The 72,089-nt window shown below is 44.3% G+C and overlaps 1 long non-coding RNA gene and 1 other non-coding gene across 2 annotated transcripts; both read left to right on the forward strand.

The window, feature by feature from the left end:
• Positions 1–41,611: 41,611 nt before the first annotated feature.
• Positions 41,612–57,686, forward strand: LOC126525776 (uncharacterized). Its single transcript, XR_007598297.2, has 3 exons — positions 41,612–41,815; positions 56,286–56,346; positions 57,366–57,686. It is a non-coding gene; the product is annotated as an uncharacterized lncRNA (long non-coding RNA).
• On the forward strand, positions 57,120–57,192 carry TRNAP-UGG (transfer RNA proline (anticodon UGG)). Its single transcript has one exon. It is a non-coding gene; the product is annotated as a tRNA-Pro (tRNA).
• Positions 57,687–72,089: the final 14,403 nt, after the last annotated feature.

Consider the following 72,089-nt stretch of genomic DNA (forward strand, 5'->3'; position numbering starts at 1 on the left):
TTTTTAACCAATTTCCATAACGGTTTCTGGCTCTCTTTAATACATGGCTTTAAGGCTTCAAAAAAGGAAGCTGTTCTTTGGCACTGCAATTTTCGCTCTGCTTAGACCACCCAACTGTTTTATATTGTCAAGAATCAGGGGTTCTGAACTGTGCTTGAGGTTTATAAGTGTTCTAGTTTCACTCAAAAAGCACGGTTTATTTCGCCTTTGTATATGAGAAAGAACCTTGGGTGGAACGCGTAAGTCAGTAAGCGTTAAGATCTTCTGCTTCAATATAGTCCATAGCTCAGATACAGCACCCGTAAGGCTAGGCAATAAGAAACTGTCAAAATGCTGTTCAAGTTCATGGCTTATCTTACTTCAAAGTAACCCCCTTTTTTAAAAAGTAAACCTTTCTAGGCCTTGGAACTGCTACTTACTTTCTCGGACTTGACAATGATGCGACGACTCAATCGTGGTCGCTTGTACCGGGTACGGTATGGTGGGAGTGAAGAAGACTAAATAGATTTGTAAACAAACAATCAAATGTGGAAGCAGGGTTACCCTGACAATGAGTAGGTAAATCAACAAACTGAAAAAGACCATAAGTATCAATGAGATAACAAAAATGCATTGCACATTGATGACTGCGAGGAAAGTACAGGTAACCTAATTACTTGACCACTGCACCTGTGGTAGATGGAAAGCACCGCCGATTACAAAATATATACTTGTTATCTTAGATAAAATGTCAGAAAGCACATCAAAGTTGAACTATTATGGGTGGAGGGACCGTAAGATTACCCAATAATGTAATATTTATTTCCAAGGGCTATTTACACCAGATAGATTCCCATCCTGTATTACCAAAATCAACTACAAAGCTGGTAATAGTTTGTTAAAAAAGTAGAAAGACGCCTTTTCCATGCGTATATCTGTCTTTTCGATTGGAAGTGTACCTTGCGGGGAACACCTCTGAGCTAAGTACAGTGCGGCCCAACCAAGATTCCGTCCCGATTGCGTCAACGGAATCCAGGGAGGACAAAAGGGCTCCTAATGCGTTGTGTTGTATCTGTCACATAACGGCAGTTAATAAGTGTTAGTTTAACATTATGAGAACATGTTACGTACCATGGCAAAGTGTTACTATGATGCTGGGAGGAACCCTGCCTCATTGGATGACTAGTTTCTGTTTTTTTTTTCGTGTGGCACAGGAACAGAAATGTCCATGATGTCGCTGAAAGGCTTGGCCTGACAGTGCCAACGTGGGAGCGGCCCGCCTTGACTTAAGAAGTCGAGCCTCCAGACCTCATTTCAATAAATGTTTTCACACACACACAGAAACAGAGATGGTATCGCAAACACAGCAACTTCCATCAATGAAGAGCATGTCAACCTGAACGAGAAGAATCCTCTCGGACAGAAAAATTGGTTTCCTTCAACTTGTAACAAGATAATAAAATAGCTTCTCTGCCCTTAAATCGAGGGAACGTGCTGTTATTGGGCGGTTCTTTATCTACTGAAAGGAACCTTTCAGTTTCAGAAGTGGGTTAATTTTCTGAAAATTTTTAAAAAACTCCAATTATTTAATCTTTTCTCAATGCGTCATTCCTTTTTGAAGAAGACAGGCTTCTTTTTTGTGTGAGGTACACTTGTAACATCAAGTCTAAGTTATTTGTTAGAAGCCTGTAGTGCCGGGCTTCGGCACGGAACGAAGCCAGCTGTTCCTCTCTGAAACAATCGCGCGGAGCGGGCGTCAGAATTCATCTGGAATTAGTACAGAGCATATTTTGGAGCTGCTACAGTTTTACCTAAGCACCAGAGCCGATTTTCACGATGTTCGCTTTTATGTACTAAAATCTGCTATATCCATTGGCTGCTAGGTTGCTCCTGTGATGTGTGATATTCTTGCTGCCTTTTGATAGACGCCTGGAGAAAAAAACTTCGTTATTTATTCTCAGTTTTTTCCCTCACACAATTAGTTACTCAGGCGACCAGGATTTTAAATGACGTAGCTAACACCCTCTACTTGGTACGTACGGCACATGCTTGACCTTCCATCTCATATCACATAATTCCCAGGAATAAGTGCCCACCTCTCGCTAAATTTCATAATTATCATTCCTTTCCCTAAAAAGTCCAAACACCGAAAAACCACACGCGACTATCGGAAAGCTAACTTCGTAGCAATAAACAATGAACTGCCGCCTTTCTATGATGATTTTGTCAGAACATTTGACGATGATTCAGTTCAATCTAAGAGGGATTTCTTCGCACGTACGGTTCAAAGATTAACTGAGAAATACATGCCTAACCACACAATCACTTCAAATGCGCAATCGCCATGGTACCACGGTCATCTAAAACGCTTATCCAACCGAAAAAAGCGCTTCTAAAGCTTAGCGAATACGTCCCTTACTGACGCGCGCTGGGCAATCTATAAATACGCCCCAGACATCTTTATAACAGGTCTAAAAACTGCAACAAACAACCTATTTAGCACACTTACTGAAGTTCCAAAAAGACATCTTAAAAGTTTTGGCAAATATTAAACCAAACAACTAACAATGCCATTTCATAGAAGATTTATCTGGAAATTCTGATTCCGAGAACATATGCGCGATGATTCTTAATACCCACCGTGGTTGCTTAGTGGCTATGGTGTTGGGCTGCTAAGCACGAGGTCGCGGGATTGAATCCCGGCCACGGCGGCCACATTTCGATGGGGGCAAAATGCGAGAACACCCATGTACTTAGATTTAGGTGCACGTTGAAGAACCCCGGGTGGTGGAAATTTCCGGAGTCCCCCACTACGGCGTGCCTCATAATCAAAGTGGTTTTGGCACGTAAAACCCCCTTATCTAATTTTATTTATGATTCTTAATGAATAATTTACAAGTACATTTTCGAAAACTGGCTATCTTGAACTTCCTATAGCATACCAACACGAATACTTACCAATGCATCCTGTGATTGTTGAGGTACACGGAACAAACAAGTTAATAGATAGTTTACCCTATCAGTCATCACCTGGCTTCGACTGCATTAACAGTAAGTTCATTAAATGCACCGGCCTATTTAGTCAACGAAGCTAACAAATGTTTTCCGGCAATCCCTTAACTCATGTATGCTTCCAACGGAAGGAAAAATTGGGACGGAGGTTCCAATCTATAAATCTGGCCCGAGAAACTCACCTCTTAATTATCGTCCCATACCCCTTACAAGTAGCTGCTGTAAATAATTAAAGCATGCAGCTTTAACGAATCTGGCTAGCTTTCTAGAAACTAACTGGTATTTTACTAACGCACAACGTGGTTTTCTAAAATCATGTTCCTGCGAAACACAGCTAGTATCGTCCACTCATGAACTGCATCACATCCTGCATCGCTCATCCTGCGCAAACTGTGGCTTCTTGGATTTTAGCAAAGTATTTGATAAAGCATGCCATAAACTACTACTTTTAAAACAAAGCTTGCTAAATATTAACTCTAACCTTATAAATTATATATACAGCATTTCCTTACTAGCTGCTTCCAATTTCTTACTGCTAACGGTAGTAATTCTCCGCTCACTGAAGTTCAAACGGGTGTACAACAAGGGTCCGTGCTGGGGCCACTATTATTTCTTAATGTTTTTAATGATCTGACGGCTAAAATATATTCTAATATATGTCTGTTCGTAGATGATCGTGTTATTTTCTGGGGTAATTAAAAGCCCTGATGATACTATTGCACTCCAATCTGATATGATTGGGGGGGGAAGTGGCTAATGAAATTAAACGTTTACAAATGCGAAATAGTGCGCTCCTAGCACCTACAACCTGGACAACGTTCCTTTAAATTTCGTGATGCCATTTAAATATCTTACCATGCACATTAAAAATAACTTGAATTGCACTATTCATATACAGTACGTCATTAACAATGTTAATCGTATGCTCGGGTACTTACGGCCAAATTTTTGAAAGCACCGACTACTTTAATGTTGCAGCTTTACAATAGTCCAATAGGTTCGAAACTTGAATATGCATCTGCAATATGGGATCCCAGTCACGTTAATCTCATAACGTCGCTTGAACTAGCACAAAATAGCGCTAGCCGTTTCATTCTTTCTTATTATAGTGTTCCTGCGGGTATAACTTCAATGAAAACTAACCTAGCACTCATTCCACTAGCTAACCGTCACAATATCGCCCGTGGTTCGCTAGTTCATAAAATTTTTAATCGCACCACACTTCACCACGATTTCATCCTGCGGCCTCAGTACATTTCACACGGCGTCGATCATTATAGTAAGGCAGGCATTGATTCATGTCACACTAAGTATTTATTTCAGTCGTTCTTCTCCCGTACATCACAGGAATGGAACCACCTTCCCTGAAGTATTGTAGCCATCACCGATAACAGACTTTTCCGAGAAATATTAGCTAACATTGTATAATCAGGAGAATAATTGTATTAACCGAACTGACTGCACTTGTTTGTTTGCTTTACACTACTACTCTATAAGCACTCCCTCTCATTGATGGCATGTTGCCGTGGGGGTATTTTAAATAAATAAATAAGATAAGTCTTCTTCCAGTGTTACATGTGTTTCGCTATGTGGACGACTTTTAGTGATTTTATATAATCGTCCCAATAATGACCTTGACAGTGTTTTCACTAAAGTTCCTTAGTCCTTCTCCCGTCCGGGGCAAGGTTAGAATTTCATGCATGAATTGACTAAGCACAACTAACTCCAGTTTCTTGACTTTAAATTGCAGTTTACCGGTGCCCATGTTTGTTGGTCCTATAATCCAAGGTCTATCAAAGGGTTTACCATACAAGTGGGCACTTTCGAGACTTGTGAAACGGGGTATTATTATGTCTGGTTGCCTGTCTGCCCTTCATAAATCTCGCGCACACGCTGTATCATCCGGTTTCAAACGTCAGCTAGGTTTGGCGTCGGGTGCCCGCTGCCGACCGTCATCACTTAATTTGCAGTACATCGGAGAGCCTGCATCGAAAACCAGAATCTACAGAAAGGACAGAGCAACTATCCAACGAAAAAGCACCTTTTGTCATTTTGTCATGCCATATATTCCTTGTTTATCCGGTAACATTAAGAGGTTGCAGAACGATATAAGATTCGTGAAATTTTTTCAGCGCCTTACAAACATAAGAAATTGCGCCAACTACTGACTAATTTGAAAAAGGAGTATAGCTCATTCAAGAAGAACTATCAGAACAAGTTCACTAAATGCATATCTAATGTTATTTACGACATAGCTATGTCGTGCGTGTGATCCTACATAGGTCAACCTGGCCGCTGCTTCAATTAGCGTGCACAGGAACACGAGCGATCCATGCGAACCGGCAAGGGCAGTAATCTCACCATGCACAGCAAGAGGTGTCAGAGCAAAAGCTGTTCGCCGTAACTGGAAAACTAAATTCATTTCAAAGGAAAAATAAGAACAGAAAGAGAACTCATCGAGGCATTCCACATCGTTAAAACGGCTGACAAATCCGTTAGCTCAACCTTTATATCACTATCAAGGAATGAAATTGAATTCTTAGGTGGGTACATTAAGACTAGCCCATGCTCTTAAAGCACATGTGTCCTTGCTGTTTTTTCGCCACTGCCTCGTGCACAATTTCATCACGATTGTTACTTGTTTTTCTATTATGTAGAAACTCATAAATTCCCTGCCCTCACGAAATAAAGCCATTGGGACGTCGCGCTTTGTGTGTGCGTCTGTGTCTGTGATCACGTCTTGTCTTCTTCGCGCAGTTTAAAATTTTCTTGACAAAGGTACCCACGTGTAGATTTCTTAATCGTTATTGGTTTTTCTGTAGTGTGGTGATAAAGTGTGCTATAAGAACAAGGGAAAAGCGCATGCGCCCTAACGCATCTCTAGAATTACGTCATCGTTCAAGATCTCCTCATCTGTTTTCAAGTGTACATTTTTGCAAAACAATAGCCTTGTCCACGTATACGAGCTCGGTGGCTTACCATGTGCATTAGAATATAGGAGGATCTCAAAGGAATAATACATTAAAATGCCTTGGCCTGCCCACTCATACACACCAATGCAATACCTACAACTTTGCACTAGGCCACATACGGCATAGAATTAGACCCTTAAGTAGCCCATAACCTTAACACGTTGTTCTTATTCTGTAAATCTGTTCATATGTATTGCATAGTTCCTCTAAGGAATGTGATTTACAAGGGCTAGCAGTACCGGAACAATTGCCGTCTTGCGGCACATAATGCTAAGAAATCTATCGCTCTTGGAAAATTACGATATCACTGCGTTTCTCATCGAAAATGCACACAAATTCATAAGAGATAAGAAACATAAATTATACTTCTTCTCTTTAACACTACGTACGTGGATCACTATATAAAGGCCAGGGGAAGCAAATCCGAACGTTGAGACTTTCTTCATCTTCCAGTTACGATGAAAGATTCTGGCTTGAACGTCTTGGTTGTTTTTGCAATGTTTGCCTTTCTTTTACTAGTCATACCAGAGGGAGGCAAGATAACCGCTCTTTCAGGGTCAGATGCCATGAAAATTGAGGAGCGAGCTTACGGGCACCGTGCTGCTAGTACTACTCGTCGCACAACTACTACAAGGAGGTTTAACGGGCAATTCTAGGGTGAGCAGAAGCACGTTTTGTTTTTATCAACGAGTTGTAGCCACGTACTAAAAATTCAATGCAGCAATCATAATGCTATAACGCAGTATTGATTAAGTAGATGCGTAGTGAAATTTCTGCGACGTCTAAGGCGTACCCCGCGAATCTCAATGCAGTAAGTACAAATCTCTCATATCAGTGTGCATTTGATCGATTTGAGCTTAGCGAACCGCTTGACTCAAAAGAAATTTCCTCTGGTGGAGTAGATGAGATGAGTAGATGAGTGGTCGATGAGAGCGGTAAATTAATAAACGCGGCGTCACTAAGAACGACCTCCATTCATGCCGCCGAAGAAGCAAGCATAGCACTTGCAATTGCAATGAGGAGAGGCTCCACGATTTTCTCTGATTCCCGTACAGCTATTAGGAATTACTCAACCGGCTTCATCTCAGTGCAAGCACACAAGTTACTTATACACAGTATTAATACTCATAATTACGACCAACTGGATAGCTCACACACAGTCTGGTTTCCGGCTCATCAGGGCCACTCGGTCAGCCCCAGTGGCTGCAATCCTAACGAGCAAGCTAACTCTGCTGTGCGAGATCTCACATGCCGCGCATCAGATCAGGAACTGCTCCAGGATGACTGCGGCTCCTACAAAGACCCACTTACTACTTTTCACGAGATCACCTCACACTATAGGGAAGGCAGGAGGTCTTTTCCTCCCCCCCATCAGAAGCTCAACCGAGCTCAGGCAGTCACATTAAGGATGATTCAAACTAAATCTTATCCCACACCTTTTGTGCTTAACAAAATTGACCGGGATTTTCCCGCGGAATGTAAAAGTTGTGGACACACTCCGTGTCTATTTGATCATATGTTCTGGCTGTGCCCCAACCTAAGGGCTTCGGATCTCAACAGTGAGGAGGACTGGAGTCGGCGCATATCCAGCGAAGTCCTCCAAGTACAACTCCTGGCCGTCCGGAGAGCTCACGACATCGGGAAAGCCTTTGGCCTACCGGTGCCTACGTGGGCGGAGCCACCGACTTAGCCTGGGGGCTTGTGCCCTCGGACCCTAGTTTCTCTGCACTAAAATAACGTTCTTGCCATGCCATGCCGGTGGAGTAGATAGCAAGAATAAATTACGGGGATAGTAGGCCACCACTAAATAAAAGCTGCCTTTGTTCTTTGCCTGTTCATGCGAGGGGCATTAGTGCAACCGATCCGGTCGCGCATTGAAGAAACCTAACAAAAGTTTAGTGCAGCCTAGATGAGTGACTTTGTGTCCTGTGCTGCACTGCTTGGGGTTCAGGCACGCCAGACCTGCCTTCCAGTAAAGCGCACGTTTACAAGCCACACACCTGTATGCGACGCGAGACATCGCACATAAGTAGCTGGTGTATTTCCCACACAGAACGCAATGAAATGCATTGCATCACGACAACGTTTTCACTTGAAGCAGAAGCCTTTGGAAAGTGACACCCTACACTCAAGAAAGATCCTATAAAAGCGAGCAGAGGTGCTGGGAGGTGACGGCAGGTGTGTCCCGTTGGAGTATAGATACATGTGTGGTGGAAACAAATCGAAGATCTACAAATGCCAAAAAACAATGAACATCGTGCTCCCCAGTGCCATCAGAGAGTTGGTTGGGCCGTAAATTTGTTGCCGTTTAGAAGTTACTGGGCCACCAGAGCCATGGACGGCAGTAGCAAGGCTGGTAGCGGCATCACATGACGAGTTGTCTCTCTACAATGCCTTTGAAAAAAAAAATTTGCTGCTTAAGAAGGTTGAAGAAAAACCATCAACGTGCGCACCGTAAATTTATGCTTTTTCTTCTGCAACAAATATGTTCCCGGTTATGTGGCTACACTCAGTGTAAAGCAGCATTTAAATGTATTGTGTAAGACAGCGCAAATATTACTTTAGAGCGATCTCTGGTTAGACTCTGCGCGACGAGGTGCTGCTACCAGCGCAGTTGCTGCAGTAAACCTCCCCGGAAACAGGGGATTCCGCAAAGGCGAACCCTAAAATGGAGAAAGTACGACTTCCTTGTAGTCATGGCCGTCTGCCTGTACCCAGTGGAAAGGGATGTTAACATGTAATGTCTTGTCAACCCAGTGAATCAGTACACAGATTCTCAATTATTGCTTACACATAGATATTGGCTTCGTTGACGTTAATCAATTTGAAAAGCAATTTGAAAAGTTACTGCGCCGCTACTTCAGCCCCTGTGGAGTCCTCCGTCGCCTCAGTGAGGTGAACTACGAAGTTCTCAATGAAAACACGAGTCGGCGATCCCGACACGTCGAGCCTACGGATTTGGCCATGTTTGCAGGATGAAACCTTACCACTCACGTTGACAAGGCCATTCTCACCTCCACTCGCCTTCATCCCGCTTGTGTGACACTTTCCTCTTCACAAACTTTCTCAGTGTTGCCTTGTATGTGCTTTCTTTTTTTTTCACACTGTTTCGCCTTTGAAACACCGAGAGAGATGCTTTCTGGAAGGGGGGTAATTCTACGAGCATAACAGTTGGCCGTGTAGTGGGTTTCCCGCTTCTCCAGAAGCTGAGGTCGACGATTAAGATGTACTCTCAGTGAAGATGTCCGATGAGACCTGTCTGCTTCCATTAGATTAACCTACTAGATTTTGTCATACATATGGTAACGTGATTATATATATATACGTTATTGTTGCAGCCCTGTGCGCATCGAGCCACGATGGTTACGACGAAACAATCTGCTCTAGAGTTCACATAGGCTCAATAGTGGAAGACTACGTTCCCTATTCTCATGCGTGCCCCTAGAGTGCGACAGCGCGATCTCTAGCAATTGAAGTTCCCAACCTCAGTAACCCACGACAATATATATAAAAAGACGAGATTCACAACTTCGCCGCTACCTTTGGTTTATTTACCGAATAGTTTCGGTATGTCGACCAATACTACTAAAGGGATACAGTAAATTGGTGGAACAGTCTTTTTATCTATTTATGTAGAGAAATACAAGCACGCAAACAAGAAAGAAAACACAGAAAAGTAAGGAAAAGAAAGCAAAAAGCCTGAGAGAGAGAGAGAGAGAAAGAGCCTAGAGATTACTCGTTGGTAACGGGGATATTCACGGCGTATTCGTCACCCACCTCATCATTGGCAGTGCACAGGTCGTTGACACGGTTCCCGTCATGCGTACTTTTAGACAATCGACGAACTAGCCAGCCATTTCGTGGCATCTTGATCAAATTCAGTAGAATGCTATAAAAAGTAAGATATATATATATATATATATATATATATATATATATATATATATATATATATATATATATATATATATATATATATATATATATATATATATATACATATGTGTGTGTGCGTGCGTTTGTGTGTGTACACATTCATATAATCTGTTTTTCAACGCATTCTGCTGTCGTGATACCAATTCGCATACGCTTCGGCTATGTCAGGCGGCTGTATATTCGCTCTAATGAACGATGAAGCAAAGTGAGATGTCCAGGACTCCATCATCCATTATAGCTGGTCTATCTTTTGTACTGAAATCTGACTTGAAACTCGTTTGAGATATGTGATAGTTATGGCTGTGCTCGAGCCACCACGAAAGTCGAGTAGCCGGCATTCGCTCAAAAAGTTTCCAGATTTTGCTGTAAAATAAATTGGGTAAGATCCACCGGACTTGTTGGCATGGTTAGGTAATCGCACCACTACGGAGTGTTTCCCCTCGGGAGGGAGAAATCCCTTTATCCTGACTTTTGTCGATGACTTCAGCTTCTAAGTTCATAAAAAGCTAAAACGGGATGCGAACATCTCTAGGTGGTAAATGCTGTTTTGTGCTACAAATTGAAGCTAGTAACTCCACTTTTGCAAAAGCCACAATGATGTCCAAAGTATTACCCGCATTAACTGGAGAAAGAACTGCCAGAGCTTGCTGATGATTATGGCAATACCTGACAGCTGCTTGCTTAGCAAAATCTTAAGGCATTAGGTAAAGAGCCAGTTGATTTCCTTGTGAACCTATTCGCTGATAGGTTCAGAAAGTGTGAGACAGTGGTCTGTGCTCCTTTTGTAGATGCCGAAGTGTCGTCTTTAAGGATATCGGTTCACGTATTATTGTAAACACATTTTGCTTACACATATTTTCTTAAGTCTGAATTTCAGCCTTAGAGATATGCCCGAAATGACTATACTTATGGAATTCATTCGTGCTTATGAACCACTGAAATGAACTGTGAAATTTGCGGATCAATAAAGGCAAACGTCGATGAGGGTTGCGTGATCTAAAGTAATGGTACTGCTGCTAAGTCGTTTATTACGGGTACATCAGGTAACTAAAATCAATCTTTCATATGGACATAAATAATTGGTTCTGTTTTGTATAGCGTTTCGCAGGAACTTCGCAGGCGTATTTAGGGAACTAATAGTAAAGATAAGGAAGAACTAGTAGCTTTTTTTTCTTTTTCTCTATAGCTCATATTTCTACCTTCCTGGAGTTTTATTTTCTCTTCCTGAAAGGTACGAATATTGCGAATCTAGTGCTATTGACAGAAAGAAACGATCAGAGATTTTTATTCAAACGCGAATATTTCTGGTGAATGTGGAACTGGCTGCCCAGTGAAGTAAATGAACAATGTCAAATCCATGTGGGAGAGCACGTGGAAAGATAAGTAACAAAATGAACGATTTCATAAGAGCTCACAACAATGAAATTGTTAGTACGCGCGATGTTACGTAAAATAAATAATCATATAATAAGGAGCCAACAAATAAACACACTAATGACAGTACAGGGAAAGTTACATGTACTTAATATTTGAATTAAAGCACTGATAGATAAATGGAAAGGAAAGCTAATGAAAAACAGCTACACGTGGCACCTGCGACAAAAGGAAAAGGATTGTAAAATCCGCCATCAGGGCCATGAGGTATGGCCCTGGCTAACACTTCCAGGTTTAGTTCAAGTAGGCAAACATAAATACCCCGGAAAGGGGATGGGAAAACGGTGCCTGGAAATTTGGTCGGATGACAGCGAAAATGCAAGCAGCTGGCCGAGCGCTGCCGAGCAAATAAAGAACGCCCTGGTCCTTGCCCGTCGCCAGTCACGATGCAGCCGACCTTGTTCACCAACGCACGCTTGAGAGCAGCAAACTACCACTACGCAAGTGCTCCGTCACGTGGCTTTTTCACATCTCCCGGGCTTTCTTTGCAACCCGGAAAGAAGGACTAGGTGAGACGTATCGTAAAGGAAACAAATGGACCAGTGGTTTCTGAAGGTGCTCTACAAATCTGCGTATCATACTTGGGGTATTCAGCCAATAATTGAAAAAGTTGGGCTATTAAAACTGTATTAATTAGTGAGTTATGCGGAAAACAAAAAAAATGTCCGAGTTACTATAGGCTGTTGCGAATGTTATGCGTTCAATTCGCTTCCGACGCGCATATCATTTTTATATTCTTGGCGCAATTTACGTGGGACACCCTGTATGTATATATATATACGATACAAGAGTGGCCTCAAGACCGAGCTTTCTGGGACCTCCGCAGTAGCATTAATTGTGGTCGACTGCGCATGATTCCAAAGTCTACGTACTGACACCTCGACCGTAAACAATCAGTTAACCTGGGAAGGAGCTTATCTCGTTTAATGATTAATCCAAGTTTATAGAGGAGCTTACTGTGACATATCGTATCAAATGCTTGTGAGTGTTCTATGAAAATTGCGTATATTTACCCTTCTCAATTTAATGCTGAAGCAATGTCGTGGGTGAACTCGATTAGTTGCGATTCAGAAGAAAAGCCTGACTGAAAGCCGTGTTTTGTCTGAGATAGAACGTTATGTTCGGCTAAGTACTCTGTGACACAGTACCCTGCAAACAGTTGATACTACCACCATCTCTCGTGAACAACAACAGGACCAAGGGCACCATTCACTAATTTATTTTTTGGAAGGCCGACCTACAAATGTTCCTAAAGTGTTTTTAAAGCGACGATCATCGTTCTGCTTGCGCAACGGTATCCTCTACAAGAACTATTCTACCACAGGGCACAATTACCTGTCAGTTGTCCCATATACTCTCCGCAAAGAAATCCTGCAGGCATGTAACGACGAAGCCACATCAGGCTACCTAGGCTGCACACAGACATTGGCACGAATAAGAAGCAATTACTACTGGCCAAAGCTCGCAGCAAAGGTGAAACTTTATGTGGGAGCTTGTCTTGACTGTCAGCAATGCAAAGTTCCACCCACGAAACCTGCCGGGCTCTTACACCCTGTTGCAGGCCGAAGTCCCCGTTTACCCAAATTAGAATGTTCTTTCTTGGCCCATTTCCCACATCTGTCAGCGGAAATAAATGGGTCGTAGCCGTGACAGACTACCTCACCATGTACACAGAAACCAAGGCACTGGAGAGTGGAACGGCAGCTGAGTCGGCACAATTTTTTATTGAGAACATCGTCCTAAGAAACAATGCTCCAGCTGTCGTCATAACAGACCGAAAAGGCGCTATCAGAGCGCAACTATTTAAAAAGTGCGCTCACGCTTAGCGGAACGGCCATTAGGAGGACAACAGCATACCATCATCAACCGAACGGGTTTCCAGAACGACTCAACAAGACCTCTATTGACATGCTCTTTATGTACGGCCGCGTGGAGCACAAAAATTGCGACAACATTCTGCCGTATGTCACCTTCCCGTATATCACCGCACGCTAGGAAACTACAAGAATGACACTGTTCGGTCTTCTTGACGGTCGTGAAGTAACGACGATGCTTGGCGCTATGCTTCCCCATGATTGTACCTATACAAAGACTGACGCTGCCAATTTTACAGAGTGCGCCGAGTAAGCCCGACAGCTCGCTCGTGTCTGAATAACCAACCAGCAAGACCGTGACGCCCGCCCGTAAAACCTCAACGACAGATCTATCGCTTATCAACGCGGCGACAGAGGTTCGGTATGAACAGCTCTTAGACACCGTGACCTCTCTGAGGAACTTCTACGGTGGTACTTCGGACCGTACAATGTTCTGCGCCACCTTATCGACGCCACCGGCGAAGTCGTTGCTGACGCCCGATCTTGCTAGAAGCGCCACCAGCCATGCAAGTGGAACTGGTCACGTACTGCGCATGAAGCATTACCTTCTCCAAGTGATATATACAGCCTGTATTTGTGCATTGACTACTAATCACCGCGCTTTGGGACGATTCTCGCTCTGGAGCGAGCCCAATGCCGCGCCGCTCTCTGGATCGAGAGACGATGGTGACGACAAAGCTGATCTGGTCGAGAGTGCACGCAGGCTACATAGAAGAAGACTGCGTTGCCTATTCTCGGGTGCGCCGAAAGAGTGCAACAGGACGACCTCTCGCAATTAAAGTTGCCGGTCTTAGTAAACGGTCGGCAATATATGTATAGGAAGATGAGAAATGCAAATTCGCGGCTATCTTTGGTTTATTTAGCCAACTGTTTAGGTCGGTGAACCGACCATTTTAAAGCGATACAGTAAATTTTTGCACAGCCTCTCCATATATTTAGGTAAATAAAGACACACGCAAAAAAGAAAGATAGAAAGCCAGGGGGAAAACATTAAAAATAAAGAAAGAAAGTAAAACCCCTCAGGGAGAGAGCTTAGGGACAAACAGGTTACTCGTTGGTAACGACTTTATTAACGGTGCATTCGTCACATCTCTCATCATTTCCAGTGTACAGGTCATTGACGAGGTCGCCGTCACGAGTGCTTTTACATGATCGACGAGCACGCAATAAATTTGATGGCGCCTTGATCAAATTGAGTACAATGCTTTATATATAATCTTTCTCTTTTTTCTCTTTTTCAATGAATTCTACTTTCGTGATACGCATTGTCGTACGCTTCCGCTATGTCAGTCGGCTATACATTAGCTCTAATGAACAATAAAGCAAAGTGATATGTCTAGGACTCCATCATACAATATAGCTAGTTCATCTTTTGTACCCAAATACGGCTTGAAAGTCGTTCGAGATAGGTGGTATTTATGGCTCTGCTCGAGCCACCATGAAAGTCGAGCAGCCAGCATTCGTTCAATAAATTTCCACATTTTGCTGTAAAAGAAATTGGCTTCTTCGTATGGTTTGGTTACTTGCACTACAACGCAGTGTTTCCGCTTGGGAAGGAGAAATTCCTTTATCCTGACTTATCTCGATGACTTCAGAGTTCATAAAAAGTTCATAAGTTCATAAAAAGCTAAAACGGGATGCGAATATCCATAGGTGGTGAATGCTCTTCTGTGCTAGAAATTGAAAACTCCGCTTTTGCGAGAGCCACCATGATGTCCAATGTTTTATCCGCATTATTTGTACAAAGAATGGCCGGAGCTTGCTGATGATTATGGCAAAACCTCATAGCTGCTTGCTTAGCAAAATATTTAGGCGTGAGGTAATAAGCCAGTTGATTTCCTGATGAACCTATGCGCCCATAGGTGTAGAAGGCGTGAGACAATGGTCTGTACTACTTTTCTCGATGCTGAAGTGTTGTGTTTAAGGATATCGGTTCACATAGCATTGTAAACACATTTTGTTTACAGATATATAATTTCTTGTCCTAATTTTAACCACAGAGATTTCCCAAAAATAACCACACTGGCATGGTAATAGACTCTAAACATGCCATAAAATGGCACTGCAATTCTTTGTACAACATGGTAAATTTGCTTCTATACCGGAACCTACTTTGTACATAACCTTAACTTTGCCATAATTCGTGGAGGCATAAGTACAATAAACGGACAATGCGGCGGTTGCATTTAAACGGCGGGGAAATGCAAGGACACCCGTCTATTCTGCATTTAGCACGTGTTAAAGAACCCGAATGGGTTAAAATTATCCGGATATACCTAACCTGGCATGCCTTATATCAGAATCGTCAATTTTGGACGTAAACCCACACAATTTTTGTAAAACAAATACATTGTTCGAGTGTGCGAAGGTGCATCGTTGCAGCACATAGTATGGTACACCTTCCTGTAATACGATTATTTTTTTGCTATCGTGTCGGGCTGATCTGAGCTAGGTTCTGCAGCGGATGACGGTGGCGACGTTGTTGTGTCGTCGTAAGCAGGCCCACGTTTGCCAGTGCAGCATTTAAATGACTCGGCAGACAGCTCGGTCACAGTTGCATTTACATACAATGAACTACTCGGCGTTTTTATGGTAGGACAATTTTGAGAAAAAACTGAATAAAACATTAACATTTATGCCGATATACCCAGTAAAGCGCCTTTAGGCTGTAGTTCTTTTTATTACTTTTTCTTGCCTACGACTTCTTTGTAAACTCAGTATAACGTCTCCAGGTGATCTTTTTCTCCTTAGTGCTTATAAGTAAAATAGGGAAGCTCAAAAACGCTCAGTATTTTAATAGCAAAATATCAGTAATAAGGCAGTAAAGCCTGGAATAGGGCACCTATCTAGATGCAATTTTACCACTACAAACGCCTTCATACCGTTCTTTCATATATTTACCTGTCTTAATATGAGTAGCTTGTCCGAATGTCGGTCGCTGTGCTGATGGAATCGAAGCAGGTATTATTGATATTCTATTTGCCATTCACGCCATACACACCTTGTGCTTACCGTGGCTGTTTTACGCGCATCACCACAAAATTTTGACGGCATTACAGTGACTTGCATTCTCCTCGGGCAGAACACAGTGTGTCGCGTTTAGAATTACTAAGTGGCGTGTGCATTGTATTTCACAGTAGGCTAACGCATTGGTGCCGCACCAGTTGTGTTGATGTTTATAGTACAGCGCCACGCAATTTCGGCGTGACTCCGGTCGTAGACAGAGGCTTCTACTGCATGTAGAATTATCAGATGCCTTTGGGGATGCGGCAGCTCGTGCAGATATCGTTGCACATTAGTACGAACGGACAGACAAAATGAACCGCATTGACTGCGAATATACGCTGCAAGCATGTACTCTGCGCCATATAATCTTAACCACCTTCGTCCAGCGTGAATAAAAATTAGTTTCATCCATAGGTGAGGGTTAAGTCACTACGTGGTACTTGAGGCTTGAGGCTTTTGTAGAGGTCAACAGCACGCAAGTGTCGACATACTAGCCAGCGCAATAGAACCACCCACCACATGTTTTCTCACGGCTCTACATTAACGGTCTCCTAACGTGCATGCAGGCCGATTACTGTGGTGGCAGACGTGCGAACATGCAGCTAAAGGGCGACAAGTGCCTGAAAGCCAAATTTGCTTATTTTTTGGCAGAGAAAGTCCTCCTGCGATTCACGTGTCAAACGCTCATTTTTAATAATGCCTTTTATTTTTTTTAAATATTGATTATGCCAACAAGTCAAAAGAATGGCTAAGGTTGGATAGTGCACAACATGTGAAATGAACATACAACCTGCAACGTTAGTCGTTACTTAGAGTTTACTCTCAATGCAGCATTGTTATTTTCGGCAATTTTTGCCTGACCTAGAACCAGCTGCGATCAAAGAACAGTAGTTTTGCAACATTTCTATGAAAAACTTGCATCACACTCGAAAGTGAAAATCATAATTACATTTTACGTCCGAAAATTCATAAGAAATGACGTTTTTAGGTTCGAAATATCAAGGCAATTTTTTCGTCTCTGTGCATGCGTTGCGAGCGACAACGCATATAAACGCATGGCGCCTCGGCCTAACATAAGAACTTGGGCGCCTGGCTGCTATGGCGAAGGTATCGTTCTGGGATGTTTTGATAGTTTCTGCCACATTAGTCTTTCTTTTCTCCACGATGCAAGGAGGAGGTTGGTCTGCTGTTCTTGCAGAGTCACATAGTGTACAAGTTGAGGAGAGAGTTTTCGTATTCCGACCTCCTACTACTACTACTCGTCGAACAACTATGCCAACGCGCCGTCCAACATTCTACAAGGGTGGGTAAACGCACATTTTCTTGCTTGAATAAGTGGTACGGTTATGGCAAAGTCACTTCCGCAAGGAAAAATGTATAACGCAGTAATATTGCAGCGTATATATACGAGTTGAACGGCACCAAACACGCTGCAAAGACATTCGATCGGACGATTATGCATTGCAGCGCGGCCAATTTTGGAATACAAGAAACAATGCTACCGGCGCAGCCGAAAATGTGCTGCTCTGACTGCAATTATAGACCCTGATCAAACATTACTAATTTTCACAATTTATAGGCCGCAAAATTGGAACAATAGCAATAAAAGTAGGTTTCTAAAGGAACAGGCCAATCTTATACAAACAGTTATTTTCCCATCATTTCGTCTTCTTGATTGAAGAAGTGCTGCAAAACAGCGCACTATGCTAATCTTTCGTGCTTATCTTTCACTTGAGGTTTTTCGGTACTTCTGTCTTGATGGTATATTTCTCATTCTTTTTCTAGAGATAGCCTCTTATAAATGACACCCTGAAAACTGCACTTCTGGCTCGTTTGTAAATTGTCACTAATTGCAACCCGTAAGGCTTCGCAAGACATTGTTGCAGTCTTTTTAAAGAGCACTGAAAGAGGTAATTACCTGTAGCACGAGTTACTGCCACTTTAAATTTCGGTGTCATATGCACCGTTACTGCTGTGAGAGTTCGTACTCATACACTACACCGAAAAGGCATTTGCATAAAGGTTGTGCAAAAATATAAACAAAGGCCCGTGATGGTTGCGTAATCTAAAGTAATGGTACTAGATAGAAAAGTTATAAAGAGGGATAAGGTGCCTCAGAAATGCGGGCCAGCATTTCGACAGGAGGACCTATCTTCGTCAAAGACAGTCTCGTCATCGTCGGCAAGTTAGTTTTAACGGGTTGGCATAGTGACGCCACCTGCGGTTGTTGTCGGTGGCGGCTGGTTGTAAAGGGAGAGACTTCCAAGAGAATGAGTGCTGTCGCCTCACCTCTGTAAGCGTAGTTCCCAAGACGAGGGACAGGAGCGGTAAGGAAGGTGGGGAAAAAAAAAGACCAAGTGTTAAAAAAAACAAGAAAGGAAAATGAAGGGCATGAAAGGGTGTTGGGAGAAGTGAGAGGTTGGGGAGCATTTACGTTTGCCGTTGGCGGCATGTTTTTGTGGTTTTAGAAGACCCGGTCAGTCGGTCAGTGCGCGAGTAACAAAAAAGACCAAAAAGACATCAGTTGAAAGAATGACTTGAGTAGCGTTGCAGCAATCCGTCGGGTAATTTTGAAGGAGTTAGGATGGCGAAAAGAAGCGTGGGGTGCAATGCATGGGGTAGCTAGAAGGTAGCGGCTTGGTATTTCAAGGGACGTTAGCCACATTAGCTCAACGGGTCACATGAGCAAAAGCGGGCTGGGGTAGGTATATATTGGAAAAGGGGTCATACAGTTGATATATGCATAAAATATGAAAGAGTGTATTAGATTTAATAGTAGGGAGGAAAAAATTTGAAACGGTGGAATTGGTAAGGTTAATATTTAAGGGTTAGCTGGTGGCACATGGTGTTTTGCACTTTGGTTGATGATATGAGAATTTCACTTTTAAGTTATGGCTTTTAGAGATTCTAAGTAGCCACGTGCCAAATTATTTCCCGTCGAGTGTTAGCATTTAAACTTGTGTATGAGTTGTGTATATGATTGTGTATATTTCTTCTTTCGAGGTGCAGGGAATTTTATTTGTATTATATACAGCCCCGCTTTGTCCAATATATGACCATCTTCATTGAAGTGGCTGCCTACTGCTTTAAGTAAATTGTGTTTTGCACCTTCACGGTGACCGCTGAGTCGTGCATGCATTTGTTGTCCACCCTCATCTTTGTATTGTTTGCAACAAGCGGCACATTCTAGACAGTAGACTACAACTACGTTGCTTGATGTGCAGGTGAAACTCGAAGTTACCTTGTTTGAGTAATTCGGCGCTGTGGTTTTTGATATATTAGTAGGTTGAATATTTTTACATGTAGAGCACCTGAGGCGGCCACAGGGACAGCTTCCTAACTTCATATTTGTCTTTAGTTTGCCATGTACAAGAATATTCTAAAAATTAATGCTGCGTCTGTAGGCTTCTCTGGGCGGGTCGGCAAATATCTTATTAGGTTTCTGGTTGCTGGTGCCAATTGGGTAGTATTTACTCAGGAGTTTGTTCGCATTTGGGAGTGCGGGTGAGAATTTTGTAGTAACAAGAGGCGTTGTTGTTCTTGTGATTCTAGGGCGGGGCTTGCGGACCTCGGCTCGATCAAGTTTGGTTACATCGGTGTACGTTTTTTGCAAAGCACTGTTTGGGTGATTCCTGTTTGATAGTGTTTCTTTAAGGTGATCGAGTCAATCGATGTACTGTTGGTTTTAAACGCAAATGGGACATAGTCGTGACTTGGCCTTTAAAGATGCCTTGTTTGCAATGTCTGGGATGGTGGCTTGTATATTCTAGATACTGTTGTTTATCACAACGTTTCCTGTACAGCGTTGTATTTAGTGTCTCATGGTCAATGTATATTGTTGTGTCCAGAAAATTTATGCGCTCCGTTGAAAATTCTGATGTGAACTATATTGTTGGGTCAAAAGGATTTACAAATGCTACATATTTATCTAGACTTTCTTGACCATGCCCCCCCCCCCCCCCCGTATAATATGAATATCTCGTCTATGTATCGAAGGTACGTGTGGGGCTTGTCAGTCCAGCGCAATGACAGATGTGTTTCCCGAATCCTCATAAAGAAGTTCACGTAGGTTGGTGCAAAAGGCGTACCCATACTTGTCCCATTTATTTGTTGGTAGTGCCTATCCTCAAATCCGTAGTTCTGCGTTAGAACTAATTCAAGCAGAAGCAAGTACATTTTTATAGGGTTTTGTGCATTGTGTTTAGACAGCGTTTGTTTGATCGAAGGTAATCCATCGGAGATTGGAATGGAGGTGTACAAGGCCGTGACGTCTAGTGTTTCGAGAATCACGTATTGTGGTAATGTCATTTTAGTATTAATGTCCTCCACAATTCACAGCAATTCTCCATAATTCTCAAGTCCTAAACCAAGCCACAAAACACATTGTTCATCCAGCTAAGCTTAATTCTTAGCCTCACATATTCCTCCATTTCCAATTTTCCCCTACCTATTACTCAATTTATTATACTCCTGCATGTTTTTACGCGTATATCAACTGTACGACCCATTTTCCCATATAAATCAGCGCCCGCCCGCTTTTACTCAGGTCACCCTCCTGTTTGTTATACCAGTTTTGGTCCTCCCCTCTTTTTCTATTGTTTTTTCTTTCTCTACTCTTTATTTTATTTTATTTTTTGGAACACTCTCACCAACACATTCCAAAATTCCTGACGCCAGAATACCTTTCGTGGTTCCTCAGCCACACAAGGTGTCGCAGCTCGTGTATAACGCCGTGACGACATCAATAAAAATAAACTGTTCATATATGGGACATTGCTATCCCAGTCTATTGCACAAGGGCGAAAGAGACTATAGTTGCTCCTTGAAGAAGGCAATGCACAGCACGCTGACATTGGAGCGATGTTTATTCTATATCACCACGGCTTTCTAGCCAAACGCGCGCTTCGAATTTGTTTTGCGCAGTGCACGTATCATTTAGAAAAGGCGAAGCAACCACAGCAATGGCAAACTACAGCCAGGTGACGCATAGCGCTGGCATTAACCCATAGTTGAGCCTTCTCTGTCTTCCGGTCTTTCGCTGGTTACGTTCTCATCGTCTAGGTTCAACCCGCCTATTCTGGCAGCGGAAACCGAACTTTGGCACGCCACCGCCGCTGCTCGATGGTCCAACTATTAGGCCACAAACCCGGTGTGTGTTTCTCTCGCTCCAATACTAACTGGCTCTTTAAGACAGTCGCCATGCGTTGAATATGATGATGAGTTCTCTCCTGCAACGCACACCCACATTGGGGTTCGGCCAAGAAGTGATTGTTATAATGTGGTGCAAACACCGACTAACTGTTCGAGACTATAGCAGTGTATTGATAATGTAGATGACTTCTCTACTATGACGCATACCCATAACGAAGGAACGGCCTAGACGCGCGTCCACGTGTTGATTTTAATGATGATTTCCACGCAATGGAACATACCAGCAACGGTGGAGGAGGAGGGGTAGGGATGATTGGGATTGGGGACAGGCGTCGCGAAACTGGCGAATAATATTCGGCGGCACCGATTAGGCGTCTACTACGTCGGTAAAAAAATGGTAATTTCCATACAATTCTTTCAATACGATAATTTCCATACAATGATTTCCGTGCGATTATGTTAATATAATCATTTCCATGGGATGATTCCCATACAATAGCACTAGCCGCGCAAGAGAGGATTGGTCAAGAAGCGGACAGTTCACAGCGTACTATTCCCAGCGTGCTGTTTTAGAGGATTGCCGCAGTTTTATGATGATTATAGTTACCATACCATGACACATAGACCCAACGGACCATTTGCTAAGAAGCGGCGGGTACATTTAAAATAACTAAGATGAAATCAAGAAGTACCAAACTAGATAACATTTCTCACATTGTGTAGCACACTTCAATAGAATATAATATGTGCGTTCGATCCGCCTAGTTCTTATGCTGTAGTGTCACAAAACGGAATGTAAACGCGGGTTGTGAAGATATGGGACCGACACGAGGAAAGGCATTTCATTTGGGTTCCATTCCTGAACCAGGACCTGTATTTAATAGCAAACTTTCTTTACTTTTTCTCGCCACTTCGCGGTTTCTAGCTGCTGCTCTCTTATTAACTTACGGCAACTTGGGCACTGCCTTGTTTCACAAGGCTTATGCCCGGAAAGACATCTTGTGCTAGCAGGTTTGTAATACTGCGCATGTGCTATTAACTATGTGATGGAATAAACAGCTTTAGACACTGGATATGTGCAACTGCACATATGCTATTGGGTGTGTGAACATTGTCCAAGCCACCAGAATACACCGCGTATGTGCCTGGATAGACAAGCGGAACAAGAGGTAAAATCCGAAGATGTCTTCGACAGAAAATTTCAGAAAGCGGCTAGAGAGGAGTTAAATTGGGGACAGAAGCAACCAAGTGTATGTACAGAACAACGTTAAATGGACACTAAGGCGAAACAATAAATCAGTTTAGACTAATGAAGCATTGTTTGAGAACCCTGCAGGCAGTGATTTAAAAAAAATATAGTTTGATTATTAGATGAGAAAATGAAGGTCCAAGTAACAGTATTTGAATTTCGCGCTGAAACCCCAGCGCCGGTACGTGAGCGTGACGTCTGGGATTCCAAAGTATGTTTTCGCATTTGGGCCGCGTTGGCTGAATAAAGGTTTTCGAAACATGCCATGTTTAATATCTGGCTCCTTTAGAACACAATGTAGTCAACCTGTACCGCTATACATGGTTAGTAGACCCTAGAAGATGCCATCAAAATCCAAGACGTCACAGCCCCCAGGTGCGGGAACTTATGTAGACGTCGCCATCCGTATTTAGTTCTTGCGCTTTTTCTCGCTTACCAAACCTCTTATCGTTGTAAGAGTGCTGTTTTTGGTGTTGTAGAACGATAATTTACTGATGCAGAAGAAATCATTTTTCACTTTAGTGTCCCTTTAATGTAATGAAATTAGACGAGAACTTGCATTTAGTGTGGTAGCATTGAGCAATATAGATAGCTTTGCAACGCTGCGTGCGGCTTGTTTGCTCTGACTCCAGCGCATTTATTTAAAAAAATATCCAGAGGAAAGGCGCATCTACCAACTGATATGGATTACTGGGCTAGATGAAGAAAGATGACAGCTTATATCCACCGTTTTACATAGCTTTATTATATGTAATCGAAACCACTTGCTCATTAGTTAAGCTAGGTCACTTTGAAATTGAACTTTATTTCTCGCGTCTACCTTTAAGGTGTGTTCTATCTTCTTTCTCATTCAAAACCGCTTCGCTAAAAACTCAGACTAGCACCCAAGGAAATTTAACTCTATAGCTCACAACCACTTTGTCATAGATTTTTGTCTTCTACAATAAAATACATTAGGCTATTGTTCTAAGATTATATTACAAAAGGGGACCTCATAGCTCATATTCATATTTTCATGGAGTTTATTTTGTGTGCCCGAAAGCTACTTCGTTACACATGGAAGAAGCAAGACGGCTTCCGACTAGATTAAGAACCATAATTTTGCTTTTGTGAGAAAGAAACGACGAGAGATTTTTATTCAAAGGCAAACATTTCTGGTGTATCTTGACCGGGCTGCGCGGTACTATGCCTGGAGAAGTAAATAAATAATGTGGAAACCCTGTGGAAGAGCGTGCAGCATGATTATTATCGAAAAGAAGGATATGATAAGAGCTGACGCGTGATGTGACACAAACGTAATCATATCACAAGAAGCCAACAAATAAACACACCAATGACGGGGGAGGGGAAATTACATCTACGTAATATTTCAATTGAAGAAATGATAACTTATTTGAAAGGAGTGGATGAAAAACAGGTACACGTGACACCTGCGACAAAAACAAAAGGAACGGTAAACAGTCGATGTCAAGGCCGCGATCTGTGACCCTGGCTAACACTCCCAGGTTTATTTAGCTCTAGCAGGTAAACATAAATGCCCAAGAAAGCGGGTGGGAAAACGGTGTTGCAGTAGCTGAATTGGTAAGAGCCTCGCATGCGTAATCCGAAGAAGTGTGTTTGTTCCCTACTGTCCGCCAGTTGTTTGTTCATCCACTTTTATTTTCATTAATATATAGTTTCTTCATTTCAGCTAATAAGTACATATAATTTCCCCTATGCTGTCCTTGTTGTCTGTTTGTTAGCTTATGATATGACTAATAAAAAATTCCCCTTCCATTTCCTTCTTTCTTGTCGTTCATAAAATAAATAATCGCTTTGGTTGTTTAAATTAACTTCGAGAATGGTTTGTAAACCTTCTCAACTCTGCGAAGGTCACAGCGTGAAGGGACTCAAAAAGACAAAGCATGAGGCGTAAAACATTTCTCTGCATTATTGGTGGTCTTCAGTATTCGGCCACTGATAACGTAACAAGTTGACGCGAATAACAATACTGAAAGCAGGTTTTGCTTTCTGTCGATCACGCTAAGCTAGAACTACCACATTTATTGCTGGACATGCCCCCTAACCCCAACCCCATGAAGGGTATTATCGTCATCTGAAATGAAGCTTATGTCAAATTGTTCTCGCCTCCGGTGCTACGTCTCTGAACTAGGCCTGTTTTCTATATGTTAGCCGACATGAAATGCAAATTTTGCAATATATTTTTATCAGCAGAAAGTGTTATCGGTAATGACAATTTGTTTCCTGAGCTAGAAGATGGACAAGTGATTGGCCCAAACTGAAGCTGAATAAATGGGATGTAGCATCGACAACATAACTGTTGCTTGATGTAGACGACGAATAATGTATCGAGCTTCGCGAGCAGAAAGAATTGTCCAGATGCTTCACACTGTGGGAATCGAGGGCGCCGAAGCACTTGACAAGCAGCTGGCTGTGCAGCATTGTTTGGGGCTCCCAAAAGCGTTAGCAGCCTGACCAATACGTTTGTCTAGATCCATTGTTTGTTTCTGTGACGCAAATTGAGGGAAATAGAATTAAAGCTAGTGCGCGTGCTGGATGACAGCAGCATGACGACGATGGTAACTATGACTACACTATATTTACGAACAATCGCATTGATGTGAACGAGCGGCACAGAGGTGTGAGATTATTAAGAAACAAAGAATCTAAAGGCTCACTGACGGAAGCACGTGGTGTCACTTGAAGGACACAAACGGGTGACTGGACTGCGATATTGCAGCACAGCCTGAAACCTATGTCGCCACACCATCCATCCCTTCGGATGGGTGTCGCGGGTGGGCGTAGACGGGCGTATATTCAGATGAGTGTAGCAGATCGCCTTTGCGGAGCCGTGTTGACGTTGTCGTTTTGAAATTCAATGCAGCTTGGTCTTACTGGAATACTATGTGCACCAAGTTAGAGAAGAACTTGTTCAATTAACCGTCCTGGTAACGGCCAGAAGGACCATGAAAGGGCAGTATGACCTTAGGGGAGATGAGTAGCCTCGCCTTGGAGTTCGAAAATCAACGTACGTGGGAAACGTGCTTTTCAATCGCTGCTTGAACGGATGGAGCCATCACTCGGTCTCCTGCCGATATATTTTTATGCTCGCCACTTGGCTCGAGCGCAGATGGCAAGCGAGAATCAGAAGTGGGAGTCGGAAAACGATGCTGGGATGACGATGCGGCGATCATCACGGCATCACAAACACGAGCAAATAGTCATCGGCCCCAAGTCAGTAGGCAAGCTGGTCCACTGGCTCGGCATAAGTTACGGTTTTGGTAATGTCATATCGCGCATGCGTACATGCATGCCATGACCGACACGGGAGTCATGTCATGGCTTGACATACAGACCATGGCATTCGTGCCAATCATTCTATGACAGACATTGCATGACATGTCAATAATATCATACGTATGTTATATTGCACGCATACTCCGAATATATCCTATTAAAAAGTGCTTGTAATGTTATTAAACCCATTATCATCTCGTTGATGAAATTATTGTCATAGCATGATTGTCATTGACGTAATGTGCATTTTCTAACGTAACAGTCATGACATCACATGCATCACATGCATGCCATGATGTGAATGTCATTCTTTACTTAAATGACATCAGATGGTAGTGTACTAGTCATTTCTTTACTGGATAAGTATAATGATATGTGTGGCCAGACATCCGTGCACATCATCATAAGAATGGGTAAGAATTAAATGCTCACCCATGCCTCGTCATTCGTATCGGGTAATGACACGCATGTCATTCATGTGATGACATTTATGACATTTATGTCATGCCATTCATATCAAGATATACGTCGACTTAAAAAAATCCTGAACACTCTCTCGGGCTGGGGAAATACAAAGCTTGCGGTTAGCATACGCTGCTGTGAACATCTCAGCCAATTCTTGTAAACGGAGCGCGATTACCCTAACGATTAGCACAGCCCCTACCAGGGAATTTAAAGTGACGGATTGGGATGCCTTCCGGAAAATACGGAAGGCGGACCAGACCGACTACGATAATCTCGATAGTCTGTTCACAAGACTACAGAAGGACGTACAAGCTGCGACCAAGGTGGTTAAGACCGACCTAAAGGTAGATCGTATGGACGCGCGCCTTGCGCACCTCCTAGAAGCCAAAAACTCCATCCTGCGCCGCTGGAGAACGCACAGACTCCACCGCCGGCTTCGTAAGAAAATTGCGGAGCTCAATCGTACAATTGAAACTCATTCCATCGAACTGTCCAAACAACAATGGAATGAAGTGTGCTCCTCGGTTGATGGGCAGATGAGAACGGGGGGCAAATGGAACCTGCTCAAACACTTACTCGACGATTCGCAAACCAAAAGCAATCAGAGACTAGCCATCGATCGCATAGTTCATAATCAAAAGGCGGCGGGTGTATTTGAACACGTCCTTTTGCAAGAGTTGGCCGAAAAGTATCTTCCGCTGGGCCACTCCGATGACGGGGATTATCCTTGTTATCAGGGGGGAGCGGTGGGGGAGCTCGACGCCCCCTTCACGGAATCCGAAATCTGGGAGGTGCTGCAAACGCTCAACGGTCGCTCTGCACCGGGCCCGGATGGCATCTCCAATAATCTCCTCCGGAACTTGGACGAACAATCAGTTGCGCTGCTCACCGGGGAGGTCAATAAAATTTGGGAAACGGGCCTAGTCCCCGACTCCTGGAAGACAGCCTCAGTGGTGCTCATCCCGAAACCAGGCAAACCTCTTGCGCCGGAGAACATGCGGCCCATCTCGCTCACGTCCTGCGTGGGTAAGGTGGCCGAACATGTCATTCACAACCGTATATCTAGACATATAGAAAATCATGAGTTATTCCCTCACAACATGGTCGGCTTTCGGCCGGCACTCTCCACACAGGACGTCATGTTACTTATAAAGAGGCAAATCATTGATGTCGACACTAGAGACACTCGGGGCATCCTTGCTCTAGACTTGTCCAAGGCTTTTGATAACATCTCGCACCGGTTCGTACTAGACGCCATCTCAGATCTGGGCCTGGGGCCACGATTCCATGCGTACGTTAGCTCCTTCCTCAGGGATCGCAAGGCCACTGTCAAAATAGGGCAAATCAAATCGAAGGAATTTACATTGGGAGCGAGAGGCACCCCGCAAGGGGCGGTCATCTCTCCCCTACTGTTTAACATCGCCATGAAGGGCCTCTCGGACAGACTGGCCACAGTAAGAGGAACGGGTCACGCCCTCTACGCGGATGATATTACCGTGTGGTGCATGGGAGGGTCTGACGCTGCAGTTGAGAGTGCGCTCCAAGAGGCGCTCGACATCACAGAACGCTTCCTACTAGACACGGGCCTGAGTCTGTCACCAACCAAGTCCGAACTTCTATTGTATAGGCCCACCCGACGGGGGGTTAGGTGCTCCACACCCTTAGATCAAGTTCCCATAGCCCACTATACGAGGGACGGACAACAAATTCACAGAGTGGATACTATCAGGGTCCTCGGACTCTTGCTGGAATCTCGCGGGGGCAACTCGCAGACTATAGCCCGCATTACTTCGAAGACGGAGAATACGCTTCGGCTTATCCTCAGGGTCTCGAACCGCAGAGGGGGTTTAAGCGAGAGCAATCTACTCAGACTCTACCACGCGTTTCTGATGAGCCACGTTAACTATGTAGCCTCCGCGTTGCGCTGGTCTAAACGGGATGAGGCCAAAATCGACGCCCTCATGCGCAAAAGCATCAAGCGCGTGCTGGGTTTACCACTCACTACCAGCACCGCGCGTCTCATGCAACTAGGCATGCACAACACCCTATCAGAGGTGATCGAGGCCCAACGAGTGGCTCAAATAATTCGACTATCATCATCGCGAGCGGGGAGACGCATTCTCGAATCCGTTGGATGCGGTCACCAGGAAATCACGGAGCGCAACGTGACCCTATCACCCATGGTCCGAGATACGTTCAAGGTAGATCCCATGCCACGTAACGTCCACCCTCAATACAATGTAGGGCGCCGGGTAGCCAGGGCTCGTTCCCTGTTAAAAGCGGCTGCTGCCACTCCGAATCTGGCATGTTTCGTTGACGCCGCCCAGTACGAGTGCTCTGATCACTATGCCGTAGTTTCGGTTGACTTCAATGGCACTCTGATTAATTCAGCATCCGTGCGGAAGGTTTCTTCAACAGTAGCCGAGCAGGTTGCTATAGCTATAGCACTGAAGGACCCTCTACGTTCCAATATCTATACAGACTCCAGATCGGCAGCCCGAGCCTTCGCCTCCGGCTCGATCTCAAAGGAGGCGGCGGCCATCCTCGGCATTGAGGGGGCTGCTGGTTTTCATAGCATCAAATGGTTCCCGGCCCATATGGGAATCAATGTACACTCTGAGCTTGTTAACGCCAATGAGTTGGCCCATGACTGTGCGCGAGGTCTTACACACCGCGGCGGTTCAGGTGGACTCACGGGCGGCGACTTAGGGCTGTACAGAGATTCGCTTCTCACCTTCCATGAAATCTTGAAACATTATCAACTTGCTCGGCGGGCCTTTCCGCTACCACACCCTAAACTTAATAGACCACAATCGTCGGCGTTTCGCATGCTTCAAACGGGGTCATTTCCCTCCAGGGGCAGATTCAGTCACTTCGCGCCTAATGTAGAACCCCACTGTCCAGACTTTGGGGAGGCGTACTGCTCCTTGTCCCATATGCTCTGGCAATGCCCTGCGTTACGCAGCTCATCGCTAACCACTCTAACCGACTGGGAGGCAGCCCTTAAGAGCGGCGACCTCTCAGAGCAACTACGGGCTGTCCAGAGGGCCTGCGACAGGGCGGAGGACCACGATCTTCCGACCCCGACGTGGGTGCGGCCCGCGACGGCTACGGGGACTCCCTGAAAAGGGAGGTACCCTAACGCCGGTTCCTCAGGACCATTAATAAAGTTCTTTGTCTGTCTGTCTGTTTCTCTCAAACCCGTTCTTTTCAACAGAAGCCTGCTCCTCACTTTTTACTGGACGCTTTCTTTCGCAATAAAAGGGATTCCAATACGTGGCTGCTACTGGCCAACGGCTGACGTCAATCAAGAAGGGTGTTTGGATAAGTGCGCTTGTTGCTACTGTTACTGTGTATATTTATCGACGAACTTTAGCAAACAGGTTGTAGTAAGCGAAAACATGCTTTGGAATTTCGAGAATAATTTCTTACTGCCGGAAGAAGCCGACTATCATTGGCTCACACTCGCCCACAGCCGCCCGCTTAGCAAATAAACTTCCGACTAGTTTTGAATGCTCAACTAGCCTCGAACACCGTGAGACGTAAGCCTTCAGCACACGCACGCTTGCCAGCACGCGCTAACACCTGGCCGCTACTGGTTAGACTCCTTGGCTGACTTGGTAATAGCGCTTCAAAAGGCGCAAGTTGGATGTGGCTACCATTCGCCGGTCAAGCTGCCAGACGAGCATATAAGCGCGAGCACGCACCCAAGCCTTATCGTGCACAAAGCAAACGCAGCCCGTTCACATACACCCCTAAAGTTGCATGTAGCTGCGGTCGTGCTACCTAGCCTACTTACAACTGCTTCTGGGTGCCGCGACTGGTCCACTAGTTAAGCACACTGCTGCTCATTGAAGACATGAAGACATCCGCGTTCGGCTTACGTTTGGCGCGTCCTAGGCGCCATAATTTGAAGTAGTTACATCTCCGTTAACATCCAAAATGAAACTTTAACTGCTCGCCACGGTGACTTTGAGAAGGCGGAGCACTGTGGGCACGCCCCACTCCGCCGTTGCCTTCGCAGTGCAAGGCAATGAAGAAGGAGCGGAAGCACCGCGAAGCGCGTGTTTGCTAATAACGCCGCTTCTGCTGGATGCATTCAAGTACTTTTTGCGTGAAAGTATTGATGTCATGAAATGACATGCGCTTGTGTCTTATCATTTATGTCATAGTACCCATGTCATTCATGTCATGATATTTACGTCATGTAATCAATTACAGGTCATGCATGCATTTCATTCATATGGTGATGTATATTCAGTTAGAGAAATAACCATGACTGCATCAGGTCATTCATACCATAAATCATGACATATCATTCATGTTATGTATGGATGGATGTAATGCGTATGCATGTTATATATGCAATCATGTATGCATGCATGTTATATATATTCAGTTGAAGAGTACAGACAGACAGACAGAGACAGACAGACAGACAGACAGACAGACAGACAGACAGACAGACAGACAGACAGACAGACAGACAGACAGACAGACAGACAGACAGACAGACAGACAGACAGACAGACAGACAGACAGACAGACAGACAGACAGACAGACAGACAGACAGACAGACAGACAGACAGACAGACAGACAGAGACAGACAGACAGATAGACAGACAGACGGGCAGGCAGACAGACAAGACAGATAGACAGATGCGCGCCTGAAGTTCTTAATGAATGCTTTACATTAAGCAGAAGAGCGCACCTTTTGGCTTGGAATACGAAAGAAGTGCGCTCGAGCACTTGGTTGCAGGCGACATCCTAGGCTATAGTGGCGCAATACAGAGTCATGTAAGCAACACCGTCCGCTTTAAGATATAGAATATTTACTTCTGAAAATGAACAATAACTGGTGATTTTTGAAGTTTATAATGACGTGGTTTCCCGTGACAATCGCAAGACTAGGTTTGCCAGCATGTTATTTGTACTTACAGCTGATGCATTTTCTGAAAATAGCTCTTGTAATGTGTTACTGCTGAATGTACGTTGGTTTCAATTTATACATGTGTGTTGATTGTTCTCGCCTATGTTCGTGTCTTTGCCTTACGCGCCGAACGCCTCGTCAAAACAAGTTTCAAGCCAGGGAGGAATCTCAATTTTTCAGTTGCTATTAAACTAGTGCAGAGAAACGTTGACATAAACAAGGTAATTATGTTTTTATGGCTGAAGAGTGGGCTTTAGTACACACTAAATAGGGGTACTTTACAAGGAGAAAATGCATCAGGATGTGAAGTGCGAGATAAGAGTAACAGCGCAGAGGCAATACCAAATGAGGAAATAGGGCAGTAGTTTATATACAGGATGAAAGAACACTTCTTTACAAAATGTAGCACTATGCGCTTAGGAAGGAATTGATCTAAATAAACAGAGCTGGATGTAATAAATATCGTGAAGCGATAATGAAGCGATAAAGAGGAAGAAACACGTGTATTAAAGAACAAGACATCAAATAAAGATAAGGAGCATAAGACAGAAACCAATGAGGCCATTTTGCACACAAGACGAAATGCGGCAAAGGAACAGGAAGAGCACTCTGGCGGGATGCAAGACACGAGAAGCAGTATTACAGGTAGCACATGTAGCTGAGAAATTGGGCAAGTGCTTAGGCATGCAGGAAGAATAGAGCGTTAAAAAGTAATGAAGGCAATGCGAAGACTATGAGATTTTACAGACATTCTTCGAGGACTACGTCTGAATGAATACATACTGGTAAAAGGCTCACATACTGGTAAACGGGTACATTGGGGAGGGATCTAGATGGAGTAAATATGGAACCATCGGCTACTGCTTAGCAGCCACAATCAAGAAGTGACTAGTTGCACGCCAATCATTTTTATGAAAGAAGGCAGGAAAAGGCAGAACGTGTGACAACCTAAAGTTCACAAAGATCAATAAGCAGCAACGAGAATGATCACCGAAGCGTCCATGGGCAAAAAGAGATCTTCCACGAACACATAACGAAGGAGACAAAAGGGAACAAATGATGCCCGAACAGCGTGAAGGAGGGGAAAGAGCAGAAAGGAAAAGAAACGATGCATGAGAAGTCGACTTTCTAAGGTCTAAGACACACGCTGCGCTTGGCAGCATTGCATCCCCAAAAAAGAATAAGCTGTGGCGTGTTGTAGTCTAAAGGAAACTGCATCGGTGAGCAGCCATCTTGTAAAGGCGGGTATTTCAGAGAAGGAGGGCGAGGAATATTTTACTGGAAAGCACACAGTCACCTCAAGATAAAGAGGCAACGTGACAAAATATTGATCTCTGGCACGCCGGTTGGCAAGCTCAAGGAAACCAGCGACCATAATTGTTCGGTGGAGCACGCTTAAAAAAGATGTCACACAAGAAAGAAAGAAATGCTTGATGGCAAAATGACGTTCACCAAATATTATAAGCAAATGGCATGACAGAATGAAACGGTATAAGAGACTGAGCACATCATAAAAACGGAAAAATATCACAGGAAGCGCACAGGCAATTGACGAAACACACTTGGCATAATCAGAGCCTTTCATCGTTCTTGGAAATGGCGAAGAAGCCAAGAGCCTCGCTTATGATCAAGATTATGAAGCAGGCTAGAGTGTAGTATAAATTTAGGTGCATTTGGGACAAAACACATCAAGAATTTTAACAAGCAGACGGAAGATCGGTTACCGTTAAACAACTCGAGACTTCATATCTGTAAGTGAACAGTTGAATCTCAGTTGTATCAGTTGAACAATTGTATCTGTACGTAGCCTCCAGAGCTAAACAGGCATGATAATCTTAGGTTAAAGAACCGCCAGAGCACATCATGATTGAGATGTTGACGTCTTAGTTAAACTATTATTGCGCTAATTAGCAGATTAGTTGGAAAGACAGAGGTCATAGCAAGAACGTGCTGAACCTAATGGTATGTGATGTTAAACTGGAGAGATTTCGGAAGTTGCTGCAGTCATTTTCAATCAAAGCTGTTTTTTATCATTTCTCTGCCAAAACTGGCGTTCGCATGGAAGCGTGCTTAGCATAAATCTATGTTGTTTATGTGTGATATTTTCGTATTCAAGTACATTCTCCTCGGATGGTTTGATGAATCCATTCAGAGGGATTCATCAATGTAATGAGGGATCCAAAGTGTAATATACATTTGGTTTGTTTGATTTGAGAAGTGCCTATGGAATGTTGATTGTGTTAGAGATTTAGAAATGATGATCATAATGATGTAATGTATACCAAGATGAACTGTTTTGTGTAATGGTGAATTTTCATGTTGTGTGGCATAGGCAGTGCAGGGCATTATTGAAAGTCCTATGCGCTGTGTTCTGCAATGCTTGTGGTCATGATTAGGAGACCATCTACGAAAACAAACATCCGCAACCCTTCCTTTAGGAAAAAGCTATTGGTTAGGGGGAAGGGGCCATACTCAATTTGTCATTTTCTCGGTGCATAAGACCAACATACAAGAGAACAATCAAGATACATAGAAACAAAAAACAAGCACATTAGTCATGCAACAATAAGTAAAAACAGTATGCCAACAAATTTAATTACGCTTGTCTTGTAATAAACTTCACAAATCACAATGTAATGCTGGTTTTCCCAAGTAAGTGTCCTAAAACTTTGTGTAGACGGTGTCACATATCTGCGTCAGCGATGACGCCGTATCGTAGGGCGGTCTCTTTGGGCGTTGAATTTGGTGAGGGCGAGGTTGTCACCCTACTGTAGGGCGTACCCGTTGTTGCCGTAGCAAGCCTTTGCTGGAGACCACGGTGCACAACCGCGAGCCATAGAGGAGCAAGCCAGACCAGAGAGGTGCAGCTGGTACTCACCTCCGCCTTAGGTCAGGGCGATCGATGCCACCGGTTGGCCTGCCAACAAGAGCTTGATTGCATCTCTTGCCTTTTCGAAGGCCATTTCAACTCTACTTCTTCTTTGTTTCGTTTTTGTCTTCCAATACTATGTTCGCAGCAGGCGCTGCATTTTTTTCTCGTCTACATGCAGTAAATGTAGTGCTGCCGTTGCTACTTTCCATTTTCTTCAGTGTCGCTTGAGGCCAACTACCTGTTCTTCTATTTCATAACGATATGCAACCACTCTTTTGAAACACCTTTTGTTGGTGCAGTTTTTTGCATGGACGACCCGCTTTCATATAAATCTCATTTTTTGCAGGCAATGGACGCTAGTGGAACTTCTTGCAGTCGTCCCTGCAGGAACTGAATGGAGCCTAGAGGTTTGCACGGTCAATATTCTCTCTAATATCTCGTAGAAAAAAGAGTATGTGGTATTGGCGCCATAGCTATTAGGTTTAAGGTAAGCAGAGAAAGTTATTTTTCAGCAAACAGTCATTGTGATATCTTTCATCTGAAAAGTAAGCAAAAATAGCCCTTCTATGTATAATAAGGAACAAACTGCTAAATCAGTGATACACGTAAAAGGTATTCCGCCAACAGTGATGTTACCCCCTATTTCCCTGTAGAGTGCTCATATTCAATAAAGATTTCCCCGACCCACCTCCGCATTAAAATCAAGGCATGCCTCCGTTCTATTTTCTCCTACCATATTCAGCTGTCAACACAAGAAAAATTATTTAAATCAAGTGAATCACATGAGTGAAGGAAAGGAATTCTCAACGGAATCTCAAGTATTTGCGCTTCTTTTTCAGCAACATGGAAGAAATGTCATTCTTTGCTTCAACGGATCACACAATACAAGAAAAGTTTCATTGGGCACTGCGGGCATTATACAGTCGAGCTCAAGAATAAAATCCTCCTCATTTCTCGTTGAAAGACGTTGCTCGTCCTATGCTTTCATCAAATCTTACTTACTAGCATTCATGTAAGAAATTTGCACAAATCTATCTTTCACACGTTGTAAAATTTCTGTGAATCAAATTCACTATTTAACTCCTGTTAACATGATTTAAAACGGAGGCTTTCTTTCAAGACTCAGCTACTAGCTCTAAACTCAGTATCTCTTCTCAGAGCTACTATCTGGTTTTAATGCTGACTGCACTTTTTTCGACTTTGCCGAAGCTTTTGACACCGTTTCACTTAATGACTTTCTCTAAATCTTGATGATCTAAACCTTTACCAAAATGTTCTTTCTTATAATAAAATCTTTCTGCATGGTTGAGTTCCCAGTGCCTAGTCGCCAACAATCATTCTTCGTTTTTTTGAACCTGTAACGTCTGGGGTAAAACAAGAATGTGTCCTTAGGCTGCTGCTCATTCTCATGTTTCATACGTTTCCCCGACAATTTACCGTTTTTCTCTGCCAAATTATTTGCAGGAAAAATTGTTTAATCTACCACAAAATTACTAAAGATGGTAGCTCTTGTAAACTACAAGTGACCTTGACAGAATAGCTTCGTAGTGCAAGAGCCAGAGCATGAAGCTCAATATTAACAAACCTAAATATGTGCATTTATCTCGTTGAAAGTGTTCATAAGCATGATTATTGTTTTACATTGCCCAATTATTCTCTTTACGACAGTGTTACGCCTATGGAACGTCAGTCTACATGAACTCCCATGCCGTCCCAATGTTCAGAATTGTGTCTTTTTCATCAGATTGTTCAAACCTCCCTCTAAGCGCTACGTATAATACGTCCATCATGAAATGGTCCCGCTATGATCGGAGCCTATACGTTGGTTTACCATTTTTCGGACAACGCTGTGCCGTCATGCTTTTACCACAAGAGCAAGTCTTGATTCCAACCACCTGCTTTCTTTCATCGCTGTTATTTTGGACAATACAAGCTTCAAAATGGCCGCGAACTACCCGTTATTTCGAACTTTGCAGTGGGAGATGTATGTCTTTGTTATTTATGTACCACTCCTTTCTCTAATGCCTTCAGGCTTGTAAGTCAAATCAAATCAAATCTTTATTTTCCACCATGTACATTACAGACGGAGGACAACAGAAAGAAAAAGCTGTCAGTAGGCGGCTAAAAAAATAAATAAATAAATAAATAAATAAATTAATTAATAAACGTGTTGGTATTAACTTGAGCTTAATAAAAATTTCACTGTGGAATGTTTTTCAATAAACTAATCATACAAGAGCGTCCGCTGCCTATAGTAGAGTTTCTAGTTTGTGGTAGATGTAAGGACATAACGCGAAAGTTCTAGAAAATTTATATTTTGTTGTAGGAGTCATAAATACTCATAAGAGTGACCTGTTGAAAGATTGTACATGCAGTAAGGGCGCCATTTTTGGTTATGCGAAAATACATTGCCACGGCGGCCAGTGCAGCGCCATGGCGCCGCGTTTTGAAGGTGTAACCAGGCGTCCAGGCAAGCAAGCGCGCGTTTTCCGGCCGCGTTGTTGCCTGCTCGCCTGCCTTCGCGCTGTGTGCCTGCAACGACGGATGGCGCATCTGCATAGAACGGCGAAATTGCCAGCTGTGCAAAAACGAGCCGTCACCCGCCATCACTCGGGCTGGCTTTCCGGGCCGCCGCGTTGCGCGCTTAAGAACACGGCAGCACGCCGCTGCACTCGCTGCCGTGGCAACGCAATATTATATCCACATAGGCATGCCGCGCGGCCCTGGCGGCGGGAAGCAAAAGCACAAGTTGGGAACTGGAACGAGGAAGGGGTGAGCAGGCACCCGGCTCTTTCTGCCGCGCATGCGCAGTGGACACCTATCTCGAACCCAGCGGCTAACGTTAGACGGCGCTGACCTGCTTCGCAGAGCCCCGGCGGGGCGTTGTAGAAAGGGATACTCCCCTTTGTAGCTATAATGTTGGCGCACATGTATTTGTAGAACACGCATACGTTGTAGTAGCATATTGCACGGAAGAACAGTGCAAAACGGCTTCGTTAAACTGTTGTATTCCCTTATGGGGTTTGGGCTAAGATATACTTGGCTCTTTCGTACGTGCTGGTCTTATGGAAGCTTTAGACAATACCTAAATACACAAAATCTGTGTCGCTTTTTTTTTTTTGCGAAGGCACTTCTTGTGAGCGTTCGCCACCGTAGCAATGCACATGTATCTCCTACGTCGTCTAGACTCCCCCAAATTGACGTGCAAGAGTGTGGATCCGCTTCATTCTGTACTTGCATTTAGCATAATTCCAGGGCCATGTACTTTATGCGAGGTACATAAATATTGCGTTAGATTTAAGACCTGAACGGCCCAACTCCAGAAGCCTTGCCCACAAAGTGTTTGCTAGTGAAGCACTAAATGCTCCCACTAGTTAACAAGCCAATGGCTTTGGTATTGATGTCTTAAACTCTTCTCAAATAAAATTATTACAATATCATGTTGCAATTTGTTCTCATGAGCGTTATTACCGGCATGTTCAAAAGAGGCATCCTCCTTGATTGAATAAAATACGATAACTGCTACACAGAAAGGTGACAGGTAATCAATATAAGGCTGTATCTGGATGTTATCATTGTTCAGTAAAACAATTCGAGAACTACCGTAAACTGCCTGACAAGCAAGCGTAACAAATTTAACCGTCACCATTCCAAACAATATAAATATAAAGACAATCTAAAGACTTGAAAAATTATAGGCCGATGACACTGTGACAGTGCCGCCGCGAACTGTTCGTAACTGTTGAAAGCGACTGCGACCATAATAGTAGCCGCACCGCTGAAGGAAGCATGTCGGTGCTCTTGGCTCGGCAAGTCTGGTCTCCCGCGGCATTATTCAAACGAACCGCCGAAAGACTGAGCTTTTAGTGACGAACTTCAGCGGCGAGTACAAACACCTGGCAAAGTGAACGGTCATTGTTCATTTTGTAGATATTAGGCATGCAATAGGCCCTACGCTTGCTGAGCTTTCTGCAACCGCCAAGAGTGACATCGTGGTTGTCAGTACAGTCGATCTAAATCCTGAGCTGTCAACCACATAGAAACAGCGAACACTAAGTATTTTATATATGTTCAATGATTGTTTCGTATCCACGCCAAAAGTAGCACCGACCCCCATCGCGAAGCACCGTATTAGAACGAACCGACCGAACGTCCGGTGCGTCAGCACGCTTACCGCGTGTCACAAAAGGAGCAAGAGGCGATTCGTTGTCAAGTGAAGAAAATGCTAGACAACGACGTAATTCAACCCTCAACCAACCCATGGGCGTCGCCCGTTGTACTTGACACGAAGAAATGTGGCCCATATCGGTTTTGTGTGGACTACCGCAAACGGAACAAAGTGACGAAAAAAGATGTCTACCGTGTTCCCCGCATAGATGACCTTCTAGACCATCTTCGACATGCACGATACTTCTCCTCAATGCATTTAGGCAGCGGGTACTCGCAGATAGAAGTTGATGAACGAGATCGCGGAAAAACTGATTTCGTAACTTCTGACAACCTGTGCGAATCTAAGGTGCCAAGCTTCGGGTCATGCTCAGGTCCACAGCCCTTTCAAGGGATGATGGACGCCGCGCTGTAAAGTCTGAAGTGGGAATCATGTTTCGTCTATTTAGACGACGTCGTTGTTTTTTTCTCATTCATTTCTCGCTGCAACACTTGCAGCGACGTCAGTCCGTGTTTCTTGCAATTCGATCTGCAGGCCTGTCATTAAAACATGAGAAATGCCATTTTGGTTTCAGGAACTGAGGTTCCTCGGCCACGTTGCAAGCAAGGAAGGTGTTCCGGTAGACCCAGAAAAGAGTATGACTTTGCCGCATTTCCACCACCAGCCAACAAACATGACGTGTATCGCTTCTTGGGCTTCTGTTCATACTAAAGACGCTTTGTGGAGAATTTTTCCAAAATCGCAGAACCCCCTCACTCGTTTAACAGAAGAGGATATCCCACGGCAGGGAGACATCCCTTTATCCTGGCTGGTGTCAATGACTTCAGCTTCCAAGGTCACAAAATGCTAAACCGTGATGCGAACATCTCTAAATGGTGAATGCTGTTTTATGCTGCAAGTTGAAAATTCCGCTTTCGCAAATACCACCATGATGTCCAAAGTGTTATCCGCATTAATTGTAGAAAGAATTGCCGGAGGTTGCTGATGATTATGGCAAAACCAGATAGCTGCTTGCTAAGCGAAATCTTAAGCCATCAGGTAAAGAAGCAGTTGATTTCCATGTGAACTTATGCGCCCATGAATGAAGAAGATGTGAGAACGTGGTATGTACGCTTTTTCTCGATGCTGAAGTGTTGTGCTTCTGGATATCGGTGCACGTAGCATTGTAAACACATTTTTTCTGCACATATACATTTTCCAAAGTCTGAATTTAAACCTTAGGGATTTCCCAGAAAGGACCATGCTGGCGTGTTAGTAAACTCTAAATATGCCATAAAATGGCATTGTAATTATTTCTGGAACATTGTAACTGTGCTTCTATACTGGAACCTACTTTGCACGTAATCTCAACCATGCCATAATTCGTGGAGGCATAAGTACAATAAACAGACAATGGGGCGGCCACATCTCAATGGTGGGGAAATGCAAAGACACCCATCTATCCTGCATTCAGTTCATGTTAAAGAGCCTGAATATGTTAAAATTATCCAGATACTCATAGTACGACGTGCCTTATATCAAAATCGTCAGTTTGGAACGTAAAACCCCACAATTTTTGCAAAAAAAATATACTCTGTGAGTACGTGCGAAAGTGCATCGTCGCAGCAGATAGTATGGTACAACTTCCTGCAATACGATGATGTTTTTCCTGTCGTGTCGGGATAATCCGAGTTATGTTCTGCAGCGGACGACGCAGCGACGTTGGTGCGTCGTCGTGAGCAAGCCCACATTTCCAGTGCAGCATTTCAATGACTCGGCAAACAGCTCGGTCACAGTTGTATTAGCATACAATGAACTACTCGGCGTTTTGATAGTAGGACAATTTTTAGAAAAACTCAAATAAAACATGAATGTTTATGCTTACATACCCAGCAAAGGGCGCCCTTCAGCTGTGCTTCTTTTTATCAATTTTTTCTTGCCTACTACTTCTTTGTAAGGTCGGTATAACGTCTACAGGTGATTTTTTTCTCCGTAGTGCATATAATTGAAGTAGGGACGCTACAAAACACTCAGGATTTTAATAGCAAAACATCAGTAGTAAGGCAACAGGGCCGGGAATAGGGCATCTATCCAAATGCACTTTTACCACTACCAACGCCTCCATACCATTCTTTCATATATTCACCTTTCTTATACGAGTAAGTTGTTCCAATTTTTGTCGCTGTGCTCACAGAATCCAAGCAGCTATTATTGATATTCTATTTGCCATTCGTGCCAACGGCACCGTGTGTTTGCGGTTGCTGTTTTACGCGCCAAGCCACACAATTTTGAAGGCATACAGTGACTTGTATTCTTTTTGGAAGAAGAACACTCCGTATCGCGTTTAGAAGTACTAGGTGGTGCGTGTATTGAAGTTCAGAGCAGGTTAACGCTTCGACGCCGCACCAGTTGAGTTGATGTTTATAGTAACGCGCAACGCAATATCAGCGCGACTCCGGCTGCAGAAAGAGGTACTACTGCACGTAGAATTCAGCTATTTGAGGGGAGTGACGGCTGGTGTAGATAGTACGATATACGCGGCAAACATGTAGCTTGTGCCATGTAATATTCATCGCCTTCGTCCAGCGTGATTAAAAATTTCTTTGATCCATACGCGTGGGTTAAGTCACTTTGTCGGAGTTGAAGTTTGTGTACTGGTCAGCAGCGCGCATGTGTCTGCGTACTAGGAAGCGCAATAGAACCACCCACCACATGTTTTATCACGGCTATACATTAACGGTATAGAAATTTGCATGAAGGTCGATCACTCTGGTGGGAAGCGCGTGAACGTGCAGCTGAGGGGAGACAAGTGCCTGAAAGCCAAAATTGCTTTTTTCTTGGCAAATATCCTCCGCTGATTTACATGTCAAATGCTTCTTTTGATAATCCCTTTATTTTTTTAAATATTGTTTATGCCAACAAGTAAAAACGATTGCTAAAGCTGGGTGATAGGCAACGTATGAAATAAATATACAACCTGCAACATTTAGTCGTCCCGTTCACAGAGTTTACCCTCAGTGCAGCATTGTTCTTTTCGGCTATTTTTCCATCACCAAGAAGCAGGTGTGATTAAACAATGGTATTCTCGCAAATTTTCTGTGAGAAGCTTGCGTCACACTCGAAAGTGGGAATCATAATTATATTTTGCGTCAGGAAATTCATAAGCAATGAGGTTTTTCGAAATGTAAATGCGATTTTTTATGTCTTTGCATACGTTGCGAGCGACAACGCATATAAACGCTTAGAGCCTCGGCCTAACATAATGACTTCGGTGCCTGGCTGCCATGGCGAAGGTTTCATTCTGGGAAGTTTTGGTAGTTTCCACCACATTAGTGTTCCTGTTCTACGCGATGCAAGGAGGAGGTTGCTCTGCTGTTCTTGCACAGCTACATAGTGTAAAAGTTGAGGAGAGAGTTTTCGTATTCCGACCTGCCACTACTACTACTCGTCGAACAACTACACAATCGCGTCGTCCAGCAACCTTCAAGGGTGGGTAAACGCACATTTTCTTGCTTGAATAAGTGGTACGTTTATGGCAAAGCCACTTCCGCAAGGAAGATGATATAACGCAGTACTATTGCAGCCCATATTTACTCGACGAACGGCACCAAATACGCTGCAAAGAGTTTCGATCAGTCGATTATGCATTGCAGCGCAGCCAATTTTCAAATAGAAAGAAAATGCTGCCGACCTAGCCGAGAATTTGGAGCACTGACTGCAAGTATACACCCCTCATCATATATTACTAATTTTCACTATTTATATGCCGCAAAATTGGAACAATAGCAATAAAAGTAGGTTTGTAAAGGAACAGGCGAAACGTATACAAACAATTATTTTCCCATCATTTCATCGTCTTGATTGAAGAAGTGCTGTAAAAACAAGGCACTATGCCAATGTTTCGCACTTACCTTTCACATGAGGTTTTTCATCACTTTTGCCATGCTGGTACATTTCTCGTTCTTTTTCTATAATAATTCTATGATAAATGGCACCCTCAGAGCTGCACTTGTTGCTCTTTTTTAAATTGTCACTAATTGCAACCCGTAAGGGTTCGCAAGACATTGTTGCCGTCTTCTTAAAGAGCACTGAAAGAGGTATATTACCTGTAGTACGAGTTACTGCCACTTTAAATTTTGGTGTCCCATGCACCGTTACTGCTATGAGATATCGTGCTCACGCACCTCGCCGAAAAGGCATTTTCTATAAACGTTGTGCAACAATATAAACAAAGATCGATGACGTTTGCATAATCTAAAGTAATGCTACTTCACATGAAAGTTATAAGCAGGGATAAGGTGCCTCTGGAAGGCTTGCCAACGTTTCGATAAGAAGATCTATCTTCGTCAAAGGCGGCCTCATCATCGTCGGCATATAAGTCTTAACGGGTTCGTAGAGGGATGTCACGCGCGGTTGTTATCGGTGGCGGCTGGTTGTAAAGGGAGAGACTTCCAAGAGAAGGAGTGCTGTCAGCTCACCTCTGTAAGCGTGCCTCCTAAGACGACAGGACCGTAGCGGGAGAGTAGGAAGGCGGGGAGGAAAAAAAAGGAAAGAGAAAAAAAAGAGACCAAAAGTAAAAAAAGAAACACGAAAGGAAAAAGAAGGGCGTGGGAGGGTGCCTGGAGGAGCGAGAGGTTAGGGAGCATTTAGGACTGCCGTTGGCGGCATGTTTTTGTGGCTTTAGAAGTGCCAGCCATTCGGTCAGATCGCGAGTAACAAAAAGGGCCCAAAAAGACATTGGTTGAAGTAACGACTTGAGCAGCGTAGCAGCAATGTGTCGGGTCAATTTAAAGGAGTTAGGATGGCGACAAGGAGCATGAGGTGCAATGCACTGGGTAGTTAGAAAGCAGCGGCTTGGCCTTTCAGGGGACATTAGCCCCTGTAGGTCAACGTAGGCGTCGTCACGGCGGTATACAGAAGTGTGGACGCCGGGTGTGGCTGATGCGCCAAGAAAGGTACCGTGCCGTCTGGGATTTAGGAATGCGTTGGTGAGAGTGTTTCACAAAATAAAATTTAAAACAAGCAAAGAAAAACAAATGAGAAAGGGGATGGGGGAAGCGAAACCGGAATAACAAATACGAGGGTGACATGAGTAAAAGTCGGCAGTGGCAGGTGTATATGGAAAAGGGGGTTCTACAGCTGATATATGCATAGAATATGAAGGAATGTATTAAATTGAGCAGTAGAGAGGGAAAAATTGGAAATGAAGTAATTGGTGAGGTTCAGATTTAGGAATTAGCTGGTGGTGCAATGGTGCTTTGTGCCTTGGATGATAATATGAGAATTTGAGACTTAGTTACAGCTTTTAGAGATTATAATTTGGCACGTGCCAAATTATTTCCCGTCGGGTGTTCGCATTTACACTTGTGTGTGAGGTATGATTCTGTATATTTCCTCTGTCGAGGTGCACGGAAATTTACTTGTATTATGTAGAGCCTTACTTTGTCGAATATATGACCATGTTCATTGAAGTGGCTGGGTACTGCTTTAGGTAAATTGTGTTTTGCACATGCAGGGTGACCGTTGAGTCTTGTATGAATTTGTTGTCCAGTCTCACATATGTATTGTTTGCTACAACCGGCGCATTCTAGACAGTAGACTACTCTGCTTGATGTGTAGGTGAAACTCAAAGTTACCTTGTTTGAGTAATTCGACGTTGTACCTTTTACTATATTATTAAATTTAATATGTTTGCATGTAGAGCACCTGGGGTGGCGCGAAGGACCGGTTCCTAACTTCATCTTTGTCCTTAGTTTGGCATGTACAAAAATATACTTAAAATTAGTGTTGTGCCTGTAGGCTACTCTGGGCGGGTCGGGAAAAATCTTATCAGGATTCTGGTTGCTGGTGAGAACTGGGAAGTATTTACTCAGGATTGTTTTCGCATCTGGGAGTGCGTTTTAGGATTTAATAGCAAGAAGAGGCGCTGTTGATTTTGTGATCCTAGGGCGGAGCTTGAGGACCTCGACTCAATGATGTTTCGTTGCATTGGCGAAGGTTTTTTGAAAAAGCACTGTTTGGGTGATTCCTGTGTGATAAGGTTTCATTAAATTTATCGAGTCTATCTATGTAGTCTTGGTTTTCATCGCAAATGGGACGTTGTCCTGTTGCTTGGCCTTTAAAAATACAATTTTTGCGATGTCTGGGATGGTGTATATTCTAGATACGGTTGTTTGTCGAAAGGATTCCTACGCAGCGTTGTGTTTAGTGTAAAATTGTCAATGTATAGTATTGTGTCCAGAAAGTTTATGCGCTCAGTTGAATATTCTGATGTGAATTTTATTGTTGGGTGAAAAGAATTTACAAATGCTACATATATATCTAGACTTGCTTGACCATGTCCCCATATTACGAATATGTCGTGTATGTATCGCAGGTATGTGTGAGGCTTGTTAGTGCAGCGCGATAGGAACCTATTTCTAGAATCCCCATAAAGAAGTTCGCGTAGGCTGGTGCAAAAGGCCTACCCATACTTGTCCCATGTATTTGTAGGCAGTAACTACCCTGAAATTCATAGTCATGTGTTAGAACTAATTCAAGGAGACGCAAGTAGATTTCAATAGAGTGTTGTGCATTGTGCTTAGACAGCGTTTGTTTTGCCGAAGATAATCCATCGGGTAGTCGAGTGTTGGTGTACAGGACCGTGACGTCTAGTGTTGCGAGAATTACGTTTTCGGGTAGTGTGCTTTTAGTATTAATGTCCTGCATAATTCTCAGTAATTTTCCATATTTCTCCATAATTCTCATAACATCAACCAAGGCACAAATAACAATGCGCCAGTCGTAACCGTAATTCCCTTAACCTCGCCTATTCCTCCATTTCAATTTTCCCTTACCTACTATTCTATTTAATATACTCCTACATATTTTTACGCATATATCAACTGTACGACCCATTTTCTCATATAAATCTGCCCCCGCCTGCTTTTGCCCATGTTACCCTCCTATTTCTTATTCCGGTTTCGGTCCTCCCCGCTTTTCCTTTTGTTTTTCTTTGTCTGGTCCTCATTTTCTTTTCTTTTTTGGAACACCCTCACCAACACATTCCAAAGTTCAAGACGCCAGGATACATTTAGCGGTGCCTCAGCCACACAGGGTGTCGCCACTTTTATATTTTTTGTCGTGACTGTTCATATAAGTGACATTGCTATCCGAGTCTATTGCACAAGGGAGAAAGAGACTATAGTTGCTCCTTGAATAAGGCAATACACAGTGCACTGACATTGGAGCGGCCTTTATTCTATATCACCACGGCTCTCTGGTCGGACGCGTGCTTCGGTCTAACTCATTTTGCCAGTTGCACGTATCTTTTAGAGATAGCGCGGCAACCGCAGCAAAGGCAAACTACAGCCAGGCGCAGGCATTAACTGTGGTTGCGCCTTTCTCTGTCTGCCGGTCGGTCGCTGGTTACGTTCTCACTGACTAGGTTCAACGCGTCTCTTCTGGCAGCGGAAATCGAACTTCGGCGCGCCTCCACAGCTGCCCGATTGTCCAACTATTAGGCCACAAACGCGCCTGTGCTTCTCTCGCACCAATACTAACTAGTTCTTTAAGATAGTGACCATGCGTCGAGTATGAAGATGAGTTCCGTATTATAATGCGCACCCACATTGGGGGTTCGGCCAAGAAGTGATTGTTATAATGTGGTGCAAACACGGACTAACTGTTCGAGTCTATAGCAGCGTATTGATAGCGTCGATGATGTCCGTGCTATGACGGATACCCATAATGAGGGATCGGCCAAGAAGCGCGTCCACGTGTTGATTTTAATGATGATTTCCATACAATCGAACATACCCACAACGGTGGAGGAGGAGGGGTAGGGGGGGGATTGGGGACAGGCGTCGCGAAACTGGCGAATAATATTCGGCGGCACCAATTAGGCGTCTACTACGTCGGTAAAAAAAGGATAATTTCCATACAATTCTTTCAATACGATAATTTCCATACAATGATTTCCATGCGATTATGTTAATATCATTTCCATGGGATGATTCTCATACAATAGCACTAGCCGCGTAAGAGAGGATTGGTCGAGAAGCGGACAGTTCACATCGTGCTGTTGCCAACGTGTTTTTAGAGGATTTCCACACTTTTATGATGACTATAGTTACCATAATATGACACATAGACCCAACGGGCTATTTGCTAAGAAGCGGCGGGTACACTTAAAACAAATAAGATGAAATCAAGAAGTAGCAAACAACATAATATTTCTCACATCTTGTAGCACAATTCAATATATTAGAACATGTGCGTTCGATCCGCCTAGTTATTATGCTCTAGTGTCACCCAAACAGAATGCCAAAACGGGTTGTGAAGATATGGGACCGACTTAAGGAAAGACGTTGGGTTTGGGTTTAATTCCTGAATCAGCACATATATTCAATAGCAACCTTTCTTTAATTTTTCTCGCCACTTTGCGGTTTCTTGCTGCTGCTGTCTTATTACTGTTACGGCAACTTGGGCCACTGGCTAGTTTCACTAGGCTTATGCCCCGAAAGACAACTTGCGCAAGTGGGTTTCTAATACTGCGCATGTGCTATTTACTATGTGATCAAATAAACAACTTTAGACCCGGGATATCTTCGACTGCGCATATGCTATTGGGTGTGTAAACATTGTCCAAGCGCCCAGAATTGGTGCGTGCACACCGGGTAGGTGCTTGGGTAGAGAAGCGGACGAGAGGTAAAATCTGCAGAAGTCTTCGACAGAAAATTTTAGAAAGCGGCTAGAGAGAAGTGAAATTGGTGACAAAAGCAGCCAAGTTTACATATAGAACAACGTTAAAGTAATCAAGAGAGACGAGAACATGCATCGAGCGAGGTAGCATTAAGCAATATAGGGAACTTTGCAGCGCTGAGTTCGGCTTGCTTGCTCTGACTCCAGGGCACTTACTAAAAAAATATATAGGCAGACCAAAGGCACATTTACCAACTGATATCGATTACTGAGATAGATGAAGGAGGATGAGAGCTTATATCCACCGTTTTACATAGCTTTAGTATGTGTAATGAAAACAACTAGTTCATTGGTTAAAATAGTTCACTGTGAATTTGAAGGTTATTTTTGGCGTCTACCTTTTAGTTAGGTTCTATCTTTTTTTATTCAAAACCGCTTCGCTAAAATCTCGAACTAGCACCCCAAGAAATTTAACTTTAGAGCTCACAACCACTTTCTCATAGATTTTTGTCTTGTACAATAAAATACGCTAGGCTATTTTTCTAAGATCATTTTATAAAATGGGACTTCATATCTCATATTTGTATTTTCCTGTAGTTTATATTACGTTCCTGAAAGCTACTTCGCCACACATTGAAGAAGCAAGACGGTTTGCGACTAGATTAAGACTCATCATTTTCCTTTTGAACGAAAGAAACGATGAGGCATTTTTGTTGAATCGCAAACATTTCCAGTGTGTATTGACCAGGCTGCCCATGGTAGTATACCTGGAGAAGTAAATGAATAGTGTGGAAACCCTGTGGAAGAGCGTGCAGAAAGATTAGTAACAAAAAGAAAGATATGAATAGAGCTCACAGCAAGGATATTGTTGGTATACATGCTGTGACACAAAAATACTCATATTACAAGGAGCCAACGCAAACACACCAATGACGGGAGAGGGGAAACTGCATGTACGTAATATTTGAGTGGAAGAAATGATAAATTAATGGAAAGGAGTTGATGAAAAGCGTGATGCCTGCGACAAAAAAAAAGGGCGGGGGGATGACAAACATCCGCGGTCAAGGCCGTGAGCTGTGACTCTGGCTAACACTCCCAGGTTTAGTTCTAGCAGGGAAACTTAAACGCCCCAGCAAGCGGAGGGAAAACCGTGCCGTGCTAGCTGCGTTGGTAAGAGCCTCGCATACGTAATCCGAAGACATGCGTTTGTTCCCTACCGGCCGCCAGTTGTTTTTTCAGCCACTTTTATTTTCATTAAAGTATCGTATTTTTATTTCAGCAATTAAGTGCATGTAATTTCCCCTATGCTGTTCTCGGTGTCTGTTGGCTTATGATCTGACTAATAAAATATCGCACCCGCTGTTCCCCTTCTTCTCGTTCATAAAAATAAACAATTGCTTTGGTGTTTCAAATTAACTTTGACAATAGTTTGTGAACCTTCTCAAGTTAGCAAAGGTCAAAACATGAATGGCGTAAAAAAAGCAAACTGTGGGGAGTAAATCATTTATCTGCGTTGTTTGCGGTCTTCAGTATTCTGCCACTGATAACGTAAAAAGTTGATGCGAATAACAATACTCAAAGCAGGTTTCGCTTTCTTTGGAACACATTAAGCAAGAACCACACCTTTTAAAGATGGACATGCCCCCTAATTCCCCCCCCCCCCGAAGGTTAATATTTTGATCTGCAATGGAGCTTATGTCAAATTGTTCTCGCTTCCGGTGCTACGTCTCCAAACTTGGACTATTTTCCACATGTTAGCCGAGATGAAATACTGGATGCATATTTTGCAATATATTTTTACGAGCAGAAAGCTTTATCGGTAATGATAATTTGTTTCCTGAGCTAGAAGGACAGGTGAAGGGCCCAAACTGACGCTAAAAAAAAGGGATGAAGCACCGGCAACACAAATGTTGCTTGATGTAGACAACGAAGAAAGGATCAAGCTTCGCGAACATAACAGAAAAAAAATTGTGCAGATCGCACACACTCTGGGAATCGACGTCGTCGAAGCACTTTGCATGCAGCTGGCTATGCCGCATTGTTTGAAGCTCCCCAAAGCGTTAGTAGCTTAACCAATGCGTTTGTCTAGATCTATTGTTTGTGTCTGTGACGCAAATTGAGTAAGGTAGAATTAAAGCTAGTGCGTGTGCTGGATGACAGCAGCATGACGACGATGGTAACTATGACTACACGATATTTACGAACAATCGCATTGATGTGAACGAGAGGCCTAGAGGTGCGAGATGCGTAAGAAACAAAGAAACTTAAGGCTCACTGAAGGCAGCACGTGGTATCACTTGGACACAAACGGGTTCCTGGACTGCGATATTGCAGCACAGCCTAAAACCTGTCGCCACGCCATCTATTCATTCGGATGGGTGTCGCGAGGCAGTAGATCGCCTTTGCGGAGCAGTGTTGACGTTGTCGTTTTGAAATTACATGCAGGTTGGTCGCACTCCAATACTATGTGCACCAAGTTAAAGAAGAACTTCTTCAAATAAGAGGCTTGGTAACGGCCAGAAGGACCATGAAAGACTAGTACGAGCTTAGGAGAGATGAGTAGGTGGGCGTTGGCATTCAAAAATCGACCATCATAGGAAACTTGCTTTTCAATCACTGCTTGAACAGATAGAGCCATCGCTCGGTCTCCTGCCGGGATATTCTTACGCGTGTCACTTGGTTGGAGCGCAGATGGCAAGCGAGAATCAAAAGTGGGAGTCGGATTAGGATGCTGGAATGACTATGCGGCGACCATCACGGCATCAGAAGCACGAGCAAATAGACATCGGCCCCAAGTCAGTAGGCAAGCTGGTCCACTGGCTCGGCATTACCGTTTTGGTAATGTCATGTCGTGAATTGTATACATGCATGTCAGGACCGACACGGGAGTCATGTCATGGCTTGACATACAGACAGTGACATTAGAGCCAATCATTCTATGACAGACACTGCATGGCATGTTATTAATATCCCACATGCATGTTATATTGCACGCATACCCAGAATATATCGAGTTAAAATAGTTCTTGTAATGTCATTGAATCTATAATAGTTATCTCGCTGATGAAATTTGTGTCATTGACGTAAGTTTCATTTTCTAACATGACATTCATGACATGAAATGCATCGCATGCATGCCACGATGTGAATGTCATTATTAACATAAATGACATGAGGTGATGGTGTCCTAGCCATTTCTTTACCGGAAGTGTATCAGGATATGTGTGGCCAGACATCCGTGCATAACATCACAAGAAAGAATAAGAAGTAAGTGCTCATGCATGCCACGTCATCAGTATGATTTAATGACACGCATGTCATTCATGTGATGACATTAATGACATTTGTGGCATGCCATTCATATCAAGATATATGTCAATTTAACGTAATCCTGAACACTCCCTTGGGCTTGGTGAAAATGCAATGTTGTGGATAGCAAATGCTGGTGTGAACATCTCAGCCAAATTTAGCAGTCGTGCCTGTCGCGTGCCGACTAGTTTTGAACGCTCAACTAGCCTCGAACCCCACGAAACTTAAGCCTTGACCACATGCACGCCTGCCAGCACGCGCTAACACCTGACCGCTACTGGTTAGACGCCTTGGCTGGCTTAGCAATAGCACTTGAAAAGGCGCAAGTTACAAGTGGCTACCATCCGCCGGTCAAGCTGTCAGACTAGCATATGAGCGCGAGCACTCATTCAAGCTCTGCCGTGCACAAAGCAAATGCAGCCCGTACGCACTACACTCACTAAAATTGCATGTAGCTGCGGTCGTGCTACGTAGCGTAGATACCGCAGCCGCTTCAGGGTGCCGGGATGGGTCCACTGGCTAAGCGCACTGCGGCTTATTGAGGACAACCGCGTGCGGCTTACGTTTGGCGCGTCGTAGGCGCCGAAATTTGGAATAGGCGCGTCTCCGTTAACATCCAAAATGAAACTTGACCTGCTCGCCACGTTGACTTTCATTAGGCAGAGCGTTGTGGGCACGTCCCGCTCCGCTGTAGCCTTCGCCGTGCAAGGCATTGAAGAAGGAGCGGAAGCACCACGAAGGGCGTGTTTGATTGATAAGAGCTCTTCTTCTGCTGGTCGCATTTAAGTAATTTTTGCACGAAAGTATTGATGTCACGAAATGACATGCGCTTGTGTCTTGTCATTCATGTTATAGTACGCATGTCATTCATGACATGATATTTACGTAATGTAATCCATGCCAAGTCATGCGTGTATTTGATTATTATGGAGATGTTTATTCAGTTCGAGAAACGAGCACGACTTTACAGGTCATTCGTACCATATATCGTGACATATCATTCATGTTAATATATGCATGCATTTAATGCCCACGCGTGTATGTATGCACGCATGTATACATGCTTGTAATATATATTCAGTTGAAGCCACTAGACACAGACAGACAGACAGACAGACAGACAGACAGACAGACAGACAGACAGACAGACAGACAGACAGACAGACAGACAGACAGACAGACAGACAGACAGACAGACAGACAGACAGACAGACAGACAGACAGACAGACAGACAGACAGACAGACAGACAGACAGACAGACAGACAGACAGACAGACAGACAGACAGACAGACAGACAGACAGACAGACAGACAGACAGACAGACAGACAGACAGACAGACAGACAGACAGACAGACAGACAGACAGACAGACAGACAGACAGACAGACAGACAGACAGACAGACAGACAGACAGACAGACAGACAGACAGACAGACAGACAGACAGACAGACAGACAGACAGACAGACAGACAGACAGACAGACAGACAGACAGACAGACAGACAGACAGACAGACAGACAGACAGACAGACAGACAGACAGACAGACAGACAGACAGACAGACAGACAGACAGACAGACAGACAGACAGACAGACAGACAGACAGACAGACAGACAGACAGACAGACAGACAGACAGACAGACAGACAGACAGACAGACAGACAGACAGACAGACAGACAGACAGACAGACAGACAGACAGACAGACAGACAGACAGACAGACAGACAGACAGACAGACAGACAGACAGACAGACAGACAGACAGACAGACAGACAGACAGACAGACAGACAGACAGACAGACAGACAGACAGACAGACAGACAGACAGACAGACAGACAGACAGACAGACAGACAGACAGACAGACAGACAGACAGACAGACAGACAGACAGACAGACAGACAGACAGACAGACAGACAGACAGACAGACAGACAGACAGACAGACAGACAGACAGACAGACAGACAGACAGACAGACAGACAGACAGACAGACAGACAGACAGACAGACAGACAGACAGACAGACAGACAGACAGACAGACAGACAGACAGACAGACAGACAGACAGACAGACAGACAGACAGACAGACAGACAGACAGACAGACAGACAGACAGACAGACAGACAGACAGACAGACAGACAGACAGACAGACAGACAGACAGACAGACAGACAGACAGACAGACAGACAGACAGACAGACAGACAGACAGACAGACAGACAGACAGACAGACAGACAGACAGACAGACAGACAGACAGACAGACAGACAGACAGACAGACAGACAGACAGACAGACAGACAGACAGACAGACAGACAGACAGACAGACAGACAGACAGACAGACAGACAGACAGACAGACAGACAGACAGACAGACAGACACGCGCCTGAAGTTCCTAATGAATGCTTTACATTAAAAAAGAAGAGCGCACCTCTTGGCTTGGAAAAGGAAAGAAGTGCGCTCGAGCACTTGGTTGCAGGCGACATCCTGGGCTACAGTGGCGCAATGCAGAGTCATGTAAGCAACACCGTCCACATTAAGATGTAGGACACTTACTTCTCAATATGAACAATAACCGGTGATTTTTGAAATTTATTCTGAATACAATAGTTTCCCATGATAATCGCAAGACTAGGTTTGCTAGCATAATATTTGCACTTACCGTTGACGCATTTACTGTAAATAGTTCTTGTAATGTGTTACTGCTGAATGTATGGTGGTTTCAATTTATACATGTGTGTTGATTGTTCTCGCGTACATTCGTGCCTTTGCCTCATGCGCCAAAAGCCCTGCCAAAATAAGTTTAGAGCCAGGGAGGAGTCTTAGTTTTTCAGTTGCTACGAACCTAGTGCAGAGAGAAACAATGATATAGACAAGTTAATCATATATTTTTATGCCTGAAGAGTGGGCTTTAATAGACACTAAGCAGGGTTACTTTACAAGCATCAGGATGTAAAGTGCGAGATAAGAGTAACAGTGCAGAGGCAATACCAAATGCGTAAATAGGGCCAATGAGTAAAGAACTTGATGTGGCCGTGATAAGTGGATTAGGCAAAGAAGACACTAGAGTTTATATACAGGATGAAAGAGAGCTTCTTTACAAAAAGTAGCACTACGCCCTTTGGAAGGAACAGATATAAATGATCGCGAAGCGATAATGAAGCAATAAAGGGGAAGGAACACGTGTATTAAAGAAGACATCAAGTAGAGATTAGGAGTATAAGACAGAAACCAGTGAGGACATTTTGCACACAAGACAAAATGCAGCAAAGGGACAGGAAGAGCACTCTGGCGGGATGCAAGACACGAGACGCAATATTACAGGTAGCACATGTAGCTGAGAAATTGGGCAAGTGCTTAGGCGTAGCGGGAAGAATGGAGCGTTAAAAAGTAATGAAGGCAATGCGAAGCCTCTGAGATTTTACAGACAGCACTTTGAGGACTACGTCTGAATGAATAACCTGTTTAAGACGGATTTCAATAACATAGTTTTACCTATGATGAATGAAGAGATAGAAAGGAGGACAAGGTGCTGTGTCCACGGCTTATATACTGGTAAACGGATACATTGCGGAGGGATCTAGATGGAGTAAATATCGAACCATCCGCTACTGCTGAGCAGCCACAATCAAGAAGCGACTAGCTGCACGCCAGTCATTTTTATGAAAGAACGCAGGAAAAGGCAGAACGTGTGAAAACCGAAAGTTCACAAAGATCAATAAGCAGCAACGAGAATGATGACCGAAGTGTCTATGGGCAAAAAGAGATCTTCCATGAACACACAACGAAGAAGGAGAGTGAAGGGAAGAATTGATGCCCGAACAGCGTGAAGGATGTCAAAGAACAGAAAGGAAAAGAAAAGATGCATCAGAAGTCAACTTTCTAAGGACTAAAACACAGGTTGCGCTTGGCAGCAATCCATCGCCCAAAAAGAATAAGCTGTGCCGTGTTGCAGTCTAAAGGAAACTGCATCGGTAAGCAGCTATCTTGTAAAGGCGGGTATGTGAGAGAAGGACGGCGAGGTATATTTTACTGGAGAGCAATCAGTCACATCAAGATGAAGAGGCAACGTGACAAAATATGGATCTCTGGGACGCCGGTTGGCAAGCTCAAGGAAACCAGTGACCATAATTGTTCGGTGGAGCATTCTTCAAAAAAAAAAAAACGTTGCAAAAGGAAGAAAGAAATGCTTGATGACAAAATGACCTTCACCAAACATTATAAGAAAATGGCATGACAGAATGAAACGGTACAAGAGGCTGGACACATCATAAAAACGGAAAAATCTCACAGGAAACACATAGGCAATTGACGAAACAAACTTGGCATAACCTTTTCATTGTTCTTGGCAATTGCGACGAAGGCAAGAACCTCGCTTAAGAGCAAGAATATGAAGCAGGCGAGAGTGCAAGATAAATTTGGGTGAATTTGGGGCAAAACCCATCAAGAATTTTAACAAGCAGACAGAAGGTCGATTACCGTTAAACTCGAGACTGCATGTCTGTAAGTGAACAGTTACGTGTACGTAGCTGAGCGGGCATGATAATCTTAGGTTAAAGAACCGCCAGAGCATATCATCATTGACATGTTGACGTCTTAGTTAAAATATTAGTGCGGCAATTAGCAGATTAGTTGGAAAGACAGAGGGCATAGTAACAACGTGTTGAACACAATGGTATGTGATTTTAAGCTGGAGAGATTTCGGAAGTTGCTGCAGCCATATTGATCAAAGCTGTTTTATATAATTTCTCAGCCAAATTTGGCGTTGGCATGGAAGCGTGCTTAGCATAAATCTGTGTTGTTTATGTGTCATATTTTCGTATTCAAGTACATTCTCCTCGGACGGTTTCATGAAGTCATTCAGAGTGATTCATCATTGTAATGAAGCATCCAAAGAGTAATACACATTTTTTTGATAAATATAAAGGTGTTGATTTGAGAAGTGCCCATGGAATGTTGGTTGTGTTAGAGATTTAGAAATGATGACCATAATAACGTAATGTTTACGAAGATGAACTGTTTTGTGTAATGGTGAATTTTCATAGTGTGTGACAGGCAGTGCAGGGCACTAGTGAAGGTCATATGCGCAGTGATCTGCAATGCTTGTGGTCATGATTAAGAGACCATGTACGAAACCAACCATCCGCAAGCCTTCCTTTAGGAAAAAGCTATTTGATAGGGGGAAGGAGTCATCCTTAAATTGTCATTGTTCTCGGTGCAAAAGACCAATATACAAAATAACAATCAAGATATATAGAAACACAAAGCAAATGCGTTAGTCGAACAACAATAAGTACAAACAGTACGCCAATGAATCTACCTTATGATTGTCCAGGCCTAACGTATAGGTTGTGATAAACCTCACAAATCACAATGTAATGATTGTTTTCCCAAGTAATTGTCCTAAACCATAGTGTAGACGGTGTCACATTTCTGCATGAGCGATGCCGCCGTATCGTAGGGCGGTCTGTTTGGGCGTTCAATTTGGTGAGGGCGAGGTTGTCACCGTACCATAGGACGTGGCCGTTGTTGCCGGAGCAAGCCTTTGCCGCAGACAACGGTGCACAACCGCGTGCCATAGAGGAGCAAGCCAGACCAGAGAGGTGCAACTCGTGCTCACCTCCGCCTTAGGTCCGGGCAATCGATGCCACCGGTTCGCTTGCCAACAAGTGCTTGAGTGCACCTCTTGTCTTTTCCTAGGCCATTTAAACTCTACTTCGTCTATGTTTATTTCGTTTTTGTCTTCCATTACAATGTTCGTAGCAGGTGCTGCATTTTTCGTCGTCTACATGCAGTAATGGTAGTGCTGCTTTGCTACTTTCCATTTTCTTCAGTGTCACTTGAGACCATTTACCTGTTCTTCTATTTCATAACGATATGCAACCACTCTTATGAAACACCTTTCGTTGGTGCAGTTTTTTGCATGGACGACACGTTTTGATATAAAACACTTTGTTTGCAGGTCAAGGACGCTAGTGGAACTTCTTGCAGTCGTCCCATCAAGCACTGAATGGAGCCTAGAGGTGTGCACAGTCAAAATTCTCTCGAATATTTCGTAGAAAAAAAAAGAGTATGTCGTACTGGCGCCATGGTTATTACATTTAAGGTAAGAAGAGTAGGTTATTTTTTGGCAAACAGTCATTGTGATATCTCTCATCTGAAAGGTAAGCAAAAACAGCCCTTCTATGTATAATAAACAACAAACTGCTAAATCAGTGATACAAGTAAAATATATTCCGCTTAAGAGTGATGTTACCCCTTGTTCCACTGGAAAGCGCTTATTATTCATGAAATATTACTCAGCTCCACCTCGCCTTAAAAATCAAGACATGCCTCCGTTCTATTTTCTCTCACCATCTTGAGCTGTCAACACAAATGATAATTTAAATCAAACGAATCACATGTGTGAAGGACACATGTTGACACCCCTATGTTGTCCTTGGTGTCAGTGTTTGTTGGCTTGTTATGACGTAATTTCCCCTATGTTTTCCTTGATGTCAATGTTTATTGGGTTCTGATGACATGACTAATAAAAATCGGGTCCCTCGGTTACCCACTTTCTTCTCGTTTATTACGTAAGGAGGGTCTCGAATCTAGCAACATTGATGCATTCAGATAGCATGTGTGGATTTATTGAATGGCTGCCTTCGCCCGAATAGATCACGTTCTCGTGACGCCTGCGGCAGAAAGGATGTTCGACATCCGCCGCCAAGGTCAGTGAGTGGTGGCGCTGGCTAGCACTCCCAGGGTTCTACTAGCAAACATAAATACCCAAGAAAGTGGATGGGGAAGCGGCGCCGCGGTAGCTCAATTGGTAAAGCATCGCACGTGGAATGCGAAGGCTGTGGGATCGTTCCCCACGTGCGGCAACATTTTTCATCCCCATTAATTTCCATTAATTTATCGTTTCTCTATCTGATTTATCAGGCACAAGTAATTTCGCCTATATTGTCCTTGGTGTCAGTGTTTGTTGGCTTCTTATGATATGAGTGAAGGAAAGGAATTCTCAGCAGAATCCTAATTATTTGCGCATATTTTTCAGCAACATGGAAGAAATGCCATTCTTTGTTTCAACGGATCACAGAATACAAGAAAAGTTTGGTTGGGCACCGCGGGCATTCCTGTCGAGCTGAAGAATAAAATTTTCCTCATCTCTCGTTGAAAGACGCTGCATGTCCTAAACTTTCGTCAAATCTTCTTACTAGCATTCGTGTAAGACATTTGAACATATCTATCTTGCACAGGTTGTAAAATTTCTCTTAATGGAATTAATTATTTAACTCCTGTCAACATGACTAAAAAAGAAGGCTTTCTTTCAACACTCAGCTATTATATCTAAACTCAGTATCTCTTCTCCGTGCTACTATCTGTCTTCAATTCTGATTGCACATTATTCGACTTTGCCGAAGCGTTTGGCACCATTTCACACTAATGTCTGTCTCGAAAGCTGGATAATGCAAACATTGACCAAACTGTTTTTTCTTGAAATAAAAGATTTCTGCAAAGGTAAGTTCCCAGTACGTAGTGGCTAACAGTTATTCTTCGTCTTTTCAACCTGTAATCTGGGGTAACACAAGGATGTGTCCTTGGTCTCCTGCTTACTCTCATTTTTCTTACCACTTTCCCCGACGGTTTACTGTTTTTCTCTATTAAATTATTCGCAGAAAATTGTGTAATCTACCACAAAATTACTAAAGCTGGTGACTCTCGTAACCTTCAAAGTGACCTTGACAGAATACCTTCGTACTGCAAGAGCTGGAACTTGAATCTCAATATTAACAAATTTAAATATACGCAAGTATCTCGTAGTATGAACACGAACACAAATGCACTCCCTTATATCATCAGTGGTACCAGACTAGACTCAGATGTCCCCTACAGCCATCTGCCGTGTGATATCGCCTTCTAACCTCACATGGAAAGCACACTTCAACTACGTAAGTCGCTATGCCAATAGTCGGCAATGCGGGAGCCTTCTCAAAGTACTCTAATTCAACTCATTCAAAGCGTTCATAAGCGTGATTCTGGTTTTATGTTGTCTAATTATTTTCTTTACGCAGGTGTTACGCCTATGAAACCTCAGTCAACATGAACTCTCATGTCGTCCCAATGTGCACAATTGTGTATTTTGCGTCAAATTTATCATTCAAACCCCACTATAAATGAGCAAAGTATAATACGTCCATCATGAAATCGTCGCGCTACAATCGTAGCCTTAAAAATCGTTTAACATTTGCCGTACAAAGCTGTGCCATCATGCTTATACAACATGAGCAAGTCTTCAATACAACCACCTGCTCTTTTTCATCTCCGTTATTCCGGACAATGCAAGTTTGAAAACGGCCGTGATCAACACGGTATGTGGAACTTTACAGTGGGAGACGTATGTCTTTGTTATTTATGAACCACTCCTTTCTCTAGTGCCTTCAGGCTTGTAAATGAAACTAATACTAAATAAATAAATCTGTTGTTACTAACTAGAGCTTAACGAAAATTTCACTGCGGAAAGCATTTCAATAAAATGTATATACAAGAGCGGCCACTGCAGTAAAATCTCTAGTTTGTAATAGATGTAAGAACATAACGCGGAAGTTCTAAAAAATTTATATTTTTTGTAGGAGTCATAAACACTCAAAAAGGTGACCTGTTGAAAGACTAAAACCAGCAAGACCACAGTTTTTTTCTATGCGAAAATACATTGCCACGGCAACCAGTGCAGTGGCGTGGCGCCACGTTCTGCAGGTGTAACCAGGCGGCCAGGCAAGCAAGCGCGAGTGATAGCGGGAGACCACGCGTTTTTGCTTACGCACCACCCTCACAGGCCGTGCTGTTGTCGGTTCACCGGCCTTTGCGCTGTGTGTTGGCTACGACGGATGGCGCATCTTGTATAGAACGGCGAAATTGCCAGCTCTGCAAAAACGAGCGGTCCGACGCCATCACTCGCGCTGGCTTTCCTGGCCGCCTCGCTGCACGCGTAAAAACACGGCAGCACGACGCTGCACTCGCCGCCGCGGCAATGCAATATCAAAGCCACACAGGCTTGCAGCGCGGCCCTGGCGGCGGGAAGCGAAAGCACAATTTGGGAACTGGAACGAAGAAGTGATGAGCAGGCGCCCCGCTCTTTCTGCCGCGCATGTGCAGTGGACACCTGTCTTGAACCCAGCGAACAACGTTACACGCAGCTGCTTTGCTCCACTGAGCTCCGGCGGCGCGTTCTAAAAAGGGCTGTTCACCTTTGTAGCTATAATGTCGGCGCACATGTATTTGCAGAAGACGCATACGTTGTAGTGGCATATCACACGGAGGAACGGTGGACAGCGGCTTCGGTAAACTTTTATGTCCCCTTTTGGTATTTGGGCTAAGATATTCTGGGCTCTTTCCTACGCGCCAGTCTTATGCTGGCTTTAGAAAGTACCTAAATACGCAAAATCTGTGTCGCTTTTTCTTGCGCACAGACTTCTCGTGAGCGTTCGTCAACGTAACAATGCGCATGTATCTCCTACATCCTCTAGACTCCCCTGAATCTGCGTGCAAGAGTGTGAATCCGCCTCATTTTCTGCTTGCATTTAGCATAATTCGAGTGTCGCGTACTTCACAAACGGTACATAAACATTCCATTAGACTTAAGACCTGCACGGCCCAACACTGGAAGCCTTACCCATAAATTGTTCGCCAGTGAAGCACCAGATTCTACCACTAGTTAACAAGCCAATAGCTTTGGTATTGATGTCTTAAAGTCTTCTCAAATAAAATTATATATTCTAATGTTGCAATTTGTTATCATGAATGTTATTAACAGCAGGTTCAAAACATGCATCCTCCTTGATAAAATAAAACACGTTAACTCCTACTCTCATAAAGGGTGACAGGGAATCGATTTACGGTTTCGGCGCATCTGGATGTTATCATTGTTTAGAAAAATAATTCGAAAACTACCGTAAACGGCCTAACAAGCAAGCGTAACAAATTTAACCTTCTATATTCCAAACAATACCCGTTTCGTAAATCTTGCGTGACTGAATTAGGTATAGCATCATTAACTGTGAAAAGAAAACGTGCCCTAGGGATTGGTCATATTGAAGGCTCAGTTTTCATTGATTTATTCAAACTATTTGAAACTGTCTGCAGTCACATTTTTTCGTACAAACTATAAGCTCCGGGTATTTGTGGCCCAGCCCTTCCTCATCAGCTATTACCTAACAACGAGGACGCAAGTTAGAGATTACATTACAGGGTTTAACTATCGCATACTATACACATAACGAAAGGTGTCCCAGAAGACTCGCTTTTGGCAGTGAATGAGGTCCTTTGAAGAGTGGTACATATATACACGTACTCAGTGACCGGAGTTGATCGGACGGCTGGTTTCCCACGCTGTTCCTTTGGAGCAGCAGCCCGATGCACTACCCATTCGACAACGGAATACCCACTAACCCAGGAAGGCGGCAATGCGGTTAGGTATACAGATACATAGAGAAATAGATATTTGGCTGCCGGAAAGTCGTTAAGTACGCTAAAAATGCTGACGAAATAAAAATCACCGTCTCACGGCCATAAGCGTTCCGCAAGGCTGGGTAATTTTTTTTCTCTGCTTTTCAACGTAGCACAGAGGACCCTTTCCAATGTGTACAAAAAGATGAACAGAGCTCGACACGGCCCCTGCACGGACTGCGCAAGCATACAAACGCTTGGAGGTACGAAGAGAAGACAACAAGACTCTTAAGAAGAGGCAGTAAAGAGAATTGAACGGTGTCTGACGGTTTGGGCACTATCATGTGTCTCTGATCAACACGCAAGTTTTCCGCTAATTTCTGTGCTGGAGTAGTGAAATGTCTAAAGGGTAGACAAAGGATCGGGCTGCTGGGCTTTCGAAAGTTCTTGCGAAACCCTTCGTTGCGAGAACTTGGGTCACTGGGTATTTACAAACATATTTCCGTCCAACTAGGGTGACTTGATGTGTGGCGCTGGCCATGTGCCTCTCTTGGAAAAAAGAAAAAAGAAGCTTCTTTAAAAATTCGCCGCTGCCAAGCGGAATCAATTTAGCATCAATATTGACATCTGTACGCATCCCCCAACAATCATGTGATAATTACTGTTGTTTCCAGAGACACTGTAGTATTCATGCCTGAATAAACAATCCGGATAAAAATAAAATTTGAAAATATATATTCAGGCAATCCTGTATAACATATGTTCATTTACGTGCACCCGGTTTTGCGACAGCACCGATAGAAGGCGCCATTTTTCTATAGAGAAGCGCAAAATAAATAAATGAATTCTGAGGTTTTACGCGCCGAAACTGCGATTTGATTATGAAGTACTCCGTTGTGGGGGAGTCCGGATTAATTGTCACCATCAGGGGACCTTTCAAGTGCCGCCAATGCACGGGACACGGGCGTCATTGTGTTTCGCCACCATCTCAATAGAGACATTTAGCGTGTCCGGTATTCCGGCAAGCGCGGGCGGTTTGCCGGTTTAGCGGGGGCGTAAACGTGAGCGGCCAGATTGGTGGCGCCAGCTGGTGGCGCAAACGCAACCACACAAACACAAAGCTTATTACTATATTCTGCGTAGCTGCTGGCGTAAATTTTCGACAATGGCGTAATCTTGTTCACAAGTACGCCGCTGCCAAACGTTTGCACCAGTAGCTAAGCAGGATATGGTGGGTTACTGCAGTTTTAGCTCTGTGTTTGTCTGCTTGAACTCGACGCTACCAGGCGGCTGCACCGCTCTGGCCACTCATGTTTACGCCCCCGCAAATCCGGCAATCCGCCCAAACCGCTCCCGTGTACCGGAATAGCGGACAGGCTAAAAGTCTCTAATGTGGCCGTTGCCGCCGGGATTTGATCCCGCGACCACGCGCTGAGCAGCGCAGCACCATAGGAGCTAAGCCACCGCAGCGTGTCCGATCGTTCTGTACTCTCGTAGTTGTAACAACTGTACATATCTTATCCAACCCGTATTTCCTGTGAAGTACTTCAGTCTAGTAGCGTACGGTGAGGGGCTATTTGGTATGACATTATGAGAACAAAGAAAAACTGCGCTAAAAAGTACAAGACAGAGAATGAACCACATGACACAGGCGCGATACTTCAGGATGTTTTATACGGATTTATTGTAGCATGCACGCTATTATACACGGTGTCCCACGTAACTTGAGCCATACTTTAAAAAATAAGCAAATGCCAATTAGCTGGACAGAACCAAGGTAATGTTGCTTGCGGTCGCTTGGAGATACTCAGCTTATTAATATTTTATTTCTGCCTAATTAGTTATTTGTCATAATTAAACATTGCTACGGAAGAGCCGCCACAGTGTGGCTGCACTGAGGAGAAAGAAGACGACGTGGCCCCGCTTGATATAGCGTCTCCATCTTTGCCACCGTTGGTCTACGTGTAAATATAATGTAAACAGACTTGTACATCAGCTACACGTAACATTAATTTGGTGGAGGTGAACGTTCCCCGTACCCGTCATGGAGCTTCGCAGCGGTCGCAACGGCGACAGTGCAACTTCGGCTCCTGCTGGCGGCACTGCACCTACGCAACCGTCTCCGCCTGCAGCCCCGACCTACGTCGCCGTTTCCCCCCCTCGGGATCCTGGTGTTTTCAACGGAGTCGGCAGTCCTGATGTTGACGACTGGCTCCGCTTACACGAGCGTGTCAGCACCAGTCACAGCTGGGATCCGACTATTATGCTGGCGAACGTTCTTTTCTACCTCGACGGAGCTCCACTTGCATGGTTTTAGACTCACGAAGAGGAGAACTCGAGCTGGGATCTCTTCAAAGAGAGCTCCGCGACCTTTTTGGCAATCCGTTCGGTGGCCAAGTAAATGCCAAGAAAGCCCTTGCCACACTTGTACAGACGTCGACCGAGTCGTACGTGTCGTACATTCTCGACGTCTTGGCCCTTTGTGCCAAGGCTGACCCGACCATGTCTCAGGACGATAAGGTTAATCACGTCCTCAAAGGCACTGCTGACGACACCTTCAATTTAGTGGTGTTTACAAACGTCACCAGCATCGATACGATCCTCAAGGAGTGCCGCTGTCTTGAGCATGCTAAACGCCGCCGGGTATCCCAGCACATCACGCGACTTCCCAACACAGCTGCTACGTCATCCTGTGACGACCTCTTCCACCAGCCGTCGCGATGTGACAACTTGACCCGCATCATTCGTCGTGAGGTCGAAGCGGCACAACCGGCGGCCCCTTCATTCCCGTCACCTGATCATTCTCCAGTGACAATCTCCTAGATCCAGGCCGTCGTCCGTCAAGAGTTGTCCAATGTCGGCCTGCAATCCATTTGTTCCTTAGGCTCGGAGCTTCTTTCTCCACGCCCGTCCCCACCGCGTCCATCTTACTCCTCTTGTGGACAGAGCAACCCCTCCGAATGGCGAACCGTGGACGACAAGCCGATCTGTTTTAACTGCGGACGGATAGGACATGTCACTCGCCACTGCCGCAGCCGCTGGACTTCTCCGGTGCGCTATTCTCCTGATTATCACCCTCGCCACTCTAGCGCGTCCTTTTCCTTCGCCCCTTCTATGCCCGCTCCATTATCTGACCCTGCGACACCTTTGACACGACCCCGTTACTCCCGCTCGCCTTCTCCCTCCCGTCGTCAATCTCGTTCGCCCCCGTCACGCCGTGCTCCTTCTCCGACCTACTCGCCGCACCCCCGACCGGAAAACTAGACAGTGCAGCTTCTGGAGGTGAAGCTGCAATGACGAAATTGGCACGAAATCCTCGCTTCACTTTACCCACGAACAAGAATCTTTTGGACGTTCTCGTCGGCAATGTTCCTGTGTGCGCGTTGATCGACACCGGAGCGCATGTGTCCATTATGAGTGCTGCTCTTCGCCGTCGGCTCAAGAAAGTTCTGACGCCCGCCCCGGACCTAGTTGTACAAGTCGCCGACGGAGGGACTGTCGCTATTGTTCGCATGTGCTCTGCCCGCCTCACCATTGCTGAGAGACACACCGTCGTTGTCTTCACCGTCATCGAGCATTGCCCTCACGAACTCATTCTCGTCTGGATGTCTTTGCCAATCATTCTGCCCTCATTGACTGTTCGGCCGGCTCACTTCGCCTTGACTTGCATCTTCTTGCCGACCATGTGGACCCGCCTCCAAGCCGTTTGAGCTGCATGGATTTTATTCGCCTACCGCCTCAATCTGTGATACACGTCGACTTGTCCTCACCAGCTGTACCTGACGGTAATTACGTGGTCGCACCAGTTGCGGCAGTTATACTTACACATGCTGTTACCGTGCCGCACACTGTGCTGACAATTACTGGTAATGGCACCTGCCTTCCCTTTGTCAATTTCGCGCTAAGCGCTCAAGTTCTTCCTCAGGGGATTTCATCGGCTATAATTAGCGCTTTGCAGGATGTTGAGATCGAGCCATTCACAGTGAAAGATCGTCACAGCTCAGCCCATACCGTGACGTCATCGCACGGTACTGAAATCGAAATTGAGAAGATGGTTTCCTCTGATCTTACACCTGTTCAAGCTCAAGCTCTTCGCCGCGTTCTTGAAGGCTATCGCAACATTTTTTTACTTTGACAATCGACCCTTAGGTCAAACGTCCGTCGTGACCCATCGCATAAACACTGGCGATGCGAACCCTATTCACCGACGTCCATATCGTGTTTATGCGTCCGAATGAGCTGTTATCCAACAGGAGGTAAAAAAGATGCTTGCAAAGGAGATTATCGAGCCTTCTTGTAGTCCCTGGGCTTCTCCCGTCGTACTTGTCAAAAAGAAGGATGGCACGTGGCGTTTTAGTGTAGATTATCGCCACCTGAACAAAATCACAAAAAAAGACGTGTACCCTCTGCCACGTATTGATGACGCTCTAAACTGCCTGTACGGTGCCACCTATTTTTCTTCTATCGACTTACGGTCCGGCTACTGGCAGATATCCGTCGACGACATGGACCGAGAGAAGACTGCATTTATTACCCCTGACGGCGTTTATCAGTTCAAGGTGATGCCTTTCGGTCTCTGTAACGCGCCCGCCACCATCGAACGAATGATGGACTCTTTGCTTCAGGGGTTCAAGTGGTCCACCTGTTTGTGCTATCTGGACGACGTCATCGTTTATTCGCCCACATTTGACACGCATCTACACCATCTTTCAGCGATTCTTGACGTGTTCCGCTGCGCCGTTCTCCAGTTGAACTCGTCAAATTGTCACTTCGCTCAACGCCAAATCACCGTCCTTGGACACCTCGTGGACGCCAGAGGCGTGCGACCTGATCCGGACAAAATTCGCGCCGTTACGAACTTTCCTGTTCCGAAGTCTACCAAGGAGGTTCGTAGTTTCGTAGGGCTGTGCTCTTATTTCCGACGCTTTGTGAAGGATTTTGAGACCATCGCACGTCGACTTACCGACCTCTTGAAGAAAGACGCCCTATTTTCTTTGGGACCTAACCATGCCGCATCTTTTTCGGAGCTCACTACTCTCTTTACCACGCCTCCAATTCTGGCCCATTTCGACCCGTCCGCCTCAACGGAAGTTCGAACTGATGCCAGTGGTCACGGCATAGGAGCAGTGTTGACACAACGCCAGCGTGGACATGATCGCGTTATAGCCTATGCCAGCCGACTTCTGTCACCCGCCGAGCGCAAGTATTCAATCACAGAGCGCGAGTTCCTCGCTCTTGTGTGGGCTGTTGCGAAGTTTCGTCCATACTTGTATGGACGCCCCTTCTTTGTCATCACTGATCACTACGCGCTCTTCTGGCTATCCTCGCTCAAGGACCCCACGGGACGACTCCCTCGCTGGGCGTTACGCCTGCAAGAATATACCTTCTCCGTGGTATATAAGACGGGACGCTTGCACCAGGATGCCGATTGTTTGTCCCGCTACACCATCGACGACCCGGCTGATGCGGACACCATCGCTTGCGTTTTCTTTGTGTCCCAGTTGCTTGAAATCGGCAACGAGCAACGTCGCGATCCTTCATTACGAGCCCTTATTGACCATCTGGAGTCAACGCCTGGCGACGCCTCCCTCCGGATGTTTCTCCTTAAGGAGGGGACACTATACCGCCGAAATCTCGATCCATACGGCCTTCACCTTCTGCTCGTAATTCCATCACACCTGCGTTCGACTGTCATCCAACAACTTCACAACGCTCCCGTGGCTGGACACTTGAGCGTCTCGCGCAGATACGACTGTGTACGCCGTCGATTCTTTTGGCCGGGTCTCGCCCGCTCCGTACGGAGCTACGTTGCCGCTTGTGAGCCCTGTCAGCGCCAGAAGGAGCCCTCCACACCTCCAGCTGGATGTCTCCAGCCGATCGACATCCCACCGGAAGCCTTTTTCCGTGTTCGTCTAGACCTTCTTGGACCATTTCCTCTCTCGGGCTCCGGAAATAAATGGGTCACCGTCACTATTGATTATGCTACGCGGTACGCAATCACCAGAGCCCTCCCGACAAGTTGTGCTACTGACGTTGCTAACTTTCTGCTCTATGACATCATTTTAGTGCACGGTGCTCCGCGCCAATTACTCACTGACCGTGGCCGCAGCTTTCTGCCGGCAGTCGTCGAGGACATCCTCCGCTCCTGCTCGACTAAGCACAAGTTCAGCGCGTCCTACCACCCACAGACCAACAGCTTCATGGAGCGCCTCAACCGGACCCTCAACGACATGCTATCCAAGTACGTTGCGACCGACCACCACGACTGGGATCTTCACTTACCATATGTGACGTTCGCGTATAATTCATCGCGTCACGACACCGCCGGCTATTCACCCTTGTATCTCCTATATGGTCGAGAACCCGCGTTGCCTTTAGACACTTTGTTGCCCTCAGACACACGTTCAGCCACTGAATACGCCCACTACTCGATCGCACACGCCGACCCGCGCGCGCCAGCTCGCCCGCTCCCGTCTTGAGGCCTCGCAGGAGCATCAGAGACGCCTCAACGATTGCCACCATCGCGACGTACCCTTTACTTCGGGTTCTCTGGTGCTTCTCTGGTCACCCATTCGACGTGTGGGCCTTTCCGAAAAGCTGCTGTCGCGCTACACTGGCCCATACCGTGTGGTGCGACAAGTGACCGATGTCACGTATGAAGTCATCCTCGCCAACCTCACAGCGTCATCGTCGGCTGCAAGTGAGATCGTTCACGTGGCAAGACTAAAGTTATACCAGACACCTTTCACCGCGGATGTGTAGAATAACCACCGGGACGGTGCTTTAACTGCCGGGGGTGATGCTACGGAAGAGCCGCCACAGTGTGGCAGCACTGAGGAGAAAGACGACGACGTGGCCCCGCTTGATATAGCGTCGCCATCTTTGCCACCGTTGGTCTACGTGTAAATATATTGTAAATAGACTTGTACATCAGCTATACGTAAGAATATTCTACTTCTCAAATATTATAACAATGTGAAAAGTGTCAATGAGAAAATTGTAGAGCAACATGAATAACTCCTGACGCAGCTTTCTGTTGCTCGATAGGTTCTACATAGAAGTGTCTTTCCGAGCGTGAAAGAAGCCCGCGCACACGCGCAGAGTCTCGAGCGGCCAGTCGAGCGGCAACATTGCGTGCATTGACGGGGTTACTTCACGCTCACAAAAACACTTTTACGTAGCACGCATTGAGCAATCGAAAGCTGTATCGGGAGATTTTTGTGTTCGTCTGCAATTTTCTAGTTGACAAGTCTTATCTGATTACAATACTACAGGAGTTGATTATCTAATTGAGACTAATTATCTAATTAGGCGCAATGAAAAAAAAACCGCGTATCCCTAAGTGATGCCAGACAACATTAACTTGGTGCTGTCCGGCTACGTGGCATTTGCACGTTTTTAATGTTTCGCTCAGGTTACGTGACACACTCACTAGAATACGCTTGATATAAAGTCTCGCGTGCTTGGCTTACGCAAGACGCATGGCGTCATCATCTGTGTATTCAGATGAATGAAATTGATGTTTTGTATTTCGTTTTTGTTTGAAATAGTTGTGTAAAACTAAATCTGCGCAAGAACATTGCTTTGAACATAAAGTAACCTGAGAGCTCCACATGCGTTTTCATTATTTTCTTTTTCAACTAGAGTGTATAGTGAGTACGAAGCTTATACTGAAACATTTCTGGGCAATATTTTTATTAATTTGCCGGCACTCATGTTGTTAATAACTGCTTGCTCAGGTACAAAAATTAACTTCTACACGTTTACTGCAATTAGTAGTGCAGTATTGCGAATTTTTGCTTAAATATGCTTATCTGTCTTGGCTGACTGTTTCTGAATCATGTTTTCAGCTGCCGCGAAATACCACTCAACCCCACACTTTGCTTTGCCAAAACCACTTTTGTATGCATTATTTTATGAAACACAACACTAAATTTATTAGCAATGCTACTCTTCATTATATCAAATGGACCGAGTGATTCAGGCTTTTTGCTATAGAATGAGATAGCTTACAATAAAAAAAATCTAGCTTATTAATATCTCGTGCCATGAGTTGAGAAGGTGACTAAATGACATAAGACTGAAGAATAATAAACAACGGAAAAGTGAATTACCATGTTTTTACGGCTAGAAAAAGTGCACTAGTCAATCGGCCTTTCCTAACGTTTGCACCTCTTTTTGTTAACCACAGCAAAATGAGTTTTCTATTGCTCAAGCAATTCTCAAATGAAAAAAGAAAGCTGCGTATTCTTTTTTTTTTCGTTACACACCAGCGGCATATCGACGCCGGATAGCTCAACGCTGGAAGGTCAGAGTCACAAACATAAAGCAACGATTCAGTGTAGGGCAGACTCAGATGCGAAAGGATCATAATAACTGCGAACTTAAAATTATTAAGTCGCGCACAATCCAATAATACATGAGATCCGCTTGACAGTCACTTAAAGCGGTAATGCAGCAACGCATTGTTGCGAAACAATGTAGTGCTCAGTATCTGCAGCCAAAGTGGTTAACTGGGCGAGCTAATGTTAAGGTAATGTCTGCGCGTTTGCTAGGTAAGCTCGCAGATGCAATAATGACAGGCGCCCTATGTTGAGACGTATTGGCCCCTTCGCGCTTTTCCTAACAATGAACATCTGTAGCTGTTAAATCGCAAGGGTCAAGTAGGGGTGGAGGCTGTCGCACAGCAACGAGGTAGGCGCACCTTGTTCATAGCCGCGGTGGCGCAGACAGAACTTTGGAAACTCTACGCCGTGTGGCTTCTAACGAAGCATCGTGTGAACGTGCGCGTATACCTTATGGCGAACACGTAGTGGTGGCAGCGCCACGTGTCATCGATAGCGGCCGAGAAACTATGTTATAATAGCGAGAAACGCGAAGCGAGACATCATCCATGCGCTGTAAAAATATTCGAGAAAGCGAGTGTAGACTACCTCATAAGCACGAAGACCTCTATACTCAGAGATGAAAACGCTGAGAAGCGGGACCAATATTGTAACCTTTAACGGCTTTTCTCGTAACAAACAAAAAGGGGCGAAGTAAAAATGCATTGAAGATTGCAGTGAGCGAAGCACTAGGCAGTAACGCTTAAATTCTGGAGACGGCTGTCAGCCTATCAGTGGATCTTGGAAGAAAGTGTGGAGGTCGTGGCGCGAAAAAAAATATGAACGGCGCGGAATTGACGAAAATAATACGAAAGTGAGTGCTCGCTTATAAAGTTATTCCGACAATTTTATTTCTTTAGGCACTGGGAGGATGGGCACTAAATACATTGTAAAGCGCTCCCGTCTCTTTGTCCACGGAACGTGCAAATGAGATGTATGCTTTTGCCACGTAATATGCGTCAGAAGATGCATAGCTGTGGCTGCAATATAGTTGCACTTCACCGACTTTATAAGTATTTAGCAGAAAGCTCGAGATATGTTGAGCGTACGTGAGCATGTTACACTGTGCACGAAATAGGAACCGTTATTTTGTTTTGCAAGTTTGAAGTGTCTTTCACAAAATTCGCAAAATTAACACAGTTGGATGTACACACTATGTGGCCCCACAGGCAAGGAATAGTCGCGGAGCCATTTACAACAAGTTACTTGGGAGTAATTTCAGTTATTAACATACGATTTCACATGTATTGAAATAACAAGAAACGTCAATTCAGGGTAAAAGTGCACCAAAATTTACACCATAAAAGTGCCGTAGAGGCGTTATTATTACAAAACGGCAAATAAAGAAATACAAAGGCTCTTGAGAGATACGATATATAGAAACATATGTTCCGAAAATCTAGTGCGCAAGGTGGCCCTTCACTAATGTTCGAAGGAACTGTCGAGTCGTCAGGGTCGTCACAATCTAATTCATTTCAGGACGATTGTCGATGGTGATGCGGTTAGTATTCGAGCACAGCTGCGTTTGCATTACCGAGAATAAAGAAGATCTAGAGCACCTCAATCCTTCGCAACATCAGTGGGTTAATTGCAAATGCTGAAAGACACACTGGCCCAATTACAAACATTCCAACTTTTGAAATGGTCCGGTTCTCCGTTAACGTTTATAAAGAACAGCCCTGTTCCTGTTCCACTTTCTTTTTTCAAGCGTGTCACTGCGCAACTGCTACAGTGCCAGAGGATGAACACTGCTTGACAATTGCCGAGGGCGCTGCGACTAAGTATGAGAAACTAGTTGCAGTCGTTCACCTAAAACACACAAATCGCATAACGACACGATTGTCCTTGAGAGCAATGCAACCCAGCACTAACCGTACCATGAGTAGTTCACGCCTTATACATAAGTAACTTCGGCAGAGGCAATACGCTGCGTCGGTATATAAACTAAATGCCAAACGCATTACTGTCCACCAAAGGAATTGGCTTGGCCGATTGTTTTTTCTAATGATTCTGATCTTATCGCGTCAACTATTCGTCTAGCATTCTTGAAGAGAGATTCGAACAGCAGCTAGAAAAGTCTGTTTACAACCAGCTTTTAATGATGTCAAACCCATATATTCTTATTTGCCTCAGATTGTTTGTTGTCCTTTCATTGACATTTTTTTTTTGTTTTTTGCATTTGTGAGTACACGCTTAGTACCTACTTATACGAAAAAAATATTCGTGCTAGTATATATATGCATCTGCGTTTGATTATTTATCATTATTTGATCCAGTATTTCATACAAAACCGCCACTGCGGCTTCGCGGCTATTGCATAGCGCTGCTAAGTATGCGGTTGCTTGTTATACTCCCGGCTGCTGTAGCCACATTTTGATGAGGAAAAAATACAAATATGCTTGTGTTACCGCGCATTGGGTGTAGGTATACGAGCGCCAACTGGTAAAATTTTGTATGGAGGTCCCAACTAACGTGTGCGTCGCAATAATAACACGATTTTGTTGGCACGGAAAAACCTGGAATCTGAGTTTTGTTATCCCATACTTGCTATTCGGGTCGGATTCGGATTAGATAAGTGTGATATTTGCCGTGCTCCAGTTACTAAGCAAGCTTAGCGTGACGTTTACTCCCTATTTCGCCAAAACCAGCAAGTACACACATCAGCACAACGGCAACACAAGTGTACATAAAATTAGTTATACAGGGTGCCCTTTTTTTCAGCTGCGCTACATTTTTTTCTAGAATGTCTATGGCAGATCAAGGGTTAGCATAATGCTGTCTTCCATTGGCATATAAAAGAATTGGTGTAGCTAAGAAAAATTATTGAGGTTTAACACCTGTAAACCTAGTTGTCACGAGCTAAAGGACTGTTTAGCTTGGTTTTGCAAAGAGTATGCACAGAGTGTTTCATTAAGCTTAGGGCACAGTCTTTAACACACGTTACACAGGCT

The sequence above is a fragment of the Dermacentor andersoni genome, chromosome 8, assembly GCF_023375885.2.
Source record: "Dermacentor andersoni chromosome 8, qqDerAnde1_hic_scaffold, whole genome shotgun sequence".
NCBI classification, from domain to species: domain Eukaryota; kingdom Metazoa; phylum Arthropoda; class Arachnida; order Ixodida; family Ixodidae; genus Dermacentor; species Dermacentor andersoni.